The sequence below is a fragment of the Apium graveolens genome, chromosome 9, assembly GCF_009905375.1.
Source record: "Apium graveolens cultivar Ventura chromosome 9, ASM990537v1, whole genome shotgun sequence".
Taxonomy (NCBI): domain Eukaryota; kingdom Viridiplantae; phylum Streptophyta; class Magnoliopsida; order Apiales; family Apiaceae; genus Apium; species Apium graveolens.
Genome location: NC_133655.1, coordinates 81,745,204 through 81,817,292, shown reverse-complemented (window position 1 = coordinate 81,817,292; position 72,089 = coordinate 81,745,204). Strand labels below are relative to the sequence as shown.

General features: G+C 35.1%; 3 protein-coding genes, 1 long non-coding RNA gene and 1 other non-coding gene across 9 annotated transcripts; 1 reads left to right on the top strand and 4 right to left on the bottom strand.

The window, feature by feature from the left end:
• Positions 1-5,800: 5,800 nt before the first annotated feature.
• LOC141682621 (uncharacterized) lies at positions 5,801-12,273 on the bottom strand. Of its 5 annotated transcripts, none has more exons than XR_012559868.1 (6): positions 11,808-12,273; positions 11,118-11,223; positions 10,407-10,665; positions 9,456-10,313; positions 7,766-7,854; positions 5,801-6,104 (listed from the first exon to the last, which is right to left on the bottom strand). It is a non-coding gene; the product is annotated as an uncharacterized LOC141682621 (long non-coding RNA). The 5 variants fall into 5 exon arrangements; XR_012559865.1 differs by having other exon boundaries at positions 11,118-11,231; positions 11,808-12,272; XR_012559866.1 differs by lacking the exon at positions 11,118-11,223 and having other exon boundaries at positions 5,802-6,104; positions 9,447-10,313; positions 11,808-12,242.
• A 7,107-nt stretch (positions 12,274-19,380) lies between these two features.
• On the bottom strand, positions 19,381-21,064 carry LOC141687324 (CENP-B homolog protein 2-like). The gene has a single exon (XM_074492560.1). The coding sequence runs from the start codon at positions 21,062-21,064 to the stop codon at positions 19,496-19,498; it is 1,569 nt and encodes a 522-aa protein (XP_074348661.1). The 3' UTR covers positions 19,381-19,495.
• Positions 21,065-21,486: 422 nt separating this feature from the next.
• Positions 21,487-25,765, bottom strand: LOC141683140 (mechanosensitive ion channel protein 8-like). The gene is made up of 5 exons (XM_074487835.1): positions 24,042-25,765; positions 23,514-23,637; positions 23,079-23,372; positions 22,736-22,938; positions 21,487-22,452 (listed from the first exon to the last, which is right to left on the bottom strand). The coding sequence occupies exons 1-5, from the start codon at positions 25,664-25,666 to the stop codon at positions 22,176-22,178; spliced, it is 2,523 nt and encodes an 840-aa protein (XP_074343936.1). The 5' UTR covers positions 25,667-25,765; the 3' UTR covers positions 21,487-22,175.
• A 1,866-nt stretch (positions 25,766-27,631) lies between these two features.
• Positions 27,632-35,191, bottom strand: LOC141684309 (serine/threonine-protein kinase STY46-like). The gene is made up of 16 exons (XM_074489224.1): positions 34,719-35,191; positions 34,061-34,175; positions 33,282-33,355; positions 33,052-33,171; positions 32,905-32,959; positions 32,036-32,146; positions 31,668-31,718; positions 30,611-30,786; positions 30,427-30,534; positions 29,979-30,052; positions 29,699-29,874; positions 29,358-29,453; positions 28,790-28,870; positions 28,653-28,706; positions 28,377-28,511; positions 27,632-27,909 (listed from the first exon to the last, which is right to left on the bottom strand). The coding sequence occupies exons 1-16, from the start codon at positions 34,910-34,912 to the stop codon at positions 27,838-27,840; spliced, it is 1,692 nt and encodes a 563-aa protein (XP_074345325.1). The 5' UTR covers positions 34,913-35,191; the 3' UTR covers positions 27,632-27,837.
• A 19,509-nt stretch (positions 35,192-54,700) lies between these two features.
• Positions 54,701-54,807, top strand: LOC141687793 (small nucleolar RNA R71). The gene has a single exon (XR_012561275.1). It is a non-coding gene; the product is annotated as a small nucleolar RNA R71 (small nucleolar RNA).
• The last annotated feature ends 17,282 nt before the right edge of the window (positions 54,808-72,089 follow it).

Here is a 72,089-nt window from a genome sequence, read left to right as displayed (position 1 = left end):
ATACAGCCTTCAACTAACCAAGTCAACTCCGGACTTCTATATTCAAAACCCCCAGAGTTATGGGGCTACAAATAAAAAAAACCCCATTTTTTTCTAAACAATTTAAGGAATACAACCTTGAATACAAATCAAAGAGACTAACCAAGTCAACTTCGAACTCCTATATTCACAAGACTCCGGAGTTAGGGGCTACAAATCAAAGAAAAACCCCAATCCCCAATTTTCTTCTAAGCAATTTAAGGAACCCAACCTTGAATACAAATCAAAGAGACTAATCAAGTGAACTCCGAACTCCTATATTCATAAGACCCTAGAGTTAGGGGGCTATAAATCAAAGAAAACCCCTAATTTTCTTCCAAGTACTTCAAGGAACACAAACTTGAATACAAATTAAAGAGACTAACCAAGTCAACTCCGAACTCCTAGATTCATAAGACCCCGGAGTTAGGGGGCTACAAATCAAAGAAAAGCCCCAATTTTCTTCTAAGTACTTCAAGGAACTCAACCTTAGATACAGATTAAAATCCAAAACAAGGTCTACTCCCCCATCCGGGAAACCCGCATAGGGGAGTGGGAGGAAAATGATATGCCATATGTAATAGTGGCCCAAGAAAACCCAATAAGAGGAGCCCAAGGCTCAAAATACAACAGAGGACACCTGGACACATGTCCTTATCCCCACCATCCAGGTTGCCAATATCTGGAACCTTCCAACGATCCAGATTCGGGGACACGTGAGCCGTTCACGAACGTCCACGTGTTCCATAGTCCATAATATATTCCAACGGCCTAGATTTAAGGTACAAGCCCCAATTCTAATGGAAAGCCTATAAAATGTCTTCCAAAAGGTGTTTTGGGACTTACTCATTCTATTCTCTTTCACACCTATATACACACCACCAACATTTATAACAATTCATATTCTACCCCAAAGCCCTATCTCATTCTCACGCCAGAGGTTCTGCGGGAACGTCACCCCCCTCCGGTTCCGTTTGTAGGATCCCAACCTACAGTTTTGAAGGGTTTTTAGCTCATAAACGCAACGAAAAACATGAATTTAAATCTTAAAAATCGAAACCCTTCGCAGGATCCATGCGAAAAAAATATTTAATTCGTAGTTCAGTATGTTTATCTTAAGAAGCTTTACGTTAATGGAAAAATGGAGGTCTTGAATGATCACCACGTAGCCCGTCGCTGGAACGATCTACGCCTTGAAGGTATCCACACGAATGATCGCCCGGAGGATGGGTGTGTACTAGCACGTTCTTGAGGCCGCCTTTTTACTCTCTCTATCTCTCTTCAAGCGGCTAAGGTTTATGTTTTATCAAATAAAACGTGTAACCCTAATTCTATTAGAAAAATATATTATATAGGCAAGAGCTAATGGGCCTCCAACCCTAAACTGAATTTTAGAGTTATTATTAATATTAAATTCAAAATTCTAATTTTTGTATTATTAAGTCTCACTTAATCATCCAATAACTTAATTTTGGATTTAATATTAAATTTGAATTTCTTATTTATTTAATTAATTAAGTCGCACTTAATTAATAACAAATAATTCGAATTATTTATATTTAATTTAAATCCGAATTTAAATTAAGTAATCCTCCAATCATTCTTTGTGCGACCCTTTAGGTTATTATTACGTTGGCAACAATTTTAAATCTAATTTAAAATCATAAACAATGAGCGACATCTAGTAATACATCATTGTTACTCAAGTAATAATAACTAAATCGGTGATCAATTAAACCTTTCGTGAATAATGTATAATGTAATATAATCCCTTTAGCCTTATATTATAGATCAAACTCGAGGCATGCATTGTGTCATCATCTGTTAACGTTCAATCCTTCTTTCCTTGATCAATGAGTAAACTATTAAACAAATCAGTATTTGAGCACGGCCATGCATTTTATAGTCTTACTCAATCAAGAGGCCAATAATATCACTCCTTTAATAAAGGAGGGCTAAATCCCATCTAGATCATTCATATTTCTCATACGATTCATAATGTACCCAATGTCTACTTTTATTATTACCCGGTCAAGGATAACTTTTAATAGTATCAAAGTATATTAATTATCGTATAAAAATATAATGATTTCAGGTCAAAGGACCAATACATCATTATCACTGTAAGATTAACTTATGACACTATAAACATGTAGTATCTCACAACGGGTCAATCCAACACCATGTATTTAATACATGTGCCTGTGTTTTGACTTTAGTATCACCATAGCTATGATCAATGAGATGTGATCATTAGCCAACAAACACACTAGTCTCAATGTATTTATTATCATCCCTTAACAATAATACTTGACTAGGGACCTTTAGGAATATCAGTACTATTCTCATAATCTCATTTCTAAGTCACGTACTTAGAGATATAGATTTACATATCATATTCCAAGGACATTTATTAATCTAACATCTTATAGCAGAAAATAAAGATATGATAAATTACTAAAGAATAATCCATATAATCATATTTAAGAATTCAAATGTTTCATAATATAAACATAATAATGTTGTCTCTAGGGCATAAACACTAACAAGTTTAACCACATACGCTCACATTCTTGCACAAATAGTTACCGAATCCGGATAGATTAAGGGGAGGAGCCCAGGGAAGGTTCCCTACAATATATTTCTTCTGTCCCGTTCAATTCTATAATGGGTTTTTAATTATTCATCATTGTAACATTGGCATATTTATATATTCTTTATACATGTAACATTGAATTTTAAATAATTAAATAATAAAACTAAAACTAAAAAGCAAATAACAAATACGCAACACACTAGAATCATCACTGTCACCTGCCATCCTTATCTTCCCTCACTGTCAGTTGATCTGCTCCCTCACTGTCAGTTGATCTACAACCCCAGATACACACAAATACACTCTAAATATACCCACGAAGAAGATATGTGAAGACGAAAGTCTGCAAATAGAAAAAGAATAGGCTGAAGAAGGACGAGAGATGACATGTCAATTATTGAGGAGCAACTTTGTAACCTCAAAATATGGGATCTCATTTTCTCTCACCTAAAAATCATAGTTAAGGAAGGAGATGGCTGGAGAAGGAGTTTTGGACCTCAATCCCTAAAATTGTCGGCCTATCTCTGATATACATAAGGAAGGCATTCAGTTGAAGTTGCTCTTACATATTAATGGAGTGGGTTATGTATTGTTTCCACTGTTATGAGCTACTGTGGTGAGCCTCCTAGTACTAAAACTATAATAACAAGAATATGGCATATTTTGATTTAACGATTATTCTTTTATTTTGATTATTTTTTAAGGGAACTTATCTCTGATCATTATTGGATAAAATACACCAGTCGCAATAAAAAAATGTGGCTTACCACTTGTATATCCCATCCTAGACCTTCAAGGAATTAGATAGATCTGCTCAGGCTAGAGGATCATCTTGAAAATGACTGTGAGCAAAACTTTGTAGATTTTGTTAATTGAAGCACTTTTCAGTATTATCCACTGTCTTTTAAAAGTTGTATTTTTAAGGTGTTTTGTTATCATCAAGTGTCTCTTAATTTATGGCTACAATTCCAGTAGACATAAATTGGGGGAGATTGTTGTGTATATGTTGTGTACTTGATGATTTTATGAACAAAACACCTTGGTATATTTTACTTAGTGAATTTATGTAGCACTCGACGGATAAGGTTTATAGTCCCGACGGATGACTCAATATAGTCCCGACGGATGAGGACTTATTATCCATCGAGTGAGTAGCTTATGTAACAATAAGTCTGTAGCACATTTCTACATACACATTGTTTAGAATCTGTAGTAGTACTTAAGTCATGATGACTTTAGTTAGATATGCAGAATAGGTTGATTAATTGTACATAGATGATGTCTTGTAATTCTGCATAAGTGAAATGAAGTCAAATGCCTGATTGCTACCCGACAGATGAACAATCAATAAATTCGACAGATGATCAACAACCCGACGGATGATCAATATCTCGACGGATGATCAATAAAGATATCTTATAAACATAATAGTGTTTATTAATCTAACATCTTATAGCAGAAAATAAAGATATGATAAATTACTAAAGAATAATCCATATAATCATATTTAAGAATTCAAATGTTTCATAATATAAACATAATAGTGTTGTCTCTAGGGCATAAACACTAACAAGTTTAACCACATACGCTCACATTCTTGCACAAATAGTTACCGAATCCGGATAGATTAAGGGGAGGAGCCCAGGGAAGGTTCCCTACAATATATTTCTTCTGTCCCGTTCAATTCTATAATGGGTTTTTAATTATTCATCATTGTAACATTGGCATATTTATATATTCTTTATACATGTAACATTGAATTTTAAATAATTAAATAATAAAACTAAAACTAAAAAGCAAATAACAAATACGCAACACACTAGAATCATCACTGTCACCTGCCATCCTTATCTTCCCTCACTGTCAGTTGATCTGCTCCCTCACTGTCAGTTGATCTACAACCCCAGATACACACAAATACACTCTAAATATACCCACGAAGAAGATATGTGAAGACGAAAGTCTGCAAATAGAAAAAGAATAGGCTGAAGAAGGACGAGAGATGACATGTCAATTACTGAGGAGCAACTTTGCAACCTCAAAATATGGGATCTCATTTTCTCTCACCTAAAAATCATAGTTAAGGAAGGAGATGGCTGGAGAAGGAGTTTTGGACCTCAATCCCTAAAATTGTCGGCCTATCTCTGATATACATAAGGAAAGGCATTCAGTTGAAGTTGCTCTTACATATTAATGGAGTGGATTATGTATTGTTTCCACTGTTATGAGCTACTGTGGTGAGCCTCCTAGTACTAAAACTATAATAACAAGAATATGGTATATTTTGATTTAACGATTATTCTTTTATTTTGATTATTTTTTAAGGGAACTTATCTCTGATCATTATTGGATAAAATACACCAGTCGCAATAAAAAAAAATGTGGCTTACCACTTGTATATCCCATCCTAGTTAACTTGATTGTGGATAACTTATTATTTTTAAAATATAAATAAATCTATATATATAATAAATCTTGAATCCACAAAAATACGATATTACATAATAGGTTACAATTTAGTTTAAATTGTGTAACTGTATTAAGTTGCATTCCGGATTGCATTTTATGTTGAATTTAGCAAATATACTTGTGTTCATGTGACAAAAATGATAACAGTGTGTGCATTCTTTTTCTTAACCGTTGTTGCATTTAAAAATTGAGATCTGCAATGTCTTATTATTATGGTTACACCTTTATAAAATAATAGAGTTGTGTTCAAGAAAAAATATTAAATTAATAAATTTATTATTTTATCTGAAATTAAAATATATGATTTTGATTAAACTTGGAGAATATATTATATTACCGAAGTTATTATTTGATATATTATTATCTAATCGAGGTTCAAGTACGGAGGATCTTGACGTAGAGCTTTAAATGAAACTTTCTCCATGATTTATATTCTCAGATCAGGTTTTCGGTGCCGCCTTCGAAAGTCTTTACATGGTTTAAGACAATCTTTTTATCTTTAATAATCTCTACCGACAAGGTATATATACAACTAATGAATTAAATTTCGATCTTCATATCCGTTAACTTGCATTGTATCTGTTTATGAAACTACAATTATACTATTTCAAAAATTATATATACGTTGACTTATTTTTTTTCATACTCTAATTAACAATTTTAAGTCTAAAAATGATATTTATATTTTATTTTATTACTAGCATAATAACCCGTGTACGGCACTGAGTCAATTTCTAGAATCATACATGAAAATTCACAAAATATCAGTATATATCAACTAAAAGGAATTCAACGTAGAACATATTACATGCGCATGGCTGTTGATGGCTAGTAAAACTTCAATTGTTGGTCGTGCTTGATCTGTGGATCTTTTCATTCAGAGACCTATATACACAACTGAAATTGTTGTTGGCTATTTAGTCACTGCAATATCCGGTCATGCAGAATCTTTTCGGTGTGCCGGATTGGCATTCAAAATATTGGCATCTCAGATAGATTTGAACATCCCATAAGAAAAAGCCTGAGGAGCACAAAAGTTTAATCAATATCGAGTTTATTGCAGCATTAACTTTCTATACAATAATTGTGGTTTCTTCGATGGAAATCATTGATGATAGTAAGGGGTAATTTGTTAACCCCTGTATCATACGAGGCTTAAATCACTTGTTCATATTGTTTGATAAATTTTTTTGTTAGCTAGATGATCCAAGAATTTAGCTGGACGACTCATTCAAAAAAATGTAACTGGATGGTTCATGTAACCTCAGGATATAGTAAATTTTATCAAGTGATATCAAGCCACTAGAGCATAATGCAAAAGTATAATATATTTATTTATAATACATACGTGATTTTCTTAAAAAAAGTATAAACTTAAAATTTCATGTCATATATTAATTTTATTTAACATTTATACTTATATTTTTAGTTTTTAAATATGTTTATATTCAAATAATTATGTGGATTTTATATGAATACATTTGTCTAAATTTTGTTTAATAATTTTAAAATTAAATTTACAATTATATATTTTTTCATATTTACGACTGAAAATATTGTTTACTCTTTAAATGGATAATATTTATTCAAAATATATGTATGTTTTTATTATTAAATTTTCAAAATACGTGTAAATTGTTATTTGATTATTAAGATTAAAATACAAATTAATTTTTACATATACGTAAGGATATGATCAACAAATATTATCGTTCAGAAATTTTGATATTTATTTATCAAACAGGATTAAAAATCCAGCAGATTATCAATCATTCAGAATTTTAATCGTCCAGAAAAAATAATTCAAATTTAACAAATGACCCCTAAGTAACCCATATACAACTATTGGTGACCTCTTTTAGCATTCTTGTATTGGGCGTGATACATTTTCAATTTTATATTAAAATACTTAACCCTGAATTATGCCCTTTTTGGTTTTTTTGCGGTGTACAATTCCAAACATGAAATAATAAAGACCAATTTTTCAAATGTATTTCTTGTTGCTAATAGATTCATGACTTATCCTAAAGTAAACATGTACTTGACTTTACTTAAAACCAATTATTTTAAAAAAGTTAAACCTCGCTATATCTAACTTTTAAACTGCAATGATCAGTTTGGATATTATATATTTTCTTTAGTTTAGTATCTAGTAACACCTTTTTTTCAACTGATTTGTACCATATTTTAGGTATCACAATAAGTGAACAGGTAAGGCCCAAGAAATCTTAAAATATATAATTTATTATTTAAAATAAATAAGTGACTTATAAGTAATACGTAGATGAATATTTATAAGTTATATAAGTGTTTAGATAATTTTACGAATAAATCGGAATTTTTTTTACTTAAATGAACTAAAATAAATAATTTTTTTTAAATATAATTATTTTAATCCATGAATATTAAATTAGATCAACATTATAAATATATATTTAAAAAATAAAGTTAATAAAAATAAGAAAAACCAAAATAAGTTGAGAAAAAGTATGTTATTCCTAACATTCAACTTAACAGCTTATAAATTGTAAATTCGACTTATAAATTTGGTCGACAAACACTAACCTGACTTACACGGAGGCCCAAACATGTCCTAGAACTTAAAGATACCCTTTTCCAGACAAAATGGATGTATACAAAAAATATTCATATATTTATGGTAAACTTGACACCTAAAGATACCTTGTTCTATTTACGCCGATATCCAAATAACCACAAATCAGCTTCAAGTTGGTAATGGCGAATTTGTTTTCAAACTCCTTGTTGATCATCTGGAAACATATATAAAATGTTATTCAACGTAGCTGCATTTAAAAATATAAGAGCGCGATAAATCATATTCCAAACCTGAGATTTTCTATAATATAATATCCAGGTTCACAAGTCTGGTTAACTTATTTCACAAAAGACGCGTTTAATGAAATACTCTCTTAGTTTGAATAAAATAAATGTGAATTAATATTGTTCTGGAACTTGTAAGGTAATAATATGGTCATTCTCTTAGGGAATAACGATTTTATTTTCGTAAAATTCCAAGTAACCATTATTGGTTATCTTTTTCTTTGCTACATGTATGGTATATTATCTACAATATTTTACTTCTACCTTCTAAGCTTTTAAATAATTTGAAAGCGATGGAGTATTCCAAGTACACAGAGCTAATGATACAAAACATTGTTAAAGTGTAGATTTTAATGCAATGCACAGATGCATTAGGAGGGGTTACCCTAAGCAATACCAAGGATCAAGAATCCTAAATTACAGAATAATAGGTATAAATTTCAAAATATTAGGCATTGGATTACGTATCGTCGGTAGCTAGGTGTTAGCTAGAATTGATTTAACCAAGACTTTCATTAATAAAGGTTGATTCTCAACATCAACTTATTCCTCACTTCCACTTTCTTAAAAATATCTTATAAAACCTAGATAAATTAATATCTTAGCCTCTGTGGTCGGGATCATAAAAATTTCTAAATTAATGGTGATATTTAATTCATTAGTGGTAAGAAATCTGCAACCTACAACTCCATTTTATGTGATTGAATTTGAACACCAAGTGCATAAATTGTATACAAGAAAGAATGACAATCTAAGGTCATTGTTACAACCTAGATTATCAGTTTGCTTCTGTTAAATATATTTTACTTTATTTTAATGGAAAAAGGAAAATACATATAATTTAAGTCAGGTACCGACAAGGTCCAGTCTTTTAGTTAGCCATGTTCGTTAATTTAATGGAAATGGATCAAGATGAACCAAATTTAATTTCTTAAATCTTAATTTAGATTCAAACTTGTCAATAAAGGGTGAACGTGACTTGGTTGGTGTTCTAAAGAGGCTGATCAGTTAGAAACACACTTTTTTAGAGTCGTGAAAATATATTTAAAAAACCCTCATAAATCATTTGAAAAAAATAATAGGAATCTTATATGAGTGCAGAAGCTTAATTTCTTAAACACTTTAACAAATAAGAAGTCAAAATCCATATACTTTTCTCTCAAAAATTCGTAGTCGCAAGTAATCTTGCCTATAAATGATCCGCACATATGCTCATGGTAAGTCCCAAATGATGTCATTACACACAAAGTAAATAGAAATAATTTATAGGAAAATATATCAGGAAATTATCCTCCCAAAGTCTAGTGTAACAGACCCATTCAAAAGACTATGAAAAAGAGTATAAAGAATTTAAAAAAAAAACAGTAAAGTACCAGGTGCCTATATGTACATAGATTATCATACATGTACTTGCCAATGGAATACGCATGCACAACGATGCATAGCATATGCAAAACCACAAATGGCACTTGACATATTATTCGAACATCACTACTATAAAATGCAAAATTAAAAAACTTACTATACTTGCCTACTATCAGTTTGTGAGGAAAATATTAGATACCAATACAATACAATCCTAGAAATCATAGTACTGCGACCTTTTAATCCAATCCTGCAAATCCAATCACCAGAGTTATTCCTCATTAAAATAAGAGAGTGGGATACTTTTTTTTATCGGCATACAAACCGTAATTGCATTCATGCACAAAACTAGCAACATTGAGAGATCTCCCTGTGTATTAAATTTTAAATATGACTAAACAATAGTGCTCTAATTGTATACAGAAAATTGTAGAATGCAAGAATAGAATTACAATTTCCGGTATAGTTATAAAAACATATAAATAACCGTAGAACCATCAAATAAGAACAAAGGTTGAGGCAAAACATCGGAAATTATGGGCGCAAGTGAAATGATTGATTAAAAAGTAAAAAAAAACAGATGAGATTAGACGAGACCTGGGTTGTGAAAATCAGTCGCAAAGAAACAATCTGGAGTGCTACATTTCATTTCGAAAGAATGGTTTGTAGCGATGGCAGTTATATAATTATATTAAAACCAGGGGTATCTGTAATTTCATCAAAATTATAGGTATAAACTCTCTCCATCGAGTAGATTCTAGAAATTAATAATTTTTCTGATTGATATCTAAATCAAACACAATGCTAACATGACAGGGAAAACTCCTAGGAAAGTCATATTTGTTATGTAAACTGATAAAGACGAAGGTTTTATCTGTAAATCTGCAGCACCAGCTCCTATAGTCTATCAAGACCGATACAAATTTAACTAACTCATATTTCATGGCTACCCCACCAAAGGCGTATTGCTGACCCTTTCATTCATCAATGGATGGTTAGTAATGCTTGTGCATCTTGAATATTCCTAATGAAGAAGAAACAAATGAAAAGATCAGCATTACCCTAAAGCTGTTTGTTAAAAATATCTTAAAAAACAAAAAAAGGGAAGTGGATCAACCTGAAGAGGTACCTAGACTGTCCTGCAAGATAGTTTATTATTAGAGCCTGATTTGTATCCATGCTCGTTGAACAGGGGTAGCGAGCTATATGGTCCATTTCAATCTCCTTCCACCTCTGCTGCCACAACAACTGTTGATGCAGCTGTTGCTGTATTTTTTTCCAGTATGTATTCATTTATCTGCATATTCCTTCTGGATTCCAATAAATGCTAGTGTCATTGCTGTGGAATCTCTTGTTTAATCATAATCAACTTGTGTCTGTCATTCCCAGAACCACAATAAAGTAAGCTAATTAGTTAAATTCCGAGAAGGATATAAGGTATTACTGAAATTACGATCAACGTATGCCCAAGTGAAAAATAATTTTGATCCCTCATTTTTACGTTAGCAGTTATTTTCTTTTCTGATATTTTTCTTGCTAAATAAGTTAACTATTTTAACCCACAAATGAAGAAGTTATAATTTATATAAATATGATCCAAACACCGCATAATTTTTTTAATTTCTGTCGAAAACAGAACCCCGCAATTAAATTTGTATGGAAATATTGCCACCAGTTTTTAAGTAGCAAAATGTAGAAATAAGGCAAATAAAGCACTATGCATTAGAAAGGCTAAAGTGTACATCCACATTCATGCCACTGAGCCATCTAAAATACTAAGAACATGATAAAGGATATGCAAGGAAAACAGATAAGGCCATGAACACACCTCATTGTTAGATAAGATCCTCGAGTTTTGCAGATAGTACCTATCAATAATTATACCCCACAACAGCAACCACCCTTCATAAAGAAAACCCGCTTGGAGCATAAAACTGTAAACCTATGCATAACGCTATGTCAACCAAATTGCTGACAAATGATAGTAATTGAGTGATATATACTCTAAAATAACAACTAATGATACATCAACTAAATTCCCAATAATTGATAAAAAGGGACTTTGTCGACAGACTTGACAATAATTTTTCACTCTAATTTTCTAAACATCTCATCACTGCTGTTGGAGGGTATTGTTGTGTCTGCTTAAAATATCTTGAAAGCAACACTGTATCTCCTCTTTACAAGATAATCATGTATACATGCATTCAATCGGTTGTCCCATGAGGCCAATAAGAAAATATTGAATCACAATGTCATAATAGTCATATAAAATAATGACATGTAAAAGCACCTTATAGGCTTCACAATGAATCTTATAACCCTAGCAACAAATTATCTAAAACACTAGGAACATAAATAATTGCATCTTTGACAAACCAAAATCAATGCAAGACAGCACATACACTATTTAAAACACATGAAGAAGAAGATCACGTAATTACCTAAACACGTACAAAGCCCCAAATTGGTCCACACAAAAGAAAAAAAAAAGCATAGAAGAAGATCATGTAATTACCTGATACAGCCGTTGAATTCATATATTCATTAAGATGTAGCCAAAAACTCTATATTAAATCCAATTCACCAATTCAAGAATTCCCGAACTATATAAGAATAGGTAATTCAACCTCATATATACGGTATTCACATATATATATATATATATATCTTTGTAATCGGGAAAAAATATCGGTGGTTAACCCGAGGATAAGCCGGGGCGATGCAGGTTCATCTCATGGCCATGGACATACATGAAGTCAGCTCAGAAGACAGATTAACACTTGAAATGAGTTGTTTGGACTGACGTCAGAAGGGCAAGAATGCCTTTTTCACTCGAATAAATTGTCTCACGATTTTAACCGGAATTAATTGTCTCACTATTTGACTTAGGTTGGGCTATAAATTAATTGTCTCACTATTTGACTTAGGTTGGGCTATAAATAAATACTAGCATGAGAACCCGTGCAAGGCACGGGTCATGTTCTAGTTTAACTTGTAACGGGTCATGTTCTAGTTTAACTTGTAACTTCTGGGATGTTACATTGTTTGCGATGTTAATAATTTTTGCCAATTTTGTTTGTAATTTGTGCCGATTTTGATATGTATTTGCTTGGTTATCGATGTGAACAATTCGTAATTGAAAACATTTTCAGCGAAGTTACCTCAAAATATCAAGTGTCTGTTAAATATGTCCCAATTATTTTGCATTTAACTTTGTTGTTGCACGATGTTAGTGTGACTGCATATAATGTTTATAAAAAGTGTATACCGACTTCTTTCTATTTTTCATCAATATGCAGGTTTAGCTTCACTGCCTTTGTAGTATATTTTATATGAAGATAAAATAAATTTAAGATGTATTCATAATATTATCCACACAAACATATATGAGTATATGTTACTGAAACACTTATCTAGTAAATACGGTATAACTATTAGCTAAGAAAAATAATTCAGCTCTCCATTAAAGTACCTTAGCAGGATAAATGCGCAACATGTGACAATGACATCATTGGTAAATCTATGTGGTTAAATTCATGAAATCTTTGCTGTAAGAGAGTGCATTGAACATCGAGTGAACCCCGTAGGAGCTTATCTTTGTTAGCACAATGTTCAATTCTGATTGCAAGCCTCTACCTAAAATTTAATCAATTTTGCATTTATAATTCCATATACGGACCTCTTGAATATCCATTCTAACAGACTCTTGTTCAAAGTGTGAAACTATATGAATTTGTATAATATAGTACAAAGTTAGTTGTAGCCGGTAGAGTGGGTTTGTGACATGGTTTAGCTTCACCTAGATAAAACAAAGTTAATACATATGTGGGGCTATATATTTTAGTTTATATGAACGTACTTTTCTGATTTGGATATAGTTTTTGTCTTATGCCAAGGTTCGCATGAATAATCAAAAGTGAAGAAGTCATTTTTGTGAAGTAGAAGATTGGCCATTTACCAAGTTATTATTAAAATCTATTAAAATCGGAAAAAGGAATTCAAAATCAATATATACCTTCAAAACTGTATCAGTTCCCAAGCAATGTGTATAAGTTGAAGATGCCAATATGGACAACAGCTCTTATTGATCAAAGCAGAAATAGTGATTGGTCATATGAAATTATGTAGATATGACCTATGCGTACTACTACAGAAATATCTTCACTACACTACCCTAGGTTCCTTATGTATAAGCATTAGCAATCTCACAGTATTGAGTGATGTCCTGCAAACATGTATCATGTATGGGCATAAGTTCTTTGTAATCACAGAATAAGTTATAAGGGGATATTAGATATTTGAGCAGATATGCAAATTTTGTAGTTTTTTATACGAAGGAAAGAGAATTACAACTTAAACACATAAAATATGTGCCAATAAAGAAGCTTCCACATTGCTGACATGCTAGAGGATTTTCATTACCCGCAGTAGCTTCAATGTCATTTTGGATACATATTTAAAGCAATTATATCATGCACATAAATGTGCAGGACTGCATTAAGTTAATCATATCCAGACCATTAATTTTTTTAAAGTTAGTGCTCATAATAATTTTTATGTCACAGATTATTTAACAATTGGATGATAAGTACCAGCAAAGACGGCTAATTTTACAGTTTTCTTGTGTAATGAAGTTCCATTTAATTTTTATTTACAAATAATAAAAAATAACGTAAGCTTATCATGCTTTGTAACTTCTGGGAAGCTAACGTAAAAGATGTTTCATATAGAGTTTACCTTCCTCCTCTTCAACTGGAAAACCCCACTAATACAACTAAAAAAAGGAAAGGCATAAATATCATCTTACCTATTACTGGATAATACTTTTTAGAAAACAGTACATGTATTACTAACAATAATTTAAATAGATCGTTCAAAACACAATGTAACATTTTGATTTTTAATGCATCACGTAATATTTTTATTAAGTACCTAATTTAATAATCTTGGAGGTTGTTTTAAAATAAGGCTTAATTGTACTTTTGGAGATAATATATTGATGCAACTTGGTATTATGTTGTCAGTTCATGGAGTTTTTTGTCCAAAATATATCATTTGTTCTTTTCATTGAGTATTATCTGAATCTTGCACCACTATTATCCGCATTTACAGGTAACCACACATTAGTGCATCCAAATAGGAATATGAAGCATAGATCATACAATTACCCGGGAGAGGAGCATAATTGAGATGCTCAGCTAAGAACGGTCGTGCGACGACCCCACAGTATGGCCTGCTGCTAGTTTTTTGATCTCCAAAGCATGATGATTGAAGAAGAACCCTGATTAAAGAATATAATCATACAAAAAACTCTTCTTTAGTTTGACAGAAACTCGGCACTATACACCTGGAGCACTGGATCATCTTCGAAAAACCCCCAATTTCAGCTGAGGCTACAATTCAATGGCAAAAATAGGATTGTAAGCGTTCAGACAATGTAATTCATCATGAGCGGGGTAATAACTTATTTTTATAAGGATTAAACTATCTCACAAATTTAGGAGGGAAGAAAATGTCTCAAAAATTATTGGCCACTCGTTATATATCGAACTCTCACCCACCCATACTCACTCTCCTGTTTTTACATGTTTTATACTCAAGATAACGCTAAATGTTAATATAGGCGGCTTATACACTCTACACCGCAATGGACCCTTGAATTAAACTATATTCAATAAGTCATTCATTTGCCCGGTGCAACCAAAAAAGCTTTAGCAACCTTATAAAACATTTATGTAAAACTTACATGTGATGGGTAACCGAAATCCATATTCAACTTAGGAGTTACATGTACAGTATTATTCAAATTAATTTATACGATATTCAGAATATTACACAAAAACTTTAAAAGTCTCAGTTGTCTATATTTATAAGTGCATAGACTGAATAGGGAGTCTGCAGCATCAGCTGGCCGACCTGTATCTTAAACCTGTGCCTAGAACTCCAAACTTGATACATAGCAAACATCTAGCTCCTAAAATCATCTCAAAAGTATTTGCGTTTTATTCCCGGTTATAACTTTTCTTTATTTAATTTCATGTCAATACTTCTCACATATAAGATGTTATACATATCCATGTATCAAATCACGTAGATGTAGTAAATACACAATCAGCACAAAATAGATTAACTATGTAATCATCATTGTTTATCCACGTAAAATTTTGCACATGTTTAAAGATAATCACTTTGTAATCATGAATGGCAAATTAAGTCCAAGACTCCAAGTACTCCCTCAAGAGTCACATCATTTATAATATAAATGCCAAAATACTCGTACAGAGCAAATATCCAATTTGTACTCGTATATAAATTAATATCCATATTTATAATCACCTCAAGAAGCAACTTATCTTGTCTTGTTACCATGTTCAGATTTTCACGTTAATTCTTAAATCCAAAAATTATATTAGAGCAAGTCCATAAACATCTGGTACACAAGATAACTGATAATGTATATATATCCAAGAACCTAATGATGATTTAATATGCAAGTTACTATATCAATCAAAAGAATTAAAATCAAAAGCTCTCCGTCCATTAGTATAACTTACATAGACATACGTGATTCGAGTTTATTGATCAACCTAGTTTTGTAAATATTTAATCATTCACTCAGCTTCCTTTTGGTCCTAAATTTTGTTCGTAGATTCTATACATATGGTAGTATATTCATACCAAAATTTTAATGTTTAAATCCATATAAATCAATCCAAGTTACTGAACCAACTCAACCAAACAAAGCATTTCCGTTTCTAAAATTCTGGAAGTTCCGACATCCCTCACTCCGAGACCTTTAACCCTTGCTGAGTTGATCCAAGGCTTCAGATTCTTCTCCATCATTTACCCTTATTAATTGGGACTTAATTGTTGAGGCTCCACCCTCTTAATTGTCAAGTATTGTTTCTCCTCAAGAGTTCTTTTTCTAGAGTAGATCACTCTTACAATATATGCCACACCACTTTTGAGTGCCCTCTTGAAAGCTGTTCTTTTATTGTACGCAAAAGTCCCCAGCAGTCTCATGATCAACTTTTAGATTCCTATTTGTTGAATACAGAAATTGTAGTATCAAAGGAGCTAGTCTAGCAGTCATGAACAATTTTTAATACACCGTTGTTAGGAACCTGAGCTGACACCTAACTTATGTTTTATATTATTTACTATTATATCGATATGTAGGCTGAAAGAAAAAAGGAAATCAAGTACAAATTCATAAACATAAACACACCACTATTTCAGCTCTAGCTAGGTAGCAATCATATATATGAGAAGAAGCGGACATGCTTGCAAGAGTCTCTTTTCTTTTATCCGAAACTTGAGTGTTCATGTACCAAAATACCCACACTGAAAACAACGTTCCAGTTAGTACCTATGCCATTAAACTATTCCTCCTCCAACTTTTTCAAACACATAAACAGGTTAACTTTAAACGTTATCATGCACCTAGGTAGTTATATGTAAAGATTTACATGATTCTATCCTTTATAGTTAGTATTGACTTTGTGGAAGCAATCATAGCCCTTAAACAAATTATTTAAAATTCCATTAAACTCCATATATGGCAAAACAATTACATAGAATCAAAAGATTACCAATTAGGCACATAATAATAACCAATTTCAAAAAATAAAAACTAATTTCAGCCTACACCCCCAAAATTAAGAAATTCAAATCACATAATCATAACTAATTTCAGCCAATAGGATTTTAATTCAGCAAACAGCAAGTGAAATCATCGATTACCTGACACGTCGGTGGTATTGATCTGTCATCCAAGTCTAACCCGCAACTCTATGCCATCTGGAACTCGCAACCCTCAATTATTTATTATTTAACCTTAGATTATTGATAGGCTGAATGATAATTGATGATTTTATTTTCTCCAACCCCGAACATGGAAGCACGGTTTGAATCTTTTGCGATTCTATGAATGAAGAGTGTTCAGATAGTTCAGCTAACAGAAACCGGAAGGGCAAAGCAGGAAGGATATGACCGTCTTTTTACTAATTAATTGTCTCACCATTTTTATTAGAATTAATTGACTCATGATTTTTTTTATTATTGCCCCATGTTGGGCTATTAATAATAAGATAGATATATATATATATATATATAAATAATAGAATAGATAGATTATTTAAAATTTCATACAATTAGAGTATCTTCAAGCCTAATAGTTAAAATGGTTAACTAAATGATCATTATCTAAAAATTTATTGAATCTTATTTTACTCCAATGGTACTAGTTATAATGGTTAGCTATTTTCAATAAAATTATTTTTTTACTATATATATATATATGAAAATTTTATATGTTAAAATAATTTTAGTATATATTTAGTTAAATACACGTGAAAATATAAATAATATATTCAATGAAAATATATTAAATATAATAGCAATTTAATATTATTTCAATTGAAATATAATAACATATTTAAATATAATCAAATATAATTCATAAACATTACTTATAAATCTATTATAATTATATTATATTATATTATTTCTATTTGTATTCATAAAATTATGCATTGTATATTAAAATAAATATAATAAAGTTTAAAATATTAAATATTAAATATAAAATATGAATTTTAAGATATTTTAATTTATATAGATATACATTAAGTGTAATATAAATATATGTAAATATTAATGTGCAGAGTAGGTTAAGTTTTAAATAAGGCACCAAAAGTGACTTGGATGTTTTAGCTAATGATTAGAGGATCACAGATATAGAAGACGGTATGGAGGATATCTAAAATTGTTAGCAATTGCTAACAGGTCTAATGGTTGGAGTGATATATATTTTAACTAATATCTAAATCATGCTGTCACCTAGACTTTTTACAGGTGAACATGGTTGGAGATGCTCTTACATCATCAAATTGCTAAACTTGTAGACTCCTTATCCTAGACCACACGACTTATTATTATGCTAAACTATAAATACAGTTTGTTCTTAATTATTTTATTATTTTTGTTATAAATTTATAGTTTATATATTTATATAAATAATTTCAATTTAAATTTATTATATAAATTAAATATTAATTTATTAATTTATTAACTGTACCAAGAACTCGTGCATACGAGTGTTTAAACTAGTTTTATATAAGAATGTGAATTATGCTGAATAATCCTAACATTGTAAGTAACTTATCTACAATATAACTTAGATTCCTTATTATCTAATATAATATATATAAATCCCCGTCAATATTTTGTCAATTGACTAAGAAAAGTTAAAAAAAGGAGTTACTTTTAATTAGTGTTCTAAAAATTGGTCGGTTAATTGGAGTTTGGGCGAATCCTATCTCGATTAATCAAAAATCGGGTCAAAATATATATTTTTTTAAAAAAATTGGTAAATTCGGGTAAAAAATCGGTCAATTTAGCCAAAAAGTGATCGATACGGTCAAAAGGTGAAAATTAATAATAAAAAAATTTAAAGAAAAAATGAAATTTAAAATAAAAACTAATATTTAATAATAATATATTGATTTATATTGATTATTGTTTACCCCTAAATTTTCGTGTAGTTCTCCACATCTCAAATAATTGAATTAGTTCTTCAATTAAATCACTCTTATTTCTCAAAAAAATATGATCGATCGATTCATTAATTTGAAAATCTCCTGTAATTGATTCGGTATGTTACTAAATTTAGATACTAATTTTCTAACTACTAAGTAGTGAGTATTAATTATTACGTATAAATCAACTATCAACAGAATTATTATGTATAAATCACTTAAATATCAAATATGAACTAGATTGTGATATTATTTTTATAAATCTTATAAAAACTTAATAAAAGTCAAATTAAATTATATTGGTGTCTAAATAATTAAACCGCTTCCGGTTACTCACCGATTATCCAATTAATCACCGAAAGTTACATTTACCCAATAATACCGATTTCTGAATTTTAGAAAAAGAAAGTGTAATAAAGAGCGAAGATCAAACTTTCAATTCGTTAATTTCAAAGTACAGTAAAACCTCTGTAAATTAATACTCGATTAATTAATAATCTCTCTAAATTAATAATTTTGTCCGGTCCTGACTTGGGCCAGTTCAAAAAATGATCAATTTCGATAAGATAATAAGATAATAATTTTTTTGAAAACCCTGTATAAAAATATGGTCCCAATAAAACTATAAATTAATAATTCCCTTATATTCATAAAAATATAGCTATTACATCTTTGTAAAATATGATTCAATTGTAGTTTGCTTTTTCATATAATTTAAATCAACATGAAGCTCATCCCTAATCTTCCTTATTGCATCCAAAAGCTCGGGTGTGGTGCTTTCATGTTGCATCAAAAAGTTATTAAGCATTTTTGATGCCTTGAGTGCTTCTTTACGTGTAACCGGCTCCAACGGTGTTGTATCGTCTTCAAGATCATCTTCAACACTATTTTCAAGGATGGTGTTTGCAATCTCTTCTATACTCTGGACCTCGGAACATGATTCATTTTCACCCGGATAATCTAAGAAGTTATTAACATCCATTTTATTACGATAACCTAGATCCTTAATCATCACCTCAAGTTCATGAATGTATTCTTCCGGAGTTGTATGTTCATTTAAATTGCTCGAAACTTCATCTATGGAACGAATTTTGCAATGTTGAAAGCACTTTGCTATTGACTCTTGTTTTACATTTGTCGTCCACGTCGCGACTGCATAATTGATAGCATCCAAAACATTAATCTTTCCTGGATCAGATTGTCCCAACTCATAACCTTCTAATAACCCACGATAAAATCTCCTGCGATAGTGCATCTTGAAAGCTCTTATAATTCCTGCATCACAAGGTTGGATTTTTGATGTCATGTTAGGTGGCAAGAAGTACAACTCAACATTTTGTAGTCCTTCAATATTTTTTGGATGTGCTGGACAGTTATCTACCACAAACAAAATTTTTCTGCCTTGCATTTGGCTATCAAACCAACGAATGTATTCATCAAAAAGTACACTAGTCATCCAAGCTCTTTTGTTTGCACGATAATGACAATTCAAGCTGCCCATGTTAACATTCTTGAAGCACCGTGGCTTTGCATACTTTCCAATAATCCATAAAGGAATTTTTTCAGAGCCATCTTCATTGCAACATATAACAACCGTGAGCCTTTCTTTGTCTTGTTTTCTTCCTTCAAGTTGTTTCGTAGCAAGAGAGTGATCAGCTTGTAACCTGTAAAACAAACCAGTTTCGTCCATGTTAAAAACATCTTTCATAGAGAACTGGTTTATTTTTTCCCTTATGGACTCCAGTTTCTTCTCCATTTCCTGTACATCAACAGAACCACTTTCTCCAAAGCGACGAAATGACTTAATACCATGTCTTAACTTGAATTTCTCAAGCCAACCTTGAGAAAAAGTGTGCTCCTGATCTTGTTGAGGGTATAAAATTTTCATGGTCTCTTTTGCCTTCTCTAAAATTAGCTCTCCTGTCATATTAACACGATCTTGGTACTGGAGAAACCATTCATAGAGAACCTTCTCCATATCTGGATATTTTGCTGGTTTATGTCGCTTAATATCTTTTCTTTTCTCCAAGTAATTAGCTGCAAGATAGTCTGCTGACCTTTTCAGTGTATTTGATATTGTACCTTGACTAACTTTTAGATGAAACTTATTCTCGAGCCACAACTGGAGATCTTTTTGAGTGCATGATGAATTTTCTCTTTTATATTCACATAATGTTTTTCTTGCTTCATCCGTCATTGTTGATTTTGTGACACCTTTTAGATGAGAAGCCATTGTTTTGTTTGTATAATTTTTCCCCCAATCTAGTATATACAGTATATATAATATATTTTATGACTACACATATATTGAATACTTTCTATGTAAAATACAATGAATTAAATTAATTCATGTACTTTGAATTTTCCTAATATACATTGAATATTTTCTATGTAAAATACAATGAATTTAACTTATACACTACATGGACTTTGAATCTAATATATTGTACATTACATTGACTTTCTAAATTCATATACATTGAATTAATTGAATTAAGTATAAAATATAAATTGTACAATTCATTTTATTTAAATTTATGTGAATAAAAATTTAATCAAAAGTTAATTTTGTTTGCTACCGAAAATTCTCTATAAATTAATAATTATTAATTTATCGATTAATTAATACCTCTCTAAATTAATAGAATTCTTCGGTCCCAACTATATTAATTTATAGAGGTTTTACTGTAATATGCAGAATTCTCATGAGAGACATTGCTGCATTTCCAAAACAGTAGAGATAAACTTAAACAATTCAGCGCTAAATGGACCAAAATGTCACTTTTTAGGGTTAAATGGTCCAAAATGTCGCTTTTGAAAATAATGACCCAAAATGTCACTTCATAACAGTATTTCGTCTTCCGTTTTGTATTTTTAATGGAAAACGGAACTTAGTGTACTTTATTTTTATTTTTTAATTTTTTTATAATGTGCAAAACGGAGGTTGAAGTAGCGTTTTGGCTCAAAACGGTACATCATATAGCGTTTTGTACCAAAACGGCACTTTATCTTCCGTTTTACGCATAAAAAAAAATTTAAAATGACAAAACGTTACACGAAATTCCGTTTTAGGTGATTTGCATAAACGGTACACGATATACCGTTTTGAAGTGAAATTTAGGGTCATTTTTAACCCCCTTATGACATTTAGGGCCACCAGCCGCTTTAAAATCGGTTCTAGTTTTGCTGCTCGTTTTCAGAAGATCCGCATACACGTTGGCATGTGGCAAAGCAAATCAGAATTTGTGTCATGAAATTGAAATGTTTGTCATTCTCTCCTGATCTTTCCTTGGTCTCACAAATCTAGCAAAGTCGCCATTCAGGAGATGATTTCATCATCATCATCAAGATAAAGCCAAATTTGTTGGAGTAGAGTTTGCAGTGGGCATGTTGCGAATGTTGATGTCAATGGGGTACAATAGATGCTCAATGTCCATTTCTTTGACAATTTTAACAATCTGTTCCACCAAAAGGCCTCTCCTTTTGTACCTTTCTACAGCATTCTGGTGATTCATTTTATGTGTTGGCCACAATGACATCTGAATCTTGTGCAAGTCTACGATGTCCCTCATTACAATTATAGGATTTGAATACCAGTGATCCTTCTTGTTGTCAATATAACTGCAGAGCAAATGCAGACAAAAAAACAAATTAATTCCCTGAAATATTTGACATGGTTATAATTTTGTAGTAGAAAGGGCTTCACCCCAGGATCTATTTATCATGAAATCCGACTCTGTCATGTGTTTTTGTGATCATTCATTTGTATGAAAATATGGAATCATGCACTTATCCTAGAATCATTACCAGTATTACCAAGGAAGATAAAAGAAATGTATGATTACGTATTTGATGATACAAAGAATCATAAAGCTTAAGGAAATTTCAACATGATCAAACTAACCTTATTATTCTCTGTTTCACCACATTGATCTTTTCTGAAGGAGTAGCAATATGAAACCAAAAATCAATGGAGTCATCCATATCAGGACTACGATATAAGTTATGAATAGGCACTGTTGAAAGAGTGCTATTTGGATAGATGATTTTCTGGCTGTCGTATCTCAGGAAGACTGTAGTCAGAATGTTCATTTCTTCCACAACCATCTGAAAAATGTACAATTAGCTAGGATCAAAATAGCTTTCTTGATGGATAATTTATACAACAACTTTCTTTTTAGCATGGTAACTAACATACAAAGGGAGTAAGAATAACAGCATAAGTTGAGAATTCGTTTTCTTGTTACCTGAACTCCTTCAATTTCACAACGATCACCAACATCAAATGGGTGCATCACAAATAAGAAGATGAGAGCTTCGAAGATTGTCTTGCATGTGTTTCCAAATATAAATGTCACCACCACGAGTTGAGAGCTTACAGTTACTAGAAATTGGCGCGACGTGACTCCTAGTATTATGAGGCTAATAATCCCAATAACGATGCCAACCAATACATTCACCATAGTATGCAGCTTGTTGACTGCAGTTTTTGTATCATTTAGTGAAAATGCAAGTGCTTTACGTTCCCTGAAAGCATTCACCTACAAGAATCAAAAGGTGGCAAATAATGAAACCAGTTTAATTAGTAGGAGTTGTAATATTAGAGTATAAGTTTGACGACTGTTGATAAGATAAATGCATCCTGCTATCATATAAAATTTAGTAAAATCTCAAATTCTTACCACCCAATTCCTGAGGTCTTTTTTGCTAATTTTATAAGATCCAGGAATTCCTTCTATGGTCTCCATGGCCCTCTCAGCCTCTTGGTCTCCAAGAAAACGTAACAAGTCTTGCATATGTATGTATCTGTTATAGACCGGGATTACAAAATTTAGCATCAGCAGCCCAGGCCTATTAGTAGGCAGTAGTAACAAACTCTGTTTCTTAAATTGCAAGGAAACACTCAATGATCATATTAATCTAAGATCTTGGAATTCCTAGTTTAGACCCAAACTATGTTAACAACTTGGAATTCATATTAATCTCATGCAGAAAATCTTGACGGGTGTAAGAAGAAAGAACTCTTGATTTTGAGGAAAAAAAGAAAATCTCATGTTCTAGTCTTGCAAAATATGCAACATTTCATTAAATCTTAAACTCATCTAAACAAACACATCATATGCAGCTGCTCTCTCTAGCTAGAAACAGGAGAAGTGTGCAATTCTAAACGGCAAACAGAAAGAAGGAAACAAGAAAGGTAAACTACTTACTTAGACTTGGACCTCCTTCTAGCTACTACGTTTAGAAATATCTTCCTGGCTGCAACTTTAGCCTCGTGTTCACTACTAATCTCCTTAGTAGAAGGGTCTTGGCCTCTAGTAGATAGGCCCTGTAAATGCTCGTCAAGAGTAGTAAGAGCTCCATAACGAACTAATTTTATTAACCTTTTCATATTCCAAGCAGAAACGTTCTTACGATTCAGCTTATGCAATTGAGAAAAAAGCATCATGTCCTCTTCTTGTTTCTTATTGATAACTTCTACGTCATCTTTCTTATTAGGAGTAATACCTGATCTTTGTTTTACTTTGTCCCCACACGCTATAGTTCGGAAAGCAGCTTCCCTGAGTTCCGGAGGCAGAACCACCTCTGCATCCTCGAACTTTGAGATCTCAACCATTAATTTCCCTTCTTCCTCTATTTTCTCGTGAATCTCAGCAATAGGCGGCCCAGATAACATCTCAATAACATATTGATTAAACAGTGTATCTTGAATACGATCAAAGAACGTTTGCACATGAAAAGATGAAGCAAGAACCTTAATTATTAAGGTTTTCACTAGCCATATCAATGTGAATGCCAACATACACCACAGAAACTTGTCTACAAACCACACGAATCTGTTACCGGAAACTAAAACCTTCATGTCAAACAATTCATTCCAAGCTACCAAAACCAAACTTAACCACACACAGTTCTGAACAGATTTCCTTAACGCATAAACAAAATACACAACACGTTTTCGCAACATGAAGTTCCTTTCAATGCACAACACAACAAACCTAACCACCCAGTCAGAAACCAATCTACCACAAATCAACACAAGTGACAGAACTTCCCATTTCCAAATTTTTAGTCCGTGAAGCTCTTTTCTCTTCCACTTTGAAATCCCTAGAGTACATAACAAAAATGTGACAATTAAGACTAGACTAATACATTCTAACAATGTCACTGTATTAAAGTTCAGTTTCTTAAGATGAAGTGGAACATCATCATCATTAGAAGTCTCGTCATCATCTTTATCTGATGCTTTCTCAACCTCGCCTGACTTGCCTCGACCTGAATTATTTCCCTGACTGGATCTCCTTTTGGATACAGGCGGGTCAGCGAGCCTAGACTTTCCCTTTAATATACTCCTACACTTTAACCCTTTATTGCTGGCACTATTCCTGTAAGATACATTGGATACTCGTCTCCTCAGGCGCTGCTGACCAGACATGTAGTCATCATCGGGATCCAGATCATCATCTGAAGATGAAACCTCGATTTGAGTTTTAAAAGATACTTTAGATTCTTTGACCTCAGCTTCACATTTAGGAGGTTCAGAACAACTGTGAAGAAGTTGTAACTTTCTAGCCTCCGAATTAACATCTAACGAAATCTCACCGTGATCCTCCACAGAACTCGTACAGAATCGAAAGCTGTTGCTCTCTTTCAAGACAATTCCACTGACATCAATGTTGTTGTCAGTAGCATTGTCGCCGATTTTGAGGATGACCTCTCTCTGGTGAGTGGAGAGAATAGGTGGTTGTTCGTTTGTTACATCAGAGAAATCACCAGAACATTTAAATGATCCGTGGGATCTCAATGATTTGTTAAACGAAGACGACAAGTTCATCGAAAGAACTAATAAGTGTGTTTAAATCAACGTACATGGAATGCAGAATGATAATTTAACTGCTTGATCTTTCAACACTCTCACTAACACTCTAGTCGTAGATTAGTTACATTTTACATGCGTAAAATAAAATATGTGTAGCTGGGAAACAGTACACATGGCACTAATGGCGAATTTGCCTCCCGAGCTTTTAACTTAGACTACTGAATTAGTACTACAGTGTCCATCACTATTTCACACAATTAATTAATACTGTAGATTTTTATTTTATTTACTCAGGTAATTAATAATGGTGGTTTGTGTGTACCCATGTGTACATGCTAAGCACTGAAATTTATAAAATTTAGAGTGTTTTGAGTGGTGGAATTGTTATAAATGCAGGGGTCCATCATTATTAAGAAGTGTTGGTCAATTAAATTAAAAGAAAGTTTGTGTTTATTGTGCTACATGGCAGAAAAACCGAATCAATAATACTACTTAAGTGGTTTCATAGTTAGTTGGTAACTTAAATTCTATAAAACCTAGTTACAATATACTAATTAGTTACGGTGAAGCCTAGTTTGGTTTGTAAATACGTGATTTTATCTTTTAATCTGATTTATTGTCTAAAGTTATATTATTGATTATTATTATCTAAAATAAGAAAAGTAATTTACTTGTTGAATGACAAATCAATTTAATTATAAATAATAAATAGTAAAATAAAAAAATATGAATTTTTATGTAGCAATTAATCTTAAAATAAGATAGTAAATAATATACATATATATAATAATCTAAAGACAAATAAAGATATATAATGAAATTATTAATATAAAAATTATATAATGTTAAATTAAAACTAAAAATAGTTTAAATTTATACTTACATATATATAATATGATAAGATGAATAAATTTTAAATTGAAATTAATTTATTTTAACACTTAATCTAAATTTACAAATTTTTATTTATTTTATAAAATAAGAGTTTGGGTTATTGATATATGATACCATATATAAAAATTATGAATATGCTAACACCTAAGTAATTCAAAAAAATAGGTTACACTGATTTGTAGGAACTAAAAGTAGTATAAAATTTTGAGTTGGCCAAATCTAAAAATTACACAATCAAATATGGGATTTTAAGAAATTACAAGGAAGTGTCAATTACACACTGGATTACATTGAATAAAATGTGGCCTAAATCAAACTTTAAGAACAAATGAAATGTTCTAGAAAACGAGATTATAAAATTTATTATAGATAACTAACACGAAAACTACAAACAAGTTGGTAACTAAAGTTTTTATTTTTTGCTTGAAAAATTAAAGTTGTTTTTAGATATTTATTCGAATCAAAATATACAAATTCACCAAGAATAAAAGATTGGCCAATTCTAAATGTAACTTTATTTACAATCTTTATTTATAAAGATTTGTAATCTTTGTTAAAGATTTGTAGACACACCTTTATTGGTTAGTCCTATTATTTGAGGCTTTGAATGTTGTTTGTCCGCATCTTCAAGTGTTCATTTGACACTTTGACTTTTTATACAATTTTTAAAATTTTCTTTTGATTGTATAATTGTTTATTTTAAAAATATTAATTTCAGCTATCCTAAAGTAAAAAGATGTATATCAAAGAGTCAAAATGTTAGAAAACAAGTTTTCTTATTCCCTGCAGGGCAAATAGCAAATAGTAATGGAGCCTATCACAATGTATATACAACAGAATCTCTGGAGCCTATCACAATGTATACACAACAGAATCTCAATCTCCTTTGTTATCCATCTTATGACAAAGCCGCCGCGATTATCCCATCCATTCTCTGGGAATATACTACATGACAGGGAGTCTCTCACCCATTTTCGAATCACTTCACTTTTCCCAAATTTAAGATTCTTCAAACCCCCTATTTAAATTTATCATTCATTTCCAGATTCCATTTATACTATAACACATTTTTATTATCATGCCATATCTCACAAACATTTCATTAACATAGTTCATTAAAGACCATAAACTTAATGTTTAGATAAGATTTCCTAATATTAATAGGAAGAATTTGGGTGAATCTTCTTATAAAACAAATTTAACAAGCTTGGCTTGAAAGCTGATTAAGAACAATAAAGCTGTACATTACAAGACCATACATGAAAATTATATGGCCTTTTCTTTGACACCATTTAGTGATGACCACGTCTGAGGACAGAAAGAAATCCACCACTTTTGCGACGATCATCTCCGTCATCTCCTACCTGTCCCAAATACTTCAGGTGTCATTTACATCACTATATGTTAATCTATGAGCCAAAAAGCCAGCTTGGAGGAATTGGGGATAGACTGGTCCAAGGATCCCCTCCCCAAAGGTAATGTAACAAATTTTTTCTTCCCCATCCCGTATGCTAGTCGCAAAGGCCCCCTCCCAGAAAGTCATGAATACAAATCCTACTTCCCCACCCCACGCTAAAAAATCTTTTATATCAAAAATTATATTTAAAAAAAAAAGCACCCACAAAATGCCAGCATGTAGAAGAAACAAAACATTTTAATACTAGATGTAATTTTCTCATTTTAAAACCCATATTTCTACAAACACGTAGGACCAACAAAAGGTATAATATCACTAGTAAAAGCATGATACAAACTTAGAAACATTCTGCCCTTTTTCCTTTTTCTTTTGTTTGTCTCGGTGCGTGCTGTGTAAAGGAAAACAAGATGCTACCTCCTTGGCGATCTGCTGTAAGATTGCAATTATTTCGGTAAAGTCAGGTCGTAGTGTTGGGTCTTGCTGCCAGCATCTTTCAAGCAGCTCAGAAATTTTTGGAAGAGTGTTCTTGGGAATGGTTGGCCGTAGTCCCTGAAAGCATGCGAATTAAACACGTGTTAAATCTTCAGAGCAAAATGTAGTGCCTCAAATCATAATGGTGGTGTACGATTAGTAATTTAGTATTTCTGTTATCAACTATTGAAGGACTAGAACTACAGACATATACTTTACCTTTTGGACTACTCCCACAGCTGCTTGTAGGGGTGTTAAGTACTCATATGGAATCTGTAAAATCCGATAAAATTAAGGTAAAATAACCGATGCTTTGTGTGAGATGAAAAACAAATCCTCGATGTATAAAATTTTACCTTCCCTGTTAACAACTCCCACAATACAATTGCGAAACTGAAAATATCAGCCTTGTGATCGTAGGGCTTGTGTTCGATAACCTTTAACAGAAATGAAATATAGTGAACTGCCATAAAATTACTAGCAACTAGCTGTTATAATCAAAGATCTGGCAAGAAAATGGAGATGGCAAGGGTAGTAAAGCACCCAATTAGCTGACAAATACACAGTACTTCTTACAACAGATATCAATATGTCATTTTTTACTGCACCCCTAGGGCTGAATAGCACACTACATAATAGTTCCTGAAAAATGAGTGACTCTTCTAATGCAAGTTACCAAGCCATAGTTGTAAATGGAATGATAAAATTCAAGATTACTTTTCTGCCGATCGGAGTAGCAGTCATATTCAGTTTAAAACTGACATGAGCTCGATATAACTGGCTGGTTCACGTATTATGTTTATAGATTTCTTTTAACTTCATTTTTTTTAAGCTACACTGAACTGAAGAGTTGGAGACTGAAATTGGAAGGATATATAGACAAGCAACCAAATTTACTCTAAAACTATGAAGTAGTAGGCAAACCTCTGGCGCCATCCACCTATATGTTCCAGTTTCTGCAGTCATAACTCCAGACTGTGCTTTAACTCTAGCAACACCAAAATCAGCTACTTTAACAACCTAGAAGACATGAGATGGGATTAGTACAAAAAAACTAGAGGCTCTATGAAGTGTGACTAACAACTGCTAACGCACATATCTGTATGGTGCCAGTCTGAATTTCAGAAACCATATAGAAGAAATTGCACCACGAAAAAATACAAGGTAAAGAAGAGAAACTAAGCCCAATATGCAATTTATGTCTCAAAACATAAAATAGAAAAATGGTATTAATTCGCAGGCTAGTGCAAGAGGCTCTAACTTACTTCATTCTCATCCAATAAAAGATTAGCCGCTTTTAAGTCTCTATGAATTATATTGTTCTGGTGCAAGTAGTTCATTCCTTTTGATATATCAATTGCCACTTTAAGCAAAGATGGAAGCTTGAAAGTACCCTTGTGTTTGTGCAGATAGTCATAAACACTTCCACCACTCATATATTCTGAAGGCGAACACATAAATTGTAACATAGAATAAGCTGAAATAATTAGGATATAATTAAGAAAAGGAGAACTTGTACGAATAATTTTCCTCTATACAATCTACCTGTTACAATGCACAAACTTGGAGGTTTGGTACATGCACCTATGAATTGCACCACATTCTTGTGACGAACTTTCCTGCAATCGTTGACCAGAAGCAGTCAATTAGAGCAATCTATAAACAAAATACTTCATTCCGATACAAGATATAGAATAACAAGACCTCTTTTGTCTAATCATAGCAGTTTTACAAGCTTGTGTATATTCTCTTCTATGGACACTCATGCAGTAGATCATAAATTTTTTGGACTTGATTACATATTCCTAAAATTAAATTGCCAATAACTAGTGTAATATGACAATAATAGGAAAAAGTTCAATATTATTAAACCCGAGTCATGACAATATTGAAATGCACGATGAACCTCAAACCCTTAACTTTTGACAAACCCTTTCTCCATGTCCTTAATAAATATCAATGCAATTTATATTTGGAGAGACATTTGACAGACCTCATTATATACACCTCTTGGGCAAACTCTCGCTGCATCTCAGCATTTACACGTTCAACCTTAAGGACTTTGATAGCCACTTCTTGACTACGGTATGTACCTTTGTATCTGAATGAATTAAAATTGATGGTGGTCATAAAATAATATAGGGAGTAAGAGAATAAGCAATGAATATCATACATACAGATCACCGTATGACCCCGAAGCAACTTTTCCCTCAAATTTCAATTGTTGGGGATCGATTTCCCAGACATCAGTTCCATCGCTAGGTATTGTCAAGTGTTCACTTTCACATTTGATGGGACTATGCTCATTTACATCAAGAGGGTCCGGTGGAAGTTGATTTGGCCACGACCGGTTCTGCAAAGCAATTCAAGCGCCTTGATCAACTAAAAATTTTATATATAATAACAATTGTCATATAGGGGAAATGTGAAATGCACCTTTCATATACCAGGTTTATAAGCTATTCTAAAATATAAATTTAATTGAACTTCTAAAAGCCGACTTCTGTAGTGCGGCATGTTTTGCGAAATCAGCTAGCTCTCTCTCTCTCTCTCTCTCTCTCTCTCTCCCTCCCTCCCACTCCCCGACAGGTTAGTTTGGGAGTTTGGGATGTCAGCAAATCACAAAAGCAGGTACACAAACTTAGATTTTGCTCATGCTACCCAATAGTTTCCGCAACCACTACATCTCAAAGATATTATTTACAGATACCTAGGAAACTCGAGGGTGTCCACAAGGGCTACAACCGAAAGTTCGTAAATACGAGGATTAACCACTTAAGCTTTAACTCCTTTTAAAAGAAATTTCGACCGAATACTAGTTGTGTAGGTTCCATGCTTCAGACCAAGATAATCTCTAATTACATAATTGTTGCCAATTCAGATTCCAGTGTCCTTGGACACAAATATGGATTGCACTGAAATATCAAATTAATTAACTTAATTTTAAGATTAAGCACCCCTTCCGTCCCTGAAAAAAAAGGAAGGGGCTGTTCAGCCATGTTATTTTTGTTGACATGTTCCAGGAATCTCAAACAGCAAGCACCCATAGCTTCAAGTTTCAACTGTACCGAAACTATAAAGAATGTCACAAAAATAACCATCTTATTGTGGACAAAATGTTTTGATAGACAAGCACAATTAAATAAGCAATTGGATTAGCATTTTTTAATGATTTGACTAACCTGAGAGCAGAATTATACAGATGCAGTTGAGAAAGAGTACGAAAAGAAATACCTTAATCTTTAGAACTTCTTTTGCTAAAGTAGTTCTGAGTTGCTCAGTTTCCTATTAAAAGACAGAATGAGAGTATGCAGTCAGATTCTATAAAAAGTAATGCAGGGTAAGTAGAAAAGGCTAGTAGGCTAAAACCCAAAGGATATAGTCTAACAATAGGTGAAGATTAATAAAAAAAGTTATGCCATGTGCAACACATCAGACCACTATGTACAAAGAAGAGTACACACTACACAGTACAAACACTTAGACAAAATATAAGCATTCAAGTTGATCTACGTAATTAAAGGGCATGTATTTCTTCAGAACAATTAAGCAGATATAAGCATTCAAGTTGATCTACGTAATTAAAGGATAAGTAGATTTACCTCAAACGGCCAACCATCAACAACAAAAACATCTAAAGAGTAACCATCTACTGTGGAAAAAGCATGTGCCTCTTGGATGTTTAGCCCAATCTCGGCCAATAAAGAAGTCAACTGAAAGTATGTATCGAAGATAACTGTCAAGTTTTGGAACTAACTTGCAAAATTAATGATAGCACCGCATATTAATACATAAAATAATACATATTATTTTCCCAACATTTAAGGTGGGGTGCAAGATTTGACACATTCAATTATTTTACATTTCCAAACAAAGTCTTATTCTGCCCTTCCACTAGTATAGTCCATAACTTGAGCACTAACTACATATGTCCCTTTACAGTTGTATCAGTCAATCATGTACAAAATTTCCTTGAAGTTGGGATCGCGGTAACTTAGGTAAAATGTCCTAGGTTAGCATACTATCAACTGGAGACACTTGGATATCCAAACATGTAGCCTTAGGTACTGTTATAATATAAGACTGAATTCTGAAAGTGCAAGACAAAATCCCTGATGAAGTTTTAAGCATGGATTTTCCATTAAAAACTGTTTAATTAGTAATTACAAAGCCTTTTGTGGTTTATACAATCAATTGTCAGCTTAACTTTAAGATCATACATGCAATATTTTAAAATGAACTCTCACATTTTTACGCATCAAAGGGCTGGAGTGTACACCAAAATAGTAGGAGCTTTTCAATTATTAATTACTCAAGCTCTATGCTTACTCTAATATTAACTAAAAAGACAAATAATTATCATATAGAACGACAGTATAAAATCCTTATTTGAATTAGTTTTACCTATAAAACGTTAAAGACTCTTGATAATTATTTGAAGATATAACTCGTGCATTAATAAAGAAATTACCTGACTAAGAAGTTTTGGCTTGTCATCTGCCGAGAAGGTGATTTCATGCATTGGCCTATATTATTAGCATCACAGAAGGAAAGCACTTGATTGAATAGCCTGGAAATGACTGTGGCATAATCTGAAGTGAAAATGACAATCATATACCTGGAAATTTTTGCAGATGTATTTGTTGCACTATCCCCGTCTTGAACATGGGTATTTTTAGTTTCAATTACAAGGGAATCAAGATTAGGAGAAGAACCAAATGCAGGAGGTGGGTGAATGCTGTATGGACAAGATAGTATATCAGCAGCCTCGTCAAATATCAATTAAAAAACTGCAAGAAAGCCAAAATAAAAAATCATATATCATACTGGTTCACCAAAAATTCAAACCTTTGGACAACTTCCTTTCTTGGAGAGCTTGAATCAATAGAGTCATCCATATGTACATTTGAAGGAGGAGACACCTGCAGAAGAGCAACACTGCTATGTCAACGGAACACATACAAAATATAAAATAAGCCAGTAGAGCTTAAAACTGGATGTTGTACTAGAAACATGGACCATAGTAAATCACATATCAACTGGATCATTTTAGTCCGAACGTTAAAATTTTAACAAAATGTATCACTACAAGTATATCATAAAGAACATTAACATGTAGGAACTTTCAGTCAACTTAAATTTGATGTCCTTGAAACTCTGATTAGCTACAGTTTGATGTTAACTTACACTTAAGGAACCAAATGTCGCATCGTCATGGAATGAACTTTGAGTAGCTACAATTTGATGTCAACTAACAGTTATGGAACAAAATGGCGTATTTTCATTGTTTAGTCATTAAAGCAATCATGCTCACTCATACACACACACATACACACACACACACATATATATATATATAATTAAATCAAATTTGTCGATTGATAAAGAAAATTACAAAGTAAAGTCTTCTTTACTACGCAGGTATATACCTGGTAGTCGTTACCAAAACATAAATTTACAAACTTGTGATAAATAAACATGAATGACTATGATTGGAAATGTGCCAAAGTTTTTGATAATTAATAGTGCACTAACCGCCAATATTATTGGATATATCACATAACTAATGTTCGCTAAACCCATGGGATCAAAGTGTGAATTCTAAAATTATTTCAAAATCAACTCACCTGCACCAGACGAACATCAAACACAGGTCTATTAGCAGGATCATGGGCTCCAAGAAGTAACTTTTTATGTGTGAGAACATCTTCCGCCCTTTCCACATTCACATCCAACGCGTACCTTCATACCCAAATATCATATCCTTAACATGGTCAAAATTTCAACAGATAGCATCAACAATTAGGCTCAAAATCAAAGTAAACAAAATAATAATAGGAGGTGACACCATAATCAGGGCAAGAAGAAACAATTAATGTAAAACAATGAATAAACAAACTTAATACCTCACTCTAAAAAAATTCAAGAAACACAAAAACAATTCATACAATGCATCTAACAACCCGAACCTCAACGATACTCTATCAATTACCCAATTTAAACAAAACCACTTGTTCATAAAATATCATGGCTTGTAATCATAGTACTATAGAGTACTATTCCAATCACAACACCATCAACCCAAAACCATAAAAAATTCCAATATTTACAACATAAAAGCAAGAAAGACCCTAATCAAAACAAACACAACAACACACAAATACACAATAACAAAACACATTAAATACAAACAACATGAAGCATGGTAGTATTTGTAAGTATAAAATAAGATGGGGGAATAGAGTAAAAATGAAAAAGGGGGTAGGCAAGAAAGAGAAAGAGGACCTAGTGGGGAGTCTATTAAAGTGAGCCCAAAGCTGATCATCAAAATCAGAATGTTTAGCTTCAAAATGATTAGAATCTTTAAGCCTCCAAAGAACCTCATTATAAACTTCAAGTTTCAATCTTTCTTGTCTACTATTCACACCCATTGATTCCACCACTCTGCTACTACAACTCTCGTTGTCTTCCATCACCATCCCCCTCTCTCTCAATCTCTCTCTCTCCCTCCCTCTAATAAATAATATAAAGAGATTAAAAAGAAGATGTTATGTTGTGTACATAAATGGAAAGGATATGCAGAGGGATTGAGGGGAGGCACTAAACAAAGCACATATTAATCTGACCCTATTAATATCTATACTATAGATTTGCATTATACATACAAATTACATACACACGACACAACTACAACTATGTGTGTGTGTATGTACTATGTACTCCACCACCAGTTATTATACACACACTCACCGTTTCCCTAGCTACAAGATTTCTTTTTAAATTGCTCGTCTTTTCTTTTTTAACAATTACTACTACTCGTTTTACTGGTACAATAGTATTATATTCTTAATTGTGTCCCTAAGCCTGTAATCAGTAGTAATATAGCATTATTATTTAATAATTACTGTATTTTTTTAAGTTCTATATATTTCATTACAGTTCACAAGCCTGTTTCTGTTCGCTGCATAAGCCCCATCCCATGTGCTCATCATTTGCTGGTTATTGTTGATTCCATTCCATTCCGAACAAATACAAATATTATGTTTTCTTTATTTTTTATCTAGTTTAAATTTTAATTTTTTAAGTTATTTGAACATGTGACCAATCTTTTAACAAACTGAGTCAACCCTTATTAAATTTAAATAATAATAGTATTGTTGAGTTAAATCTATATCTATATTAAACTGTAATAAATAGATGAGATATAATTTGTATTTGCTTCGCACCTAACTTTTTATTATCATTTAATTTAGATCTTTATCAAATTAAAAATATTAAATTTTATAAAATTATTTTATATAACAATCTTAAGTTAAAATTTGGTCAACAACATATATATATATATATCAAAATTAGTTATGTCTAGTATTTAATAAAAAATTTATCTAGGCAACATAATACATATACATTATTCTATACTAGTTTAGAAGCATTGTGTTCTTAATACTTTATAATTATTTTTTATATAATTTTATTTAATTTATAAAATAAGATATATAATTTATATTGATTAAAATTTAGATATTTAGATATCTAAATTTTAATCAATATAAATTATTTAAAACACTGGGCTTCTAATAGAGTATTTAGATATCTAATATTTGATGACATAAGATCAATTTTTTTATTTATTTAATAAATTCTAGCGTTTTTTATGGTTGAGCAAACTATCATCAAATTATCTATATTTACTTATTAGGTGCGATACACAGATCTTTTTTAATATTATATAACTTTTAAAAAAAATTAATGTGATTGAAATCTTAAATTTGCTCATTTAAAATTTTTAAATGATATGCTTTCATGATAAATATATTAATTCTCGTATATGTTCATAATTTTTTTTAATAAGAGATATTTGAAAAAAACAATGATACTTATTGAACGATATAGATTTTTTAAAATTTTCGCGTACTTTTACAAAAAATGATTATATTTTATTTAAAAGCTAAATTTTAGTTTGGATCAATAATACATGAATTATGAATTATGCTTAGTCTGAAATTAACTTCATTTTATCCTGAATCAATAGTTTACATTGTTGTATTTTAACCTGAGACTAATTACAACTACAAAATTCAACTAATTATTTTTAGTTTGATTTTAATTTTTTAAGCCCTATTCAATATGATAATTTTGTTAACCCGAATAAATAATAGATATGATTTTATTTTAACTAGTCGAATTATATTTTTGATAAATTAACTTTTGATAGTATAGATATGTATATCTATAATATCTGTATAATAATTAAATTATTTGTTATATTAAAGATAGTTATAGAAATTAAATAAATAAAATTTAAATTAGTAGATTAAGTTGATTTCAATATCAATTTGAAAAAGATCTCAATATTTATTAGAATTTAAATTTGTAAAAGACTTAACTTTAAAAATTTAATAAAATAGAGTTTAATATGAATTAGAATCTAAATTTGTAGAGGAAATTTACTTCAATATCTATTATAATTAGAATGACCGACCGAACAATCGACCAACCAAACTATTAATGTTTCGTCGATTATAATATATTAATCTAATACCCGTGCATTGCATGGATTGTTTTTAATCTATGTATCTTATAATTTCTGAATACATTTTAAGGATATACGAGTAGTATCATTTTACTGAAAAATCTTTTCAAAAAAGCCATGTAGGCAGCTGTTAGTCAAAAATCCAAAATTATTACCTTATCCTCTGTTTTTTAGTCAATACAATATCTATTCCTATTATTATTGTTACTTTCAGTTTATTCACTGTCAGTTCAAAATATTATACTGGAAAATTACTCATATGTATTCTCATAAACTATATGGAAAACTTTATATGTGTTCCAATTTTTCAATACATTATTAGAACCGCAAAGTATATTTGTGAGTATGTTAACAAAAGAAATTGCACATCCTCTCACGATGCACAAGTGTCCTTACTTCAAAAAAATTGGTATTTTAAGTAAGTATGATTCTTAAGGGTGGACTGAATCAGTTGTTTATGGGTTCGTGATTCTACTTACTCTCTCAATTTACATTTAAATCGATTGTATATATGTATTATATGTAGATTCTTTCTTTGTTCTTTTATTTTATGTGTTGTTTTCCTATATTAGCGTGTTCATACTTAATCGTGCATATTTTTTTTGCTTCATGTGAATCGTATATATAAGCTGCATACTAAATGTTTGATATAATGTTCAAATGAAAATCTGAAAATGATTATAGTGAGAAAATACAAGCAGATATTTGTGATGATTCAGTTTTCTTTTTGATTATCTTAATGATTAAGAGGGTACTAAAAATAACTCACATTATACTGAACAAATGAGAGTATATATATTTGAATTTGTTGTAATTTAAAATGTGGATATTTATTATATGTGTGCTAAATTGGATAGAGAGAGTGGCATGTCCAATTTTATGGATTTATTAAAGTTGTATTTTTGCTATAAAATCTGATTGATTTCAGGATCTACAATTTGATGTGATAGTTTCAAACATTATTTTCAATGATATAGGATATAATTTTTATTTGCCGGGTTGCTTTTTTTCTTTCCTAGGTTCATTTTGAAGACACTTATATTCTTTATTATGTAATATTGTAATCACAAGATATGTACATAGTTGAGACAATGGTTCAACCATCATTAAGTACAAGATAAAATACACATCATTGAATGATATATTAGATGATGTATTGGTCAAATCTGCTTTGTCATCTGCCGAATCTATATATATATATATATATATATTTCTTTTACCATCAATTTTTTTCTTTTAAATGTTCTTAAGAATAGGGGTCGACCAAGGATATATAATATAGTTTCAAGTTCAATCAATGTAGGGAAGAGTGAGTTGCCTAGATATAATGATCAATCCTTGAAATGTGATCTTAAAAAAATACATAAGTGTCTAGGAATTGGCCCAGTATTAATAGTGTTCAAGCACTCACTCATGTTTTAGACAAGTCTATGAGCAATTACAGTGTCGCATTGAATTCAAATTTCAGAACAAGATGCCATAGGTTGGCTCATGCTATATATGGTTAGTCTTCCGACATTTTGCATTTATCATTTTTATAAGTTGATATCGAAATCTCTAATGTGGTTTTAATGTGATTCATCTTTAGTCAGTTAGATTTAAGAAATATGGCTAAAATGACCAGAGGTAGAACATTGGTGATACTTATAAATAAAGCTTGCTTAATTTGAACTTATGCAAGTATTAGCTATAAAACTTTTGATTTATTAGATTAATATTCACTTACCATCCTTCTCATATGTAAATATAATAAATTAAGTTCTAGAGTATGATGAGATTGATATGAATTCTGCAATTAGATAGATTGTATAACGTGATAGCTAAATGTTGTAGGTGGTCTAATTCACTTTCATTGTTTATGTAACATAAAATCTGAGATATGTCTTATTTTCATCCGAGTGCTTCGGTGAAGGTTTGATTACTGCATTTCGCATGTGATCGTAAGTCTATAAGAATCCATCGCTATAAACAATTTTACTTATTATCTTTGTTCAGAAGTTTAGTTATCGATAATTTTCTTAGTAATAATATTCTGAAATGAAAGTGTTATAAGTTTGAGAAGGAGCACCAATAAATGTTTGTAAGAATGCCCAAATAAAAGTTTCTTATCCTTTTTGTGCTTTTAATTTATTTGAAGATGGTTTATATTACTGCTTGGATTTGCAACTGATAATTTTATACTTCTAATCGTGTTTATTTGCTGTAAATGAACCCAACTTTTGTCACACTGCGGATGCTTTTGGCAATGGTCGAAAGTTGTTAGGTAATGAATCACACACAGAGGGGGGTGAATGTGTTTTTATATTTTTATGCTTTTCTTGAAGTATTTATGGTTTGATCAGAGTAAATGTAAATATCGCAGTGATATGTGTTACTACTTAATTTAAGCAAGCAATAATAATGAACACAGATATTTCAAAACTCACTTAATTTTATATTAAAATTAAGAATATTTTATTACAAAATTTATAGGCTCTTTGTTAATAAAGAGCTTAGCTTCTTCCTCGAGAGAATACAAGATTTCTAATCTAAATTTTGTTACCTCTAACAAAGGACTAGTGTTAATTTTATATCATTATTAACTACTGGTTTACACAGTGTATAATAAGAGATGCTAGTTACTTTAGTAAACTGTCACTTATCATTTCCATTTTAGGAAAAGTATATCTTCCGTTTCTGGCTTAGCATATCTTTGCATACTGTGTTAATCTTGATCTTCCTTTGTAAGTTAATTTTCACCCTTGATCTTGCACACTCTTTAAGCTACTTTTTGTAGACTTGTCAATCCAACTGGTTGGATTATTTGTTGATTGTTAATCTCAGATATTGAACTGGTCTGCAATTTATACTTTAAGATTTACCTCGAGATCTCCAGTTAGGCATATAGAGATCTTGATATCTCGATAAGTATATTGACTTATCGAGATCTCTAATACTCCATAGTTGATTTGACTTGTAGATGTCTCTGAGTTCTCTATAAGAGAAGTTGGCTTATCGAGATCTCTTAACTTCATATCTTCACTTTGACTTATCGATATCTCTGAGTTCTCTAGTGACTTATTGACTTGTCGATAACTCAGAGTTCTCTAGTCAAATTTGACTTGTCGATAACTCAGAGTTCTCTAGTGAATTTTGGCTTATCGATATCTCTGAGTTCTCTAATGAAATTTGACTTATCGATAACTCAGAGTTCTCTAATGAATGTTGACTTGTCGATAACTCTGAGTCCTCTATTGAAGAATTGACTTGTCGATATCTCCAATCTTCATGTCTTCAATTTGACTTGTCAATATCTCTGAGTTCTCTAGTAGCTTTCCCGAGTTCTGTATAAGTCATTCTGGAGTTCTCGAATAACTTCTCTATAACACTAAATCCGTGACTTGTAGAGTTCTTAACTTAGAACATTTTTTCCAAAACAGATTTATTCAACTCCAAGCTTCTTAATAATTCTTCTGAGACATGATCTTCTTGATCTTTGATAAGTGGCATTTTATACCACTTATAACGTCTTATAATAGCTTAAATTGATGTCTTGAAATCAAGTATTTTGTGTATTTGATGCGTTTTTCTAGTGTTTGTGTATTTCAGGGTATTACTTGCATTTGTGGAGAGATTTTATCAAGAATAAGCCTTGGCATGTGTTTGGCATTGCAAGTGGGAAGTTAGGAGCAAAATACAGCAAAGAACGGGAGCAAAAATAGAGTTTTTTCCAGAAGGGGTCTGAGCGCCCGCTCAGGATTGCTGAGCGGCCGCTCAGGATTGCTGAGCGGCCGCTCAGGGACGTAATTTAAATTATTATTTTTAGACTCCTAATTCTTTCGAGCTTCCAACTTCTGAGATAGCTGGGTTTTGTGGGACTCCTATATAAGTAGTTTTCAGAGACGTTTCACGTGGTGTTGAATCGTAGTATCAATCGAGGAGCGAGGAGATAAGGAAGAAGACCGCTTTAGCACATCACAACAAATAGGAAGCATAGTCTTGTGATTCTTTATTTCATTATAACATTGGATGCAAGTTTTCTTTACTTTGAACCTATTTACTCTTGTGAAGTACTCTGGTTTAATATAAGTAGTTTATTTAGTTATTCTCATGTGTTATTATCATGTTTTCATATGAACCCATGATAACGATGAGTTCTATCATGGGCTAATCGTGATCATGGGGTTGTAACGGATTTGCTATGGAATTCTTTAGTTAGTTGTTTAATACCTTAGTGTGTGATGATTATATGATATCTAGTATTGGTTGTACTTATTCGTCTTATGTGCGTCACGAACATATAAGATAAGGTGTTAATCTCTTGTGAAACGACAATGGATCTTGAAGTTTAGAACTTGCTATGCTAGCATAGGTTCATGTATGTGTATGAATGATTAGTGGGTAAGTCTAACCGTTTTACTTGCCCTGTGTAATCTTAAGGAATAACTTGTGCTTAAATCGTTATGTTGTCAAATTCTGTAGACATATAGGGTCTCAACATAATTGATGCCTATTCAACTTCTATCTTAATTGTGGATGCTTGGTAGAATGGTATTAGTACAACGAAAGTTGGCTTGTATCAGTTTCGTGTTGTTCGATTAATATCATCATCGTTACATGCTAAGGGTAATAACAATAACTATTGAAGGAAGTAGTAATGAAGTTGTGATCTCATGTGTGTTTAATATTGTTAATTCAAGTGTCAATTAAGTGTTTAATTCTCATAGTTAATTGTAGTTAATAAATAGTTAATCTATTCTAAGTGTTATTGTCTTGACATTGAGAAGTAATTATACATTGGTGAGTGAGTGTTAATTGAACATAATTAGTTTGAGTTTATGTGGGAACGAACTAGAAAGTATTCTATATTACTTGCGAACGCGTATACTTGCGTGTATTATTAGCGCGTGTTTTCCACCCTAACAAGTTTTTGGCGCCGCTGCCGGGGACTCGGCGTATTTGTTTAGTTTATGTACTTACCATCAGTGGTCATTAAGACTCATTGATTAAGACGTGTTACTTATTGTTTTCGATTGTGTTTCAGGTACTTTAGCGAGCGTTTATGCAAACACGTTCTCGTACTCGCAAAAGGACTTTAGATACGGCTGAGGAGACAGACGAAGTTCTTGATATTCCGGAGAAGATAGATTTTGAAGATTCGGATACAAAAAGTGAGCAGAAAGAACCAATAATCATGTGTGATCGTATATTTCTTTCAGATCCAGCTCTTATGGACTTTTCTGGGCCTAAAATTGATGACATTCAGTCAAGCATTCTTCATCCGACTATTCAGGCTAACACTTTTGAAATCAAGCCAGGCACTATTCAGATGGTACAGAATTCTGTTTCTTTTGGAGGTGCTGCTACTGAAGATCCCAACATGCACATCAGGTATTTTGTCGAGATCTGTAGTACTTTTAAATATAATGGTGTGACTGATGAGGCTATCAAGCTGAGGCTTTTCCCATTCTCACTGAGGGATAAAGCTAAGGACTGGTTACATTCTGAACCAGCTAGGTCCATCACTACTTGGCAAGATCTTGCGCATAAGTTTTTGGTGAAGTTCTATCCAATGGCGAAGACTGCGGCTATGAGGAGTGCTTTTACTCAGTTTGCGCAGCAACCTATAGAATCCATGTGCGAACCTTGGGAGCGCTACAAAGAGATGTTGAGAAAGTGTCAACATCATGGTATGCCTGATTGGATGGTGATCACTGGGTTCCATAATGGTTTGGGGGCCCAATCTCGGCCCATGCTCGATGCAGCAGCTGGAGGCGCCTTGTGGGCCAAAAGCTATACTGAGGCTTATAATCTTATTGAGACTATGGCTGCAAATGAGCATCAAAATCCAACTCAAAGGATGATGCCCGGGAAGGTAGTAGGTATTCTGGAAGTTGATGTAGCTACAACTATTACAGCGCAGCTCCAAGCGCTGTCTATGAAGGTCGATTCTTTAGCCACGTATGGAGTCAATCAGATAGCTATGGTCTGTGAGCTTTGTGCAGGTTCTCATGCTACGGATCAGTGTTCTCTTGGTAATGAATCTGTTCAGTATGTGAACAATTATCAGCGACCGCAGCAGCCTGTGCCAGCTACTTATCATCCTAACAACAGAAATCATCCAAATTTTAGCTGGAGCAATAATCAGAATGCTATTCAGCAACCATATCAACAAGGCGTAAGTAAACAGTTTAATCCACCTGGATTCCAGCAACCACAGCAGTATGCTCAAAGGCAATCATATCCTCAACAAGGAGGTGCAGCTCCACCTTCTAGTGCTGATTTCGAGGAACTTAAGATGTTGTGCAAAAGTCAGGTTGTTTCTATCAAGACCTTGGAAAATCAAATCAGTCAAATAGCCAATGCAGTGCTCAATCGTCAACCTGGCACACTTCCCAGCGATGCTGAAGTGCCAGGCAGAAAGGAAGCTAAAGAGCAAGTCAAGGCTATTATCTTAAGGTCTGGAAAAGTTGCTGAGGCTGAAAAAGCAAAAGACGGAGAAGCTGAAGTCGGTGATGAAGAAGCTAAGCAAAAGGAGAAAGCAGCGGAACCAAGGAAGACTACTGTTGAACACACTCTGCCTGAGGGTAATACAGGGGAGGAACAGCTTTATCCTCCACCACCTTTCCCTAAGAGATTGCAACAACAAAAGCTGGATAAGCAGCTCGGTAAGTTTCTGGAGATGTTCAAGAAACTTCACATCAATATACCTTTCACTGAGGCTCTGGAGAAACGCCTAGTTATGCGAAATTTATGAAGAGTATTCTTTCAAGGAAGGTGAAACTGGATGACCATGAGATCGTTGCTCTAACGGAAGAGTGCAGTGCTGTGTTGCAACAAAAATTACCTCCAAAGCTTAAAGATCCAGGTAGCTACACCATTCCTTGCACCATTGGCAAGTTGTCTTTGACAAGTGCCTGTGTGATTTGGGAGCAAGCATCAATCTGATGCCGTTGTCTATCTTCAAAAAGTTGAATTTGCCTGATCCAAAGGCCACCTACATGTCTCTACAATTGGCTGATCGTTCTATTACATACCACGAGGCATAGTGGATGGTGTGCTAGTAAAGGTGGATAAGCTCTTCTTTCCTGCAGACTTTGTTATTCTGGATTTCGAGGAAGATAAGAAGATTCCCATAATCTTGGGGAGACCCTTCTTGGCTACAGGCCGTACCTTGATAGATGTGCAGAAAGGTGAACTTACTATGAGGGTGCAGGATCAGGATGTGACATTCAATGTATTCAAAGTGATGAAATTCCCTACAGAAGACGAGGAGTGCTTAAAGGTGGATTTGATTGATTCTGCGGTTACTTCAGAACTTGATCATATGCTAATGTCTGATGCATTAGAGGCAGCCTTAGTGGGGGACTTTGGCAGTGATGATGAGGATGACAATGAGCAACTACAATATCTAAATGCTTCTCCTTGGAGGCGAAAGCTAAACATGTCATTTGAATCTCTTGGTACTTCTGACCTCAAAAACGCTGAAGGAAAACTCAAACCATCTATTGAGGAAGCACCTACCTTGGAGCTTAAACCATTGCCTGAACACTTGAGGTATGCTTTTTTAGATGATGCATCTACTTTACCGGTTATTATTGCATCTGACCTTTCAGGTAGTGAGGAGGACAAGCTCTTGAGGATCTTAAGAGAATTCAAATCGGCTATTGGATGGACTATAGCAGACATCAAAGGGATCAGCCCTTCGTACTGCATGCATAAAATTCTGCTAGAGGAAGGTAGTAGGCCGACTTTTGAGCAACATCGAAGACTTAATCCTATCATGAAAGAAGTGGTGAAGAAAGAAATTCTGAAGTGGCTGGGCGCAGGAATCATATATCCTATTTCTGACAGTTCTTGGGTGAGCCCCGTGCAATGTGTACCTCAGAAAGGAGGTATTACTGTGGTAGCAAATGAGAAGAACGAGCTCATTCCCACTCGAACAGTCATGGGATGGAGGGTATGCATGGACTACAGAAAGTTGAACAAGGCCACAAGGAAGGATCACTTCCCTCTTCCATTTATTGATCAGATGCTTGACAGGTTGGCCGGTCATAAGTATTATTGTCTTCTGGATGACTATTCGGGGTATAATCAGATATGTATTGCACCAGAGGATCAAGAAAAGACTACCTTCACTTTTCCATTTGGCACGTTTGCTTTTCACAGAGTTTCGTTCGGCTTATGTCGCACCGACCACTTTTCAGAGATGTATGATGGCTATATTCTCTGATATGATTGGAAATAATGTCGAGGTGTTCATGGACGACTTCTCCGTCTTTGGACATTCGTATGATGAATGTTTGAATAATCTTCGTGCGGTGCTCAAAAGGTGTGTGAAAACTAAACTTGTGCTAAATTGGGAAAAATTTCACTTTATGGTGCGTGAAAGCATTATTCTTGGGCATAAGGTATCTAACAAGGGTCTCGAGGTAGATAAAGCCAAGGTGGGAGTCATTGAAAATCTTCCACCACCTATTTCTGTGAAAGGAATCTGTAGTTTTCTTGGTCATGCGGGTTTTATCGGGGTTTCATCAAGGACTTCTCGAAGATATCAAAGCCGTTGTGCAACTTGATCGAGAAAGATGTGCCTTTCAAATTCGATGATGAATGCTTGACGGCATTCGAGACTCTCAAGAAGAGTTTGATAACTGCACCAGTTATTACGACACCTGATTGGACAAAGCCTTTTGAGATGATGTGTGATGCGAGTGTTAGGGTGAAAACACGCCTAATAATACACGCAAGTATACGCGTTCATAAGTAATATAGAATACTTTCTAGTTCATTCCCACAGAGACTCAGACTAATTATTGTTCAATTAAATTCACTCACCAATGTATGATTACTTCTCAATGTTAAGACACTAACACTTAGAACTATTGACTAAATATTAACTACAATTAACTACTTAATTAATCACTTAATTAACACTTCGAATTAACAATATTAAAACACTCATGAGATCACAACTTCATTACTTCCTTCAATAGTTATTGTTATTACCCTTGGCATGCAACAGTGATGATATTAATCGAATAACACGAAACTGATAAAAGCCAACTCTCATTGTACTAATACCATTCTACCAAACATCCATAATTAAGATAGAAGTTGAATATGCATCAATTATGTTGATTCCCTATATGTCTACAGAAATTGACAACATAATGATTTAAGTGCAAGTTATTCCCATTTGATTACACAGGGCGAATAAAACGGTTAGAGTTACCCACTAATCATGCACATCATACATGAACCTATGCTAGCATGGCAAGTTCTAAATCTCAAGATCCACCGTCGCTTCACAAGAGATTAACACCCTATCTTATATGTTCGCGATGCACATAAGACGAATACGCACAACCAATACTAGATATCATACAATCATCACATACTAAGGTATTAAACAATTAACTAAAGAATTCCATAGCAAATCCGTTACGACCCCATGATCACGATTAGGCCATGATAGCACTTATCGTCATCATGGGTTCATATGAAAACATGATAAATAAACACAAGAAAATAATAACTAAACTAATTATATTAAACCAGAGTACGTCACAAGAGTAATTAGGTTCAAAAGCAAGAAAACTAGCATCCAACGTTACAACGAAATAAGAATCACAAGAACATATGCTTCCTCTTTGTTGCGGTGTGCTAAAACGGTCTTCTTCCTAACCTCCTTCGCTCCTTGCTTAATACCACGATCCAACCCTGTTAAAACGTCTCCAAATCTACTTATATAATAGTCCCATAAAACTCTTATTACATAGAAGTTGGAAGCCAAACAGAAGTAGAAGTCTAAAACTGATTATTATTTTTCCCGACCCTGCGCGGCCGCTCAGCATAGTTGAGTGGGCGCTCAGCCTTCTGCGCGGCCGCTCAGCATAGCTGAGCAGGCGCTCAGGATCCTACTGGAAAATTCCTGAGTTTGCTCCGTTTCTTCGCTGCAATCTGCCCCTTTCTTTCCTCTCGCAATGCTTAACACATGCCAAGGCTTATTCTTGATGATTACTCCTCCGAAATGCAACTTATACCCTGAAATGAACAAACACTAGAAAAACGCATCAAATACACAAAATACTTGATTTCAAGACACCAATTTAAGCCATTTTAAGACGTTCTCAGTGGTATAAAATGCCACTTATCACACCCCCAAACTTAAATCGATGCTTGTCCTCAAGCATCACAGACTCAAAAATAAATAAAAACATGCATGAATGCACTCTATATGTAATGCAACGATCCCCCTTACTACGACCAATCCAACCAACTTACAACATCTCAACAAATGCAATTAGGCGACTAAAGATCAATCAAATCATGCGAACTAACATACAGCCAGAAACGTGGTGTGTGCAGATGCTTCGAGATATGCTTCAGAACTAGACCAATTATTATGACTCAACTATCATCAAGGCAATCACATGATTATACAAAGAATAAAAATTCTAGGCACAAAGTGACTTATAACACTACAAGAATCATGGAGCTTATTACGGAATCATGCTTTTTATTCACAACAATAATGCTTATTTGACCGTGCAATGAGTGAGGTCCACAAAAGACTTATACAATGATATCCATGTAGCGAGCGTTAGGTTAGCGGATCCCAGACTCTAAAAGCCTTAGGTCACTAGGCACAAAGTCCCCTAAGAACTTAATAACTCGAATACCAAAGAGCCCACTTGTGATCAATTATGCATAAACACATACTTCTTTTTTTTTCTTTTTTTTCTTCTCTTTTTCTGTTTTTTCCTTTTTTTTTCAAAATTTATGAGCAAGTGCGTTTCGATCCATCTTGCTCAACCCTAGACTACTCGCATAACATGCGAGCCGGCTACTAGCCAATTGACGCCTAGCCACAACTAGCAACAAATTCCATTTTTACTCCATTTTTTTTCTTTTTCATGCCTTTATCATTAAGAACTTATTATCAAATTCTAAGCATAATAACTAGATTAACCTCGAAAATAATCAGATCATAACAACAATCTAGTTCTTAAGCATTCTCTAAGACTTAGTGAAAATACAAGTGCTTCTAGCATGCATATCAACTTACACGACTCAATCATCACTTTAATGCCATCATTACACTCGTATCAACATCACAAATTAGTCGATAAATCATCGCAAAAGGGTTCATGGCATATGCATGAGCTATACGATATGATAAACAAATAAAGCTATAAATAATTAAAAAAACTATATAGCAAACATTATGCAACTATATGAACTAAACTATCATGAATATGCAGCTATATGACACACACACAAAATATTCCTTAACTACCACCCCTAAACTTAAAATCTTCACTGTCCCCAGTGAAGGTAGTAGAAAGGAACACAGGGTATACCTACTCGGAGTCATCATCATCATCATCCTTAGTGGGTGGAGTACCAGGCGGCGGGTATGCAGAGTCCTCACCAAAAACTGGCCACTGGATGTCAGCTCCCAGGCCCCGAAAAGCAGTCCCTAACGCAAGGGTGAGCTCCTGAGCAAACCTGCTCTGCGTCTCGTACATGACATCCATCCGCCGTGACAGCCTCCTATACTGGGTATCTGCCATCCCAGCACCCTCCTGAGCTCTCGAAGAACCAGCCTCATCACGCCTAGGCCTAGCCATAGTAGCACCTCGTGCTGGACGCCCTCCTGGAAGACGATAACCCAGCCCATGCTCCTCGGGTTCACCACCGGTCCACTCCCGCATCCCATTCAGAGTCCCAGAATCAATCGGAGCGGCCGGCAACAACAACTGCTTATGAGACGGCCAGTTCACTCCTACTGCTCGGTAAAGCTTCGTGACCATGGATGTATAAGGGATGTTCATGTGCTTAGCTCCCCTCAAAAACTTCAGAATCCCTTGGTAGATGAACTCACCAAGGTTCACATAGTATCCCTCAATTCAAAATTCCCCACAACAACTGTGCTCTCTCAACTGTGACCTCATGTGCATGCGAAGAAGGCAGAATATTAGCACAAATAAACGCATTCCATGCACGGGCATACCTGTTCATAGCGATCACCGGGAAGTGACGATACTCATTAGTTCTTGTCCTGAAGGTCCAAACTGTGCCCGGTCTACAGAGAGTAGCACAAATCAAATCCAAGTCGAAATCCTCAGCAGTCTTCTCATTCCAGTTCTCCTCCTCGGGCTTCCTCTCTCGCTGCCCAATCACACGGCGAATCGCCGCTGGGTGATAATCAACCGTCAGCCCTCGGACCACAGAAAACCCATTCTTCTCGGCCTTCGCATTCGCATAGAACTCGTGAACCACGCTCATCGGCACTGCTTCAGGTGACTCATAGAAAGCTATCCACCCCTTCTCTGCAATCATAGGTAGCAACTCACCATCCCTCCCCGATGGTAAAAACCCCCTCTCCTTCAGAATCGGCTTCCCCAAAAGCCTAGTGTACTCCTCCTCCGCAGCTCTGTCATTCAACCGAGGCCTCGCAGCAGTACCCCTCGATGAATCAGCAATAGGGACTGTGCTACTACTATCAATAGTCCTTGCTCTCTTGGGTGCCATTGAATCTGAATAAAAGTGCTTGAGAATAGCGTTTTTGTGTTTGGGAGAGAGTTTGAGTGTAGAAAGTGTGTGGGAGATGTATGGGATAGGTGTATGTATATATAGGGTATGGATTGGGTTAAAATAAGATTAGGAGTGGGTTTGAGGGATAAAATCATGGGGTAATGGGGAAAAGAAATCGTGGGTAATGGGGAAAAGAAATCGTGGGTAATGGGGCTGTAATTTTTTTTTTTTTGATTTTTTAATTTTTTTGGATTTTTTATGAACTAAAAAAAATTTCTGGCAGCCGACCCCTAAGCGGTCACTCAGCAGAGCTGAGCGGGCGCTCAGGGGGTCTCTGGAAAAAAAAATTTCGAGCTCGGTTTTTCTGATTTTTTTGTGGTTTTGGATAGGTTATTAACTTCTAAGGGTTCCTGTAGCAACAAATCATGGGTTGCCTCCCACGCAGCGCTTCTTTTTCGTCATTAGCTTGACGTTGCGTACCTTCCTCAAGTTGACAATAAAACGGCACTAACCACTTCTCGATTTGCCGTATCCCCATAGTAGTGCTTCAAACGCTGACCATTAACCTTGGATGCTTGGTCCAGATCGTTCTCAAAAATCTCCACCGCTCCATGTGGAAATACAGTTTTGAATAAAAGGTCCAGACCACCTTGATTTCAACTTCCCAGGAAAAAGTCGGAGACGAGAATTGAATAAGAGAACTTGTTGCCCCGGCATGAATAACTTAGGATGTAGCTTCCTATCGTGCCACCTCTTCACCTTTTCCTTGTACATTTTGTTATTCTCGTACGCTTGAAGTCAAAATTCATCAAGTTCATTAAGCTGAAGCATTCTCTTCTTACCAGCTGCATCTAAATCCAGGTTCAACTTTTTCAATGCCCAATAAGCCTTATGCTCAAGCTCCGCAGGTAAATGACATCCCTTACCATACACCAGTTGAAATGGGGACATACCAAGTGGAGTTTTGTATGCTGTTCTGTAAGCCCAAACAACTTCATCGAGCTTTAAAGACCAATCCTTCCTTGAAGGACAAACAACCTTCTCTAGAATGCGCTTGATCTCTCTGTTAGACACTTCCGCTTGCCCATTTGTTTGCGGATGATAGGAAGTAGCAACTCGATGATTCACATTATAATGCTGCATCATAGAAGTGAACTTACGGTTGCAGAAATGCGACCCTTCATCACTTATGATTACCCGAGGCATTCCAAACCTTGTGAAAATCTGCTTATGAAGAAAATTCAACACTGCCTTTGCATCATTTATCGGTAGAGCTTTGACTTCTACCCATTTTGAGACATAATCGACTGCCAGCAAGATGTACTGATTATTGCAGGACGAGACAAAAGGCCCCATGAAATCGATTCCCCAAACATCAAAGACCTCGACTTCAAGCATCACATTTAATGGCATCTCATCCTTTCTCGTCAAATTTCCCACTCTTTGGCAACGATCACACCTTAAAACAAACTGATGAGCGTCCTTAAATAAAGTAAGCCAGAAAAACCTGCTTGCAGAATACGAGCTGCCGTCTTCTCACCACCATAGTGTCCACCATAAACTGTGGAGTGGCAGTCTCGTAATATCCCCTCCGTCTCACAGAACGGGATACATCTCCTGATGATCTGGTCAGCTCCCTGTTTAAACAAATATGGTCATCCCACATATACCACTTCACCTCATACAGAAACTTTTTCTTTTGAGCTGAGGTCAAATTAGGAGGCATTATATTGAAGACAAGATAGTTTACAATATCGGCAAACCATGGCTCTTCCTCCTGAACTGTGAACAACTGCTCATCCGGAAAAGATTCGTTGATCAATGTCTTATCCTGTGAAGTAGACTCGGGATTCTCCAATCTAGAGAGATGGTCAGCTACATGATTCTCAGTACCTTTTCGATCCTTGATCTCTAACTCAAATTCATGTAGTAAGAGCACCCAACGAATGAGTCTCGGCTTCGAATCCTTCTTGGAAACCAAATAGCGAATGGCCGCATGATACGTGAATACTGTCACTTTTGTCCCAAGAAGATAAGATCGAAATTTCTCGAAACCAAAGACTATAGCCAAAAGCTCCTTCTCAGTAGTGGTGTAGTTCATTTGGGCCCCATTTAAGGTCTTACTAGCATAGTAGACCACATGAAAGAGATTATTATTGCGCTGCCCAAGAACTGCACCTACCGCATAATCACTCGCATCACACATCATCTCAAAAGGCTCTGTCCAATCCGGTGCTGTAATAACTGGTGCAGTGATTAAACTCTTCTTGAGAGTCTCGAATGCCGTTAAACATTCATCATCAAATTTGAAAGGCACATCTTTCTCAAGCAAGTTGCACAACGGCTTAGATATCTTTGAAAAGTCCTTGATGAATCGCTGATAAAAACCCGCATGACCAAGAAAACTACGGATTCCTTTCACAGAAATAGGTGGTGGAAGATTTTCAATGACTCCCACCTTGGCTTTATCCACCTCAAGACCCTTGCTAGAGACCTTATGTCCCAGAATAATGCCTTCACGCACCATAAAATGATATTTCTCCTAATTGAGCACCAAATTAGTTTCCACACACCTTCTGAGCACGACACGAAGATTATTCAAACATTCATCATACGAATGTCCAAAGACGGAGAAGTCGTCCATGAACACCTCAACATTATTCCCAATCATGTCAAAGAATATAGCCATCATACATCTCTGAAAAGTGGCCGGTACGCCACATAACCCAAACGAAACTCTGCGAAAAGCAAACGTGCCAAATGGACAAGTGAAGGTAGTCTCTTCCTGATCCTCTGGTGCAATACAAATCTGATTATACCCTGAGTAGCCATCCAGAAGACAATAATACTCATGACCAGCCAACTTGTCAAGCATCTGATCAATAAATGGAAGAGGGAAGTGATCCTTCCTCGTGGCCTTGTTCAGCTTTCAGTAATCCATGCATACTCTCCATCCTGTAACTGTTCGAGTGGGGATGAGCTCATTCTTCTCATTTTCTACCACAGTGATACCTCCTTTCTTAGGCACACATTGTACGGGGCTCACCCAAGAACTGTCAGAAATAGGATAAATGATGCCTGCATCCAGCCATTTCAGAATTTCTTTCTTCACCACCTCCTTCATGATAGGATTCAGTCTGCGCTGTTGCTCAACAGTTGGCTTACTACCCTCCTCTAGCAGAATTTTATGCATACAATATGAAGGGCTGATCCCTTTGATGTCTGCTATGGTCCATCCAATAGCTGATTTGAATTATCTCAAAATCCTTAAGAGCTTGTCTTCCTCACTACCTAAAAGGTCAGATGCAATAATAACAGGTAAAGTAGATGCATCACCTAAAAAAGCATACCTCAAGTGTTCAGGTAATGGCTTGAGCTCCAAGGTAGGTGCTTCCTCAATTGATGGTTTGAGCTTTCCTTCAGCATTCTTGAGGTCAGAAGTACCAAGAGATTCAAACGGCATGTCCAGCTTTCGCCTCCAGGGAGAAGCATTCAAAAATTGTAATTGCTCGTTGCCATCTTCATCATCACTGTCAAAATCCCCCACTAAGGCCTTTTCTAATGCATCAGATATTAGCATATGATCGAGTTCTGAAGTAACTGCAGAATCAATCACATCCACTTTTAAGCACTCCTCATCTTCTGTAGGGAAATTCATTGCTTTGAATACATTGAAGGTCACATCCTGATCCTGCACCCGCATAGTAAGTTCACCTTTCTGCACATCTATCAAGGTACGACCAGTAGCCAAGAAAGGTCTTCCCAAGATTATGGGAATCTTCTTATCTTCCTCGAAATCTAGAATAACAAAGTCTGCAGGAAAGAAGAGCTTATCCACCTTGACTAGCACATCCTCCACTATGCCCCTTGGGTAAGTAATAGAACGATCAGCCAATTGTAGAGACATGTAGGTGGGTTTTGGATCAGGAAAATCCAACTTTTTAAAGATCGACAACGACATTAGATTGATGCTTGCTCCCAAATCACAAAGGCACTTGTCAAACGACAACTTGCCAATGGTGCAAGGAATGGTGAAGCTACCTGGATCTTTAAGCTTTGGAGGTAACTTTTGCTGCAGAACAGCGCTGCATTCTTCCGTTAGAGCGACGTCTCAAGGTCATCCATTTTCACCTTCCTTGAAAGAATACTCTTCGTAAACTTCGCATAACTAGGCATTTGCTCCAGAGCCTCAGCGAAAGGTATATTGATGTGAAGTTTCTTGAACACCTTCAGAAACTTACCGAACTGCTTATCCAGCTTTTGTTGTTGCAATCTCTTAGGGAAAGGTGGTGGAGGATAGAGCTGTTTCTCCCCTGTATTACCCTCAAGCAGAGTGTGTTCAACAGTAGTCTTCCTTGGTTCTGCCGCTTTCTCCTTTTGCTTAGCTTCTTCATCTCTAACTTCAGCTTCTCCTTCTTTTGCCTTTTCAGCATCAGCAACTTTCCCAGACCTTAAGGTAATAGCCTTGACCTGCTCTTTAGCTTCCTTCCTGCCTGGCACTTCCGTGTCACTTGGAAGTGTTCTAGGTTGACGATTGAGCACTGTATTGGCTATTTGACCGATTTGATTTTCCAAGGTCTTGATAGAAACCGCCTGACTCTTGCATAACAGCTTAAGTTCCTCAAAATCAGCACTAGTAGGTGCAGCTGCACTTCCCTGTTGAGGATATGATTGCCTTTGAGCATATTGCTGCGGTTGCTGGAATCCAGGTGGATTGAACTGTTTACTCACACCTTGCTGATATGGTGGCTGAATAGCATTCTGATTATTACCCCAGCTGAAATTTGGATGATTTATGTTGTTAGGATGATAAGTAGCTGGTACAGGCTGCTGTTGTCACTGATAATTATTCACATACTGAACAGATTCGTTGACGAGAGAACACTGATCTGTAGCATGCGACCCTACATAAAGCTCACAGACCATAGCTATTTGATTAACTCCATATGTAGCTAGAGAATCGACCTTCATAGACAGCGCTTGGAGCTGCGCTGCAATAGCAGTGGTTGTATCGACTTCCAGAATACCTGCTACCTTCCCAGGCATCATCCTCTGAATTGGGTTTTGATGCTCATTTGCAGCCATAGTCTCGATAAGATTATAAGCCTCAGTATAGCTTTTGGCCCACAAGGCGCCTCCTGCTGCTGCATCGAGCATGGGCCGAGATTGGGCCCCTAAACCATTATAGAAACCAGTGATCACCATCCAATCGGGCATTCCATGATGTGGACACTTTCTCAACATTTCCTTGTAGCGTTCCCAAGCTTCGCACATAGATTCTGTAGGTTGCTGCGCAAACTGAGTAAGAGCACTCCTCATAGCAGCAATCTTTGCCATCAGATAAAACTTCACCAGAAACTTTTGCGCAAGATCTTGCCAAGTAGTGAAGGACCCAGCTGGTTCAGAATGTAACCAGTCCTTAGCTTTGTCCCTCAGTGAGAATGGGAAAAGCCTCAATTTGATAGCCTCATCAGTCACGCCATTATACTTGAAAGTACTACAGATCTCGACAAAATTTCTTATGTGCATGTTGGGGTCTTCAGTCGCAGCACCTCCAAAAGAAACAGAATTCTGCACCATCTGAATAGTGCCCGACTTGATTTCAAAGGTGTTAGCTTGAATAGCCGGATGAAGAATGCTTGACTGAATGTCATCAATTTTAGGCCGAGAAAAGTCCATAAGAGCTGGATCGGCCTGAACAATATGATCACCCATGATTACTGGTTCTTTTTGCTCACTTCCTGAATCCGAATCTTCATAATCTATCTTCTCTGGAATATCAAGAACTTCGTCTGTCTCCTCAGCTGTATCTAAAGTCCTCCTGCAAGTACGAGAACGAGTTTGCATAAACGCTCACTAAAGTACCTGAAACACAACCAGAAATAATAAGTAACTAATACGTCTTAATCACTGAGTCCTAACGACCAATGATGGTAAGTACATAAACTAAACAAATACGCCGAGTCCCCGGCAGCGGCGCCAAAAACTTGTTAGGGCGAAAACACGCGCTAATAATACACGCAAGTATATGCGTTCGCAAGTAATATAGAATACTTTCTAGTTCGTTCCCACAGAGACTCAAACTAATTATTATTCAATTAAACTCACTCACCAATGTATGATTACTTCTCAATGTTAAGACACTAACACTTAGAATTATTGACTAAATATTAACTATAATTAACTACTTAATTAATCACTTAATTAACACTTCGAATTAACAATATTAAAACACTCATGAGATCACAACTTCATTACTACTTCCTTCAATAGTTATTGTTATTACCCTTAGCATGCAACAGTGATGATATTAATTGAATAACACGAAACTGATAAAAGCCAACTCTCATTGTACTAATACAATTCTACCAAACATCCACAATTAAGATAGAAGTTGAATATGCATCAATTATGTTGAGTCCCTATATGTCTACATAAATTGATAACATAATGATTTAAGCGCAAGTTATTCCCTTTTGATTACACAGGGTGAATAAAACGGTTAGAGTTACCCACTAATCATGCACATCATACATGAACCTATGCTAGCATGGCAAGTTCTAAATCTCAAGATCCACCGTCGCTTCACAAGAGATTAACACCCTATCTTATATGTTCGCGACGCACATAAGACGAATACGCACAACCAATACTAGATATCATACAATCATCACATACTAAGGTATTAAACAATTAACTAAAGAATTCCATAGTAAATCCGTTACGACCCCATGATCACGATTAGGCCATGATAGCACTTATCGTCATCATGGGTTCATATGAAAACATGATAAATAAACACAAGAAAATAATAACTAAACTAATTATATTAAACCAGAGTATGTCACAAGAGTAATTAGGTTCAAAAGCAAGAAAACTAGCATCCAACGTTACAACGAAATAAGAATCACAAGAACATATGCTTCCTCTTCGTTGCGGTGTGCTAAAACGGTCTTCTTCCTAATCTCCTTCGCTCTTTGCTTAATACCACGATCCAACCCTGTTAAAATGTCTCCAAATCTACTTATATAATAGTCCCATAAAACTCATATTACATAGAAGTTGGAAGCCAAACAGAAGTAGAAGTCTAAAATATATTATTATTATTCTTGACCCTGCGCGGCCGCTCAGCTATAAGCATAGCTGAGCGGGCGCTCAGCCTTCTGCGCGGGCTTATAGCTGAGCGGGCGCTCAGCCTTCTGCGCGGCCGCTCAGCATAGCTGAGCGGGCGCTCAGGACCCTACTGGAAAATTCCTGAGTTTGCTCCATTTCTTCGCTGTAATCTGCCCCTTTCTTTCCTCTCGCAATGCTTAACACATGCCAAGGCTTATTCTTGATGATTACTCCTCCGAAATGCAACTTATACCCTGAAATGCACAAACACTAGAAAAACGCATCAAATACACAAAATACTTGATTTCAAGACACCAATTTAAGCCATTTTAAGACGTTCTCAGTGGTATATAATGCCACTTATCACACCCCCAAACTTAAATCGATGCTTGTCCTCAAGCGTCACAGACTCAAAAATAAATAAAAACATGCATGAATGCACTCTATATATAATGCAACGATCCCCCTTACTACGACCAATCCAACCAACTTACAACATCTCAACAAATACAATTAGGCGACTAAAGATCAATCAAATCATGCGAACTAACATACAGCCAGAAACGTGGTGTGTGCAGATGCTTAGAGATATGCTTCAGAACTAGACCAATTATTATGACTCAACTATCATCAAGGCAATCACATGATTATACAAAGAATAAAAATTCTAGGCATAAAGTGACTTATAACACTACAAGAATCATGGAGCTTATTACGGAATCATGCTTTTTATTCACAACAATAATGCTTATTTGACCGTGCAATGAGTGAGGTCCACAAAAGACTTATACAATGATATCCATGTAGCGAGCGTTAGGTTAGCGGATCCCAGACTCTAAAAGCCTTAGGTCACTAGGCACAAAGTCCCCTAAGAACTTAATAACTCGAATACCAAAGAGCCCACTCGTGATCAATTATGCATAAACACATACTTCTTCTTTTTTTCTTTTTTTTCTTCTCTTTTTCTGTTTTTTTTCCTTTTTTTTTTCAAAATTTCTGAGCAAGTGCGTTTCGCTCCATCTTGCTCAACCGTAGACTACTCGCATAACATGCGAGCCGGCTACTAGCCAATTGACGCCTAGCCACAACTAGCAACAAATTCCATTTTTACTCCATTTTTTTTCTTTTTCATGCCTTTATCATTAAGAACTTATTATCAAATTCTAAGCATAATAACTAGATTAACCTCGAAAATAATCAGATCATAACAACAATCTATAAATCAACATCACAAATTAGTCGATAAATCATCGCAAAAGGGATCATGGCATATGCATGAGCTATACGATATGATAAACAAATAAAGCTATAAATAAATAAAAAAACTATATGGCAAACATTATGCAACTATATGAACTAAAATATCATGAATATGCAGCTATATATGACACACACACAAAATATTCCTTAACTACCACCCCTAAACTTAAAATCTTCACTGTCCCCAGTGAAGGTAAGGGATGTCATTTACCTGCGGAGCTTGAGCATAAAGCCTATTGGGCATTGAAGAAGTTGAACCTTGATCTAGATGCAGCTGGTAAGAAGCGAATACTTCAGTTAAATGAACTTGATGAATTTCGACTCCAAGTGTACGAGAACAACAAAATGTACAAGGAAAAAGTGAAAAGGTGGCACGACAGGAAGCTATATCCAAAGTCATTTGTGTCGGGGCAGCAAGTTCTTTTATTCAACTCTCGTCTCCGACTTTTTCCTGAAAAGTTGAAATCAAAGTGGTCTGGACCTTTTATTGTCAAAACTGTGTTTCCACATGGAGCGGTGGAGATTTTTGAGAATGATCCGGGCCAAGCATTCAAGATTATGGTCAGCGTTTGAAGCATTACTATGGCCTATGGGGACACGGCAAACCGGGAAGTGGTTACTGCCGTTTTATTGTCAACTTGAGTAAGGTACGCTACGTCAAGCTAATGACGAAAAAGAAGCGCTTCTTGGGAGGCAACTCGTGATTTGTTGTTATAGGAACCCTTAGAAGTTAGTAACCTATCCAAAACCACAAAAAAAATCAGAAAAACCAGGACAAAAAAATATTTTTCCAGAAGGTCCCTGAGCGCCCGCTCAGCAAGCTGAGTGCCCGCTCAGCTTTGCTGAGCGACCGCTCAGGGCCCGACTGTTTAAATTTTTTTTAGCCTAATAAAAAATACAAAAAAAACCAGAGAACATAAAAATACTAACACATCCCCACTACCCACGAATTACCTTCCCATTACCCACGTTTTTAACCCTCAAACCCACTCCTAATCAAATTTTAACCTAATCTCTACCCTATATATACATACAACTATTCCATGTACTCCCCCATACACTTTCAAACCTTAAACTCTCTCCCATATTCAAAAACACAATTCTTAAGCACTTTTTCTCAGTTTCAATGGCACCCAAGAGATCCAGGACTATTGATAGCAGCATCACTGGTCCTATTGCTGATTCTTTGAGGGGTATTACTGCGAGACCTCGTTTGTTTGATAGGGCTGATGAGGAGGAGTATACTAGGCTTATGGGTAAGCCGATTTTGAAGGAGAGGGGATTCTTACCATCGGGGAGGGATGGTGAGTTATTGCTGATGATCACTGAAAAGGGTTGGATTGCTTTCTGTGAGTCACCGGAGGTTGTTCCGATGAGCGTGGTTAGCTAGTTCTATGCAAACGCGAAGGCTGAAAAGAATGGGTTTTCTGTTGTGCGTGGGATGGCGGTGGATTATCATCCTGAGGCGATTCGCCGTGTGATTAGGTAGCGACAGAGGAAGCCCACAAAGGAGAATTGGGACGAGAAGACTGCTGAAGACTTTGACTTGGATTTGATTTGTGCTACTCTCTATAGGCCGGGCACGGTTTGGACGTTCAAGACCGGGACTAACGAGTATCGTCATTTTTCGGTGATTACGATGAATATGTATGCCCGTGCATGAAATGCCTTTATTTGTGCTAATATTCTGCCTACTTCACATGCACATGAGATTACAGTTGAGCGAGCACAGTTGTTATGGGGTATTTTGAATGAGGAGTACTATGTGGAACTTGGTGAGTTCATCTACCAAGGAATTCTGAAGTTTTTGAGGGGAGCGAAGCATATGAACATCCCTTATGCATCTACTATTACAAAGCTTTGACGAGCACTGGGAGTTCAATGGCCTTCTCACGAGCAGTTGCAGCTTCCGACAGCTCCTATTGATTCCGGGACTCTGAATACGATGCAGGAGTGGACTGGTGGAGAGCCCGAGGAGCATGGGCTGGGTTATCGTCTTCCAGGAGGGCATCCAGCACGCGGTGTTACCATGGCGAGACCGGGGCATGATGAGGCAGACTCTTCTAGAGCTCAGGAGGGTGCTGGGATGGCTGATGCCCAGTATAGGAGGCGGTCGAGGAGGATGGATGCTATGTATGAGACGCATAACAGGTTTGCTCAGGAGCTCACCCTTGCACTTGGGACTGCTTTTAGAGGCCTTGGAGCTGACATCCAGTGACCCGTTTTTGGTGAGGACTTTGCATATCTGCCTCCTGATACTCCACACTTTAAGGGTGATGATGATGATCTCTCCGAGTAGGTATACCCTGTGTTCCTTTCTACTACCTTCACTGGGGACAATGAAGATTTTATGTTTGGGGGTGATAGTTAAGGAATATTTTATGTGTGTGTCATATAGTTGCATATTCATGATAGTTTAGTTCACATAATTGCATATTTTTGCCATATAGTTTTTTATTTTATTTTATTATAGCTTTATTTATCATGTCATATAGCTCATGCATTTACCATGATCCCTTTTGCGTTGCTTTACCAATTGATTTGTGATGTTGATGCAAGTGTAGTGATAGTGTTTAAGTGATGTTGAGTCTTGTAGGTTGACGTGCATGCTAGAAACATTTGTAATTTCACTAAGTCTTAGAGAATGCTTAAGGACTAGATTGTTGTCATGGTTTGCTGGTTTTCAAGGTTAATCTATTGATTATGCTTAGAATTTATAATAGGTTCTTAGTGATAAAAGGCATGAATAGAAAAAATTGGAGTGAAAAATTGGAATTCATTGCTAATTGTGGCTAGGCGTCAAATGGCTAGTAGCCGGCTCGTATTTTTATGCGAGTAGTCTAGGGTTGAGCAAGATGGAGCGAAATGCACTTGCTCAGAAATTTGAAAAAAAAATAGAAAAAAAGAGAAGAAAAAAAGAGTTAATGCATAATTGATCACGAGTGGGCTCTTTGGTATTCGAGTTATTAAGTTGTTAGGGGACTTTGTGCCTAGTGACTTAAGGCTAAATGGATGCCATTGTATAAGTCTTTTGTGGATCTCACTCATTGCACGGTCAAATAAGCATTTGTTTGTGTGTTAAATAAAAAGCATGATTCCGTAATAAGCTCCAGTAATCTTGAAGTGTTATAAGTCATTTTGTGCCTAGAAAATTTATTCTTCGTATAATCATGAGATTACTTTGAGGATAGTCGAGTTATGATAATTGATCTAGTTTCGAAGCATATCTGTTAAGCATCCGCACACACCACATTTCTGGCTGTATGTTAGTTTGCATGATTTGATTGATCTTTATTTTCCTAATTGCATTTGTTGAGATGTCATGAGTTGGTTGGTTCGGCCGTAGTAAGGGGGATCGCTGCATTTCAGATAGATTGCATTCATGCATATTTTTGTTTTGTTTTTGAGTCTATGACGCTTGATGACAAGCATCGATTTAAGTTTTGGGGTGTGATAAGTGGCATTTTATACCACTTAGAACGTCTTATAATAGCTTAAATTGATGTCTTGAAATCAAGTATTTTGTGTATTTGATGCGTTTTTCTAGTGTTTGTGCATTTCAGGGTATTACTTGCGTTTGTGGAGAGATTTCATCAAGAATAAGCCTTGGCATGTGTTTGGCATTGCAAGTGGGAAGTTAGGAGCAGAATACAGCAAAGAACGGGAGCAAAAACAGAGTTTTTTCCAGAAGGGGTCTGAGCGCCCGCTCAACTCTGCTGAGCGGCCGCTCAGGATTGCTGAGCGGCCGCTCAGGGACGTAAATTTAAATTATTATTTTTAGAATCCTAATTCTGTTGAGCTTCCAACTTCTGAGATAGCTAGGTTTTGTGGGACTCCTATATAAGTAGTTTTCAGAGACGTTTCACGTGGTGTTGAATCGTAGTATCAATCGAGGAGCGAGGAGATAAGGAAGAAGACCGTTTTAGCATATCACAACGAAGAGGAAGCATAGTCTTGTGATTCTTTATTTCGTTGTAACATTGGATGCTAGTTTTCTTTACTTTGAACCTATTTACTCTTGTGACGTACTCTGGTTTAATATAAGTAGTTTATTTAGTTATTCTCGTGTGTTATTATCATGTTTTCATATGAACCCATGATGACGATGAGTTCTATCATGGGCTAATCGTGATCATGGGGTCGTAACGTATTTGCTATGGAATTCTGCAGTTAGTTGTTTAATACCTTAGTGTGAGATGATTGTATGATATCTAGTATTGGTTGTGCTTATTCGTCTTATGTGTGTCGCGAACATATAAGATAGGGTGTTAATTTCTTATGAAGCGACAGTGGATCTTGAGTTTAGAACTTGCTATGCTAGCATAGGTTCATGTATGTGTATGCATGATTAGTGGGTAACTCTAACCGTTTTACTTGCCCTGTGTAATCTTAAGGAATAACTTGTGCTTAAATCGTTATGTTGTCAAATTCTGTAGACATATAGGGTCTCAACATAATTGATGCCTATTCAACTTCTATCTTAATTGTGGATTCTTGGTAGAATGGTATTAGTACAACGAAAGTTGGCTTGTATCAGTTTCGTGTTGTTCGATTAATATCATCACTGTTACATGCTAAGGGTAATAACAATAGCTATTGAAGGAAGTAGTAATGAAGTTGTGATCTCATGTGTATTTAATATTGTTAATTCAAGTGTCAATTAAGTGTTTAATTCTCGTAGTTAATTGTATTTAATAATTAGTTAATCTATTCTAAGTGTTATTGTCTTGATATTGAGAAGTAAATATACATTGGTGAGTGAGTATTAATTGAACATAATTAGTCTGAGTCTCTGTGGGAATGAACTAGAAAGTATTCTATATTACTTGTGAACGCGTATACTTGTGTGTATTATTAGCGCATGTTTTCCACCCTAACAATCTTCTTCCAGATAGAATTATTAGGCTTGATACTGTTTAAAGAAAAAGACTCCAGTCTGCTCCTTTGACATTTTTACAGACTTTAAATATTACAAGTACAAAATGCAAACCAAGATTACAATACAACTTACTTAGGGTTGTCAATTTGATTTAGTCTTGTTAAAGTAGAGGCATGTATTGCACAACAATCTCCCCCAATTTGTGAGAAGATCGCTTAACACTAATTCATGCATGTTAACAAGACTAGCCCTAAGTTAAAAATTGGCACAATTACAACAATTGTACAATAGATGATTTTGAGTTTGAGTATTTACAAGCATCAGACAAAGATCGGAACTTCTGATTATGCTCTAATGAGGTCTTTTCAATATACAAGAATTTCAAGTTCCTCTATGATTGGAGTCCCTGTTAGAGCTTCTATCAGTTTGAGTCTGTCTTGCTTTGGATAACCATCTAACATTTCAATTCTGATTCTTGAAAATGAGCCAGCTTTTACATTTAGAAATCTTCCATCTTTGGAGATTCTTCTTATCTCTTTTGCTTTAAGTTCTTCTGATCTTTTGATATACATTTCAGTCTCCTCATCATACTTTCTCCTTTTCTCCTCATGTTCTACTTCACTCCCTACTCTTCTTTCCTCCCTTGCAATCAACCATTCGGCTATAACTGATCTCCATGCTCTTGTACCAGTATCCTTGTCCTTCAGCAAACTTATCACTCTTTTGATTTCTGTTGAAGAGAGAGTGTCCATCAAATTGCTACCAATAAAAGTGAAGGTCCCATCTTGAAATTAGATTCTCACTTCCTTTAGCGTAACAACCCGGACTCTAACTATTTCCTCAGCCATTTTTTAAAAATAGTCTTCATCTGAACTGCACCAGTTTAAGGGTAGAAAATCATTATGCTTGAAACAATTCCAGACCCTTTCAATAACTTTAAATTTTTCAGTAGGCTTAGCTTTCTTAGGTTTTCTCCCAACATACTTGAAATTAGTTGTGTGTGATGGTTTGACAGAAGGTAAGGTTGAGATTTTCTTTAGAGATGTTTGGCTTGTGGTGATTGGAATTTTAGAAAAGAGTTAGCAGTTTGTTTATATAGAAATTTGGGCTTTGAGGTTTGAGGTGGTTTGATGTTTGAGATTGTTGACTTTGAAGGTTGAGCTAAAGGTTGAGCTAGTGTTGTTTGGATTTTTAGGGTCTAGTGTGGTTCTGAGCCATCATGGTTCTTCTTGCTTCTCCTCTCACTTCTTCTCTTCCTATCCTCATCCTTCTTCTCTTCTTGCTTCTTATCCTTGCTATCAGTTGCCTTTTAGGATTGACTTGGATTTGAGCCAGAAGGTTTTTGATCATCTTTCTGCTCATCATCATCCTCATCTTTCCTTAAATTGAACTGAGTATTTGGCATCATGGTGTCAGGATTTACAACATATCTTTCCAGAATCTTTATCATCTCAACATCTTCATGATTTTTGTTTCTTTTAATTTTTAAGTCAGACTGTAAGGTCATGATCAGCCTCATGTTTGATCTGACACAATGCTTAGGAACAATGAGATGCTTGGCTTGCTTGGTTGATGGACAGACATACATTACTCCTTTGTGTGGATATAGATAGTGTGACGGCCTCAACCCCGGGGTCAGGAGTTGACGTCACTAAACACAATTACCAAAAATACAAACAACAGAATTATTATTAAATATACTAACTTGACCCCAAACCAAGATCCGATCCAGGTTCAAGTATAATTCAGGTTCTCATTATTACAAACTCTTTATTCAATATCTAAGACACACTAACTTTAATCAGCAACTCTTCAGACCTCATGGTCTGATATAAACTACCTCTAAGGAGCCAGGTCCAGTAGGGGCGGAAACACGGGTCGGTCTAACTGATCTTCTAGGCATCTGTGAAATATACATAGCAGTTTGCAAGGGTGAGCATAATCGCTCAGCAATACCAAATATGAATAACAGATTAAAACAGTAATGTAACAATAATGGGAACAGAGCTGTAATCATGATATCAACATTTCATAATGATAATCAAAGCAACTGGATATCACTAATTAGCATGCTTTGTGAAAACAACATTGTAGTGTGTTGCATAATACCAGAGTCCAATTTTAGCATGCTAATCATTTTATAAAACCGCTGTATCAATCAATCATGCTTTTATATAATTCACAAATCCTAATCAGATACATAGCAGATATGTGAAGACAGCTGATCAGGCTATCAACACCAGACGGCTCTAACTGCCATCCCATTTACCTGTTCCGGAACTCAGAGACTAGCTAGGTCTCTGACCTGCTGGACTAATCGGTTTTATAATGCGCGCAACCGAATTAGCCTCTTACGCCACCTCAATAGGCCTACTCTGGCCCCAATGTATCCCATATCTGACCGTTTTATCCAGTTTTCAAAACACTTGTACCTATCTCATTTTCAAAATCATTTAATTAACCAACATACATATAAAATTCGTTTCACAATTCATTACATTTGAGACAGGTACCTTTCGAAGTTACTTTTCCCCAAAATAATTCGAAAACAGTGATTTTATAACTACAGGGAATACGTAACTTAAAACGTTTATGTTCCATTACGAGAATAAAACATTTAGCTATTCATATGCACTGAACCATAAAAGAATGGTCAGGGGTACTTGCCTTGCAACGCTTTACAAACCCTAAATAGCTTTCACACTGACTTTGATCCTGGAACAACTCGACTGGGATCTACAATTACAGAATACCCTAATTAGTTATACCGACATGCTTGATATCCTCAAATCCTAATGACCCAAATCCGACAACCCGACTCATATTATTATTATATACATAATCATGTAATCACATCTCTCGAACATAAATAGGAGTAACACGTAACACATAATTATGTACGATTACTAATATATTTTTAGAAAATTTTGGCAGCAACTTCTTTATTTATAAGACTACCCGTCGATTATAATCGACGTCAACAATTCTCAACAATCCACAACATTATTCCGAACAACCCAACACCAATAAAAATTAATTATCTAAATCCAAACATATTTTACATAATTATTTTATTTTATTTATTTATAGAATTTAGGACTCAGAACATCGTCATCACCGTCCACCGTTGACTCACCGAAGTTCATCGTCAACGGCGGCACAATTTATTGGCGCCCGATATAATACGGGTTCCCAAATAAATCATACCGATTAATATTATTTTCTCGCCACGAAATTCTTTTATTTCACAAATGATACTCATTTATTTCTCTGCAGAAAAATTAAGTAAATAAAAAGAATCAAAATCAATTTACAATAACCAATCTGCTACACGAACATGCCCAAACAAAACAATCCAAAAACCCAACTGCAAAAACAAGCTCACAAAATAAGCCCAATAGTAGAGCCCAACTGCAAGCCCAATAACCAGCCCAACCAAACACACAACCGCATCACTGTACAAGTAACACACGCGCCACCGCGCCTCATACACACACACATATAAACACACACACATACACACAGGGCACACACGTATATATATGTATACCAACTGTATAAATCAAAGCCAAGCCAATCAGAAAACAGGGGCGGCTCACCGGAGAGATCGCCGGAAAAATAGAGAAATGGAGAAACGAAGCCCAGGGAAGCAAAGTAAAAGGAAGAAGATGAAAATCGAGGAAAGGAGCCGAGCAAAAGCAAGAAACAACCGAGAGAGAGAACAGAGAATCGAGAGAGTTCAAGACACAGCCGAATGACCAAAGGGAAATAAGCCAAGGAAATAACAGGGCAGCCACACGTGTCCTGTTAAAACAGGATACGTGTTGGTTTATTATTAATCCAGACTTCTGAATCCCCGTAACCCAATTTATATCCCGACATATATATTTTTAACGAACCAAGTAGTATTAAAAACACATTGAAATAAATTCCAACTAATCCAAAAAGATCCGAAATATTCCGAACTAATTAAAATATAATTTTCAAAATTTTAAAAACAATTCCGAAAGCGCACTTTATACCCGCTCTTTAACAAACAACGAAATGACGCGCGGGTGAAACGATTCCCGAAAATTCCCAAAATAATTTTAAAATTCTCCAAATAATATGAACTTAATAAAATATAAATTTCATAATTTTTAAAGATTCCCATAATTAAATATGGATTTTAGCATTTAACACACTCAGAAAATTATTTAAAAATGAATAATTAACAAAATATTGATTTCTCAATTTTATAAAGTCCTAAAAATAATTATTGAAATTATAAAATTAGAAAACCAATTTTAGAGACAACCCAAATATTCATGGAATTAAAATTATAATAAAATCACTTTTACAAGCAAAATAAAATCATGTAACTCACTAATAAATCACACAATTCAATTCCACATATCAACAAATCATAATTAATTAAATAACAATCAATAATCGCTGCCAAAATCAATACACATCTTTTATTTATTTACTTAAACTTTTATTACACTTTCAAATATTAAAAATAAAATAAAAAATACACGAGTCGTTATAGATAGGCTTCTGGAAAAGCTGTTATCTATGCCTTTTTGAGCTCTTGTAGAAGTTGAGTGTCTTCTTGAATAACTAGATTTACTTTGTCAATAATTACATCCAGTTCAGATGCTCTTAAAGTTTGAAGATATGGAAGAGTCACCTGGAGACACCTGTCCACACCACCATCATTGATGTTCATGACAATCCTTTTCTCTAGAAAATTATCAACTTTCACCACCACTGCCCTTATGAAATTTATGTTTTTGCCCAAAGCTTTCTTGCAGGCCATATAGTTGTTTTGAAGAGACACTCTCACTGCTGCAAGAAGGTCATTAAATTCCTTATCTTGATTTGGTCCTTCTGCAGCCCTTTGAAGTCTTTCCTTTCCAACATCAATTTAAGCACCTGAGTTTTGACCAACCTGAATAGGCTCTTTAGATTTAGATTTAGCATTCCTGGACTGTTGAATCCTAGCCTCAGTCTCCCCTTAATCTAGCACAGAATATTGGAATTTTGTCAACAGTCAGACCATAGTCAAATAGTTGATTCCTCATCCATAGTATCTGTGCACAACAACTACCAGCAGCAATGTACTCAGCTTCAGCTGTTGATGTGGAAACAGAATTCTGCTTCTTGCTGAACCATGATACAAGCTTGTTCCCTAGAAATTGACAGGTGCCTGTTGTGCTTTTCCTGTCTATTTTGCAACCTGCATAATCTGCATCTGAGTAGCCAATTAGATCAAAACCAGACTCTCTAGGGTACCAAATTCCTAGATTTGGAGTCCCCTTGAGATATCTGAAAATTCTTTTAATAGCCACTAAGTGAGATTCTTTAGGGTCAGCTTGAAATCTAGCACAGAGACATGTAGAAAACATTATATCAGGTCTACTAGCAGTTAAATATAAAAGTGAGCCAACCATGCCTCTATAACTTGTAATATCCACAGACTTTTCAGGTAAAGAGGGCAGTGGTATGTCTAGCTTTCCCATGATGGCCCCCAAAGCAATTGATTCTGCATTTGAAGATGCTTATGAGAGTCCACCAGAGTTGGAATATCTGATTATTGACTCTTGCCTAGAAAAGTCAAGGCTTGGACTTCTGCAGTGAGAGAAGCATTAGAGGTTTCTAGAGAAGCTACTTGTGTCTTGAATTCCTAAAGGTCTTGTGGAGAGGAGCTTGCAGTAGAGAGAGCAGTAGATGGTCCAAATGTAGCTTGCACATGTTTCTGAATTTCATCCATGACCAAAGGGGAAGGAGTGTATCTTGCAGTGTGCATTTGATCCAACTTCCACCTTGTGTCATTGAAGTTTGTGATGTGATCTTGAAATACCTTGTGCAAGGCTACAAAAGAGTCTTTCAGCTATGTGACACTCTTATCAATCCCACTGAGATCATAACTTGACATTTGTTTTGAGAATGTTTTGAATTGGTTTTTGATCCCAGTCTGAGAGGGGATGATTTGATCCATCTTTTCCCTGACCATTCTCATAATCTTATCTTGATGTTTAGTCAATGTGATTTGAAATGCTTTTCCAAAATTATGGAAAACCTTGATTTGAGCTTTATAGACATCATTGATGGCATCATACACCTCTTGGGGAGTTAGGGATTTGGCATTGCTTCACAGAATGGTGATGTATTCCTCCTTGAACTTAGCTAACACAACATCCATTACAATGGTGTAGTCCTTATCCATCCAAGCATCACAGTTGGCATCCTGACCAACTTCATCAACAATTTTTGCTTGATTTTCTTCAATATCAGCCCGGTAGGTGAGCATGATAGCTTGGTAGTCCTTATTTGACATGTTGGATGTGAGTAGCTGTTGTGATATTTGTACAAGGCCTCCAAGCTGATCAACCCTGAGATCTTCAATAGTTGAAGGTTGATTTTCAGTATCTTGAAGCCACTAAGAAATTAAGTGTGGTTGAGATGTGGAGGGTTGTGGATCAGAACCACCTGTGACTAAGGTCACAGTTTTACTCTCAGATTGCTCTGTGGTTATGACGAGTTATTGTTCCTCACATGTAGTGGGAACCTCCAATTAAATTGGAGGGGATTTGACTGGGTTACTGTCATATACACCAGTCTCAAACCCTTGTGCTTCTTGCAAAGCACTGTCACTTGAATGTGATAAACTTGCCTCCCCCATAGCAGGATCTTTAGCAATTGTATTCCTAGCATCAACTGCTAATGCAATTTTGCTAGGGTTTTGAGGGGAGTTGTTCCTGGAACAGGAACCTCCAATTGAATTGGAGAGGATTTAGATAGCTCCCCCTCAGGAGTACTACCCTCAAACCTTACATTATGTAAAGACTGTTTGAATAGTTTCTGGCTTTCATAGCTAAATCAAACCTTTTGCACATGAAGGTGCATTTATAACATCCATGGGGTCTTTAGTAAAAACTGATGAATCCCCCATGGTTTTGATGGTGTCATCAAGGTCTACCCCAGCTAGTAGCCTCTTACCATCTGAGTGTAGTGTCTGGGTGGTGAACAAGGTTTCTTGAACCAAGTCACTTGAGTTAGCTTGCACTTGAGAATTGGATTCAAGTATTGTAGGTAGAGAAGAAATTTGTGAGATTAGAAGTTGTTGTTCAAAAGTGAGTGTTGGAAGCTCCCCATGAATGGATGAAGGAGCTTCAAAAGATGTGCCCTCACTGTGTCTGCCATCCTTATTTCTTCTACCATAAATTGGATTTGATCATGTGCAGGCTGTGCAGACTCTATACATGATGCATTGGGGTGAATGCTCTTTTCAATAGACACACCATGTTGAGATGATGCATCTAGAGTTTGTTTAATCCCCATATTTACAACAACATTCTTTTGGGAGGATATAGAGGTGGCTTAAGTGGCCAGCTCAGATTTCTTACTCTTCTTTGATCTCTTGACCAATGGTGACACAGCTTCTGTTTGGTCCTCACCACTCTCAGTCAAAACTGTTAATGTTACCTCATTTCTCTTCCTTTTACTCACCTCATCCTTTTGAGAAGATGAGGTGGTTGGTTTCCTACCTGCTAATGGTTTTAAAGAAACAGGCTCAACATGGGTAGGTTCCTGTGGGTGTGCCTGTGTTTGTGCTTCCACAGCCTTAGGAACCATTGTTGCACTAGGTTGACTTGCACTAATTCTCATGTCTAGCATAGAATAAGGGTAAGTCTTAAATCTTTCAATTATGAAAGGTGTTAACTTAAGACTTACTGGAACCTTATTCTTGGTAAGAAGTGATCCGAATAGAATTTTAGATACTTGCTGCATTTACGGCCGCATCATCGCCATTTATTGTTGTATTAGGTGAAACATTTGGTCCATATGGTGGTTATTGTTGTTTTGGCCTTCGGTATTCTCATTGGATGACTCAGTTCTGGTTTTTCTTTTTGGTGCCATGGTTCTGATAATAAAACAAATGGTTCTTTTAATAAAAATTTATTTAAACAGGTGATATGAATAAAAAACAATTTGTATGGTATTAAAACAGGAAATTTAAAAAGTTGATATTGGAAAGAAAATAATTTATCAGGCATCTAAAACGAGAAATTAAAACAGTTCAGAATTTTAAATAAATCACTTTGAAATAATTGAAAAATTTAGGATAATAAATGGTACAATATGGTTTTAAATAAAAACAACATTTGAGATATATAAAAAAGTAAAATAAATGTAAATGTTTTAAAGACTGAAATTTAAATTTAAAAAAAAAGTTGGAAAAGTTCATTTTATATATATTTGACACCAGCTACAGGTGTTAGTGCTTGATACAAAAGGGTCTACATCAGATCAGTCATAACTGCTGCTACTACCTGTCAAAACTAGATGCTACACACATACAAGCCTAATCACAATTTACTATGTTGCCTCTATCTACATATGTCATATATAATACAACACATCTGCTGTCTGGCTGGTCTCAAAATCCAGGTGGCACACGATCTATCTCCTGCTGAAGTGACTCTAATACTGCCTCTGTCAATCTTATAGCTCTGCTATATACTGCATCTGTACGGACATCCTCCTATCTCAACTCTGCAATCTTCAGTGAAGCTGTCGGTAAATATGTCGGAGCTGCTCTCTCATAATGTAATCTAGCTGCAATGCTCTCACTGGTCCAAACTCTCTGCTCTCAAACAATCCAAGAATCTCCCTACACTGATCTCTCCACATCTGCATCTCCTCCCTCAGCCTGGCATGCTGCTGATATGGCACAATCCGTGGCTCACGAAGGTCTGTCTGTGAACCTCTAGTAGGTAGTGGCACCGACTGATCAATGACCTCATCCATAAACTCGGCATGTGGAAACTGATAAACTCCGGGCACAAGAGCATAAACGGCTATAGGTGCTGGAAACAACACTGATGGAACTGGTGGTTCAAACATCTGAGGGGCTGGAGGTACATCAGGCTATGGAAGTGGAACCTCTGGCTGCTGTACTGGCACCTGGGGCTCAAGCTCATCCCACTGAGGAAAATCAACCATATCAGGTATATCAAATATCGGAAACTCGAGCGGTGGTAACTGAGGTATCTCTGGCTTGAAATACGGGAAAAAGTCAATGAGATTAGGTACCTCTAACACTGGTGGATCTGGTATCTGCTCTGGTACTGGTGGTACAATTTCCTGAGGTAGTGGTGGTGGTGGTGGCAGTGGTGGAAATACCTATACTAACACTGGTGGCAATACTGGTCCGAATACCGTCATCTCCGACAAAGATGCTGATGATGCCATCTGACAAAATAAGCATAACACATGAAAAAGTCATTTCTAAGTCCTAAAACCTACAATTTCCTAAACTAAGAAACTAACAAAACCCTAATACCATTATTCCTATCTTATGTGA

What these genes read in the sequence shown, in the direction of transcription:
- LOC141687324 (XM_074492560.1), bottom strand. Translation starts at nt 21,064, where the DNA reads ATGGCTTCTCATCTAAAAGGTGTCACAAAATCAACAATGACGGATGAA.
- LOC141683140 (XM_074487835.1), bottom strand. Translation starts at nt 25,666, where the DNA reads ATGAACTTGTCGTCTTCGTTTAACAAATCATTGAGATCCCACGGATCA. An exon ending in AGAAGGAGGTCCAAGTCTAA is followed by an intron (nt 23,638 to 24,041) that starts GTAAGTAGTTTA and finishes GGTCTATAACAG; the next exon opens with ATACATACATATGCAAGACT. An exon ending in GTGAAACAGAGAATAATAAG is followed by an intron (nt 22,453 to 22,735) that starts GTTAGTTTGATC and finishes TTTGCTCTGCAG; the next exon opens with TTATATTGACAACAAGAAGG.
- LOC141684309 (XM_074489224.1), bottom strand. Translation starts at nt 34,912, where the DNA reads ATGGTGATGGAAGACAACGAGAGTTGTAGTAGCAGAGTGGTGGAATCA. An exon ending in AAGTTTGTGCATTGTAACAG is followed by an intron (nt 29,875 to 29,978) that starts GTAGATTGTATA and finishes GTTCGCCTTCAG; the next exon opens with AATATATGAGTGGTGGAAGT. An exon ending in ATAGGTGGATGGCGCCAGAG is followed by an intron (nt 28,871 to 29,357) that starts GTTTGCCTACTA and finishes TTTCTGTTAAAG; the next exon opens with GTTATCGAACACAAGCCCTA.